Source organism: Marmota flaviventris, chromosome 4, assembly GCF_047511675.1.
Source record: "Marmota flaviventris isolate mMarFla1 chromosome 4, mMarFla1.hap1, whole genome shotgun sequence".
NCBI classification, from domain to species: domain Eukaryota; kingdom Metazoa; phylum Chordata; class Mammalia; order Rodentia; family Sciuridae; genus Marmota; species Marmota flaviventris.
Window position 1 is genome coordinate 141,728,171 of NC_092501.1, and position 72,089 is coordinate 141,800,259.

Here is a 72,089-nt window from a genome sequence, read left to right on the forward strand (position 1 = left end):
ACTGGAGATAGGACAGTGGGTCTCAAACTTCAGGGTACATCAGCATCACCCGGAGGGCTTGTTAGAGCAGACTGTGGGTCCTTGCTGCCGAGTTTCTGGGTTGGCAGTCTAGGGAGAGACCTAAGAATTCACATTCTTGTGAGTTTCTGAATGGTGCTGAGACTGTTGGCCTGGGAACCAACACTGAGAACCACTACAGTTTCATCATATCTTCACATAAACAAAGATGTCAGGACTCTCATTGCTTCTCTATAAATGTTTGGCCAAAACAGGTGTTTAATATTTGCTAAACAGTGAATAAGCACTTAATGACTTGAATTAAAAGGCTGAGCACAAACACTAAAGCATGGTGTCATGCTGTTTTTCAACCATGCTGTTTTTCAACCAAGAAGATCATTCTGCACCTGTGCTTCTGGGGCATCTTTGCTCCTTAGATCCATTTTAAGCTCAGGGCCCCGGCACTGCCTTTCTCCCAACTAGGCCCTGACTCCAGGAGTGCCAGTCACTCACATGAGACGTGACCGCCTCGAAGTAGAAGGATGGCCCTTGCTTTGACAGCTGGGTGATGGAAATTTCAAAAGGGGGCCTTCTGGGAGATGTTGGAGAGGGATCTTCATGTTGCCAAACCCTGAGGATGGGAGTTCCTCTAAGGTGGGCTCAGCCTTGGGCCTCCCAGGAGACCCCACCTGCCTTAGCTTCTCTGGATAATTTTCCCAGGTTTGAAGACCCCAAAGCCCAAAGGGACACATCCCAACCTTGCTGATTTGATCTAAAATAGAACTACCTGTAAATTTACTTTACAAAGTAAGAAATTGACACGTATTTTCTCATCTTCTTTCTTTTTGCTGTGCTATTCAGAATCATTCGAATGCTCATGGTTGCTTCACCTTCTGTGAGATTTCAATCAACAGCACAGATGTCCAGGTGCAGAGGATATAGGAGAGGGTCCATGTCACAGGGGCTAACTTTCATTGATGATTGAAATTCCCAGGCATTTTCACATTTTAGTAAGGAAGTAAAACACAAGGTTGGTCTATACCATGGTTGGAATAGTTTCCTTTAAATCAGTGTTAAAACCTAAATCACCTGATTCAGGAGGCTGAGGCAGGAGGATCTCAAGTTGAAAGCCAGCCAAAGCAGTTTAGTAAAGCCCTAAGCAATTCAGTCAGACCCTGTCTCTAAATAAAATACAAAAATGGGCTGGGGATGTGGCTCAGTGGTTAAATGCCCCTGGGTTCAATCCCCCAAGCCAAAACAAAATAAAACCCTAATCACCAAGATAGTGGTATTAGAAAGTGAAGTCTTGACAGAGCCCTCATGAATGAAATTAGTGCCCTTGTAGGAGAGAAGGAAGAAAGCTTCTTTCTCCCCTTGCAAACCAGATATAAACATAGTCAAAAGGTGCCATCTATGAAAACTTTTAAACTTACTCAAACTATGTTCTATGGTACTTTAACTGAACTTTTATTCTTTGATCCTACATCATTCATTCCTTGTTTCTATCCAAATCCTTTGCGAAGATGGATGTTACATATTCAATATATTTAAGAAAACGACTTGCACCTGTAACTCATTGGTTCCTTGCCAAAATGTATGAAATTCCAGGAAAGAGAACCAATAGTTGCCGCAGTCCGGCTGCAGCAAAATAACCGGGGGGTGACGAATAACTTGTGTACGTTGATACAGCAGGAGTAGGAGCCATTTATTGCAGGACATGAGCAGTATTTATACATTCCACACAGCTTATCTAATTAGCATAAACTAGATACATCAGTCAACCAATAAGGAATCTCTACACTTAATGGCTCTCTTTTGTTACTTTTCAAACCACTCCCTCTGGCATTTTGCCAGGCACCATCCAGACTTGTTTAGGAACTCTTAACATTCCCCTGGCAAAATGCCAGGTGTTATTTTTGACTTGTTTACAGACTCTAACAAATAGTGTTATATTTGCCCTGAAGATGAGCACAAATGCAATGAGGAGCATTCCGTTGATACTCGGTTCACGACACGTGGTGGCACGGCCTTCTCTGTCCTTACCATTCTGCCTTTCTCTGGCATCTCCGCTCTTTCACGCCTTACCCTGCGTGAATCTCGCTGTTGCCAAGATCTCTGAGGTCTCCAAGGGAAACCGCCCCTAGACCACTGATCAGGAAAGTCCAAAAAAATCACCTGGGACGCGTTAGGGAACTGGCGTCCAGCAGGGGGAGCCCTGGTTGCTGTCTGGGGGACGACCTAGCTCCGTGCCAGCTGCAGGCGGATGAGACAGCCGCGCAGGGAAGTCCCGCGCGTGTTTGAGGCGCTGCGAGGTGACTCGGGCCCGCAGGGAGGCATCGGTCTCTCCCCAGGCCTGGAGCTCAGCCGGGCGACAGGCGACCGACGGCCCGGCCCCCCGACGGGCGGATGATGGACAGCGCGGCGCCGGGCTGTGAGCGCGCGGGCGGTGACGCTGCGGGTGAGCGGGGTCACCGAGTCACTAATGGCCCGTTCCTGCGCCGGAGGAGGAAATGGCCCTGCCTAGCATTGATCTTGGAAGTGGCTGAGTCGGCGCTGCGGTTCTGAGGAGTCCAGCCGCCTCGCGCCAGATGCCCTTCCGTGTCCATCCTGCAGCCCTGTCCCCACCCCATCCCCCTCCCAGACCCCTGTCCCCACCCCATCCCCCTCCCAGACCCTCCCCCCCTTCTTTCTCCCTCTCTCTGTCTCTCCTTCCATTTTCCCTGTCTGTCCCCGCACTTCACTCCTCTCTTTCCCTTTTAAAATGTTTCCAAATTCCCAGCCAGGAGCCCCTGTCTTTGAAAAGGGATATAACTTAAACATTGAGATTTTTAGATCAAAGATCACTGGAAAGCAATTTTGTAAACTTTGCTTTTATCCGTGGATTGTGGCTCCAGGAGATGGGGCTGTTTAAATGGCTACAGCCCCAAACAGCCTCCTCCCCTCTACTTTGAAGCTATGAGGAAGGTCGGAGTTCTGAACATTTTCTCTGGAGGAAGTTTGGGAGTTCTGATGTCCACTTTCTCAGTAAGGAGTGGCTGGTGGAAATTTACTGGGCAGTTACTACATGCCAGATGCTGTGCTGGGTCCCCCACACAATGAGCACATTTCATTTTCCTGCCAATCCCATGATTCTCTTTTAAGGGAGGACACAATTAGGGCTCAGGGGTGCATGGTAACTTGCTAGCTGACCTACCTAGTCTTGGCCACAGGCAGATGGGGCATCCAACTCCAACTCTGGAAGGGTCCTGATCTGCCCCACACCTCCTTCCAGGAAACCAGTTCCAAGGATAGACTGAAGGAAAAACAGCTTCTAACAGATGGGAGTGAGAAGGTGGCAAAGAGTGGTCTCAAATCCATTGCCCTACACTCCAGGGTCAAGAGGTGTACAAAACAGGGACACAGAGCTTGCTTCGGGCACTGTTAGCATCAACATGATCAGTATTTCCCTCCAGTGTCTTAGCATTTGCCTAGCTTCGGGTGAGGGTGGGGTTAGGAGCTATATTAATTTACTAGGATCGCCATAACAAAATACCATAGACTGAGTGGATTAAACAACAGAAATGTACTTTCTCACAGCTCCAGAGACTGGAAGTCCAAGTTCAAGGTGTCTGCAGGGTTGATTTCTCCCAAGGTCTCTCTCCTTGGCTTGAAGATGTCTACCTTCTCTCTCGTGTCCTCATATGGTCTTTCCTCTGGGCATGCATGGTGCTGTCACATTTCCCCAAGAACACAGTCATAATTGGATAAGCGTCCACCCTAAAGGCCTGATTTTAACTTGATTACCTCTTTAAAGACCCGGTTTCCAAATGGATTCAGGATTTAACGATTCAGGACTTTACCCATGGATTTTGTTGGGGGGAAGGAGGGACACATTTGAAATAGAAGCCATATGGACACATATATAGGGACACATATATAACTCAAATAGGTTTTAGTTGCGTGATGGCACACCCTGCAAAATGTGCACTTTCATATGCAAATTGGTTATTTTTTTATGCTTGCACATAAACGTCTTCCTTAAAAACAGACATCCGTGAGAAAAATGTTCAAACACTCTGTGCATTCCCTATTCGTTGTTTTTAAGAGTCATGAGTCTTTGGTTTGGCTCAAGAAAAATTATGTATGAAATCCAATAAATGAGAAGTCTATTGCTCAACCACTTTTGAAAAATGTCTATCACAGAGGCCAATTTTTTTTCTCCTATCAAGTCTTGTGATTCTCTATGAACCAGATCTTTGCAAGAAAAAGCTTAAGAGGGCGGGTGAGTGTAGTTCAGGATTTAGGACACTAGGTGGCGCCTGGGTTAGAGGCGAGGAAGAGACAAAATGTCCGCAGGCTCACTCGGTTCAGGCTCTTGATTTGGTTTGAATGAAGAATGCATCATTCTCAAAGTTGAATTTTTTTCAATCAAAAAGAAACCTACTGCTCTGATTCTAGTGAAAAAGTCAGATTTGCGTGTGCGCTCGCGCGCCATGTGTTTTAATGAGCAGTCTGTAATCTAGGGATCATAATTGAACCAGACTGTAATAGATATTATTATCAGGAGCTCTTTTTCTCTATCAGAAATGTTAGGCATCTTCTGTGTTCTCTTTGAGATGACACTTTCAAATCTCGTCCTCCCCTTGTTCCCACAGGACTGTGAGCCTCCTGGGTACAGACACTCCTTCCACAGTGGTGAATACAGATTCATGTCTCTGCTGAATACATTGGCTGTCTGTATGCAGGGGACCATATCAAATGAGTGTTAGAGTATAATGTTAGGAGAAAAGGGGGCATCCGTAGAGGAGGTGAAAAAGTGTTTGCAAAGTGCAGTTCTCATTATGTGCAATTCCCCAGGCCATGTACTATAGAGCTTCACCTTAATTTAAGTTCTGGGGTTGGAGTTGTAAGTATCAGGATGTTGCTAGGATATTTCTCTCCTGGATTCTCATTCATTTATTCTCCTAGGCTATTGTGGGGTGCTTGGGGGACTCTAGATTACACAGCTATAGCTCCTCCCTCCATGTTGCTGGATGAAGCAAGGGTAGGGCAATAGATGACATATACATGGCTAGATAATGTTCTCCTGAACTGTCCCTAGTCTGCTAGGTCTGAAGTCACAGGGCTTCTATTTGAACACCAGGTGCTCACACCATGTTCTTTGTTCAATGGTAAAAGACAGATTATCCTGTGATTCCCAGTTGCAGCTTCACATTTTACCATTTGTGTTGGCTGGTCTCCAGTGTTCCCTCCTCCTATTTATTTGAGAACTTTCTCCACTCTCAGGGCCTCAGAGACTGTTCTGTTCTTTGTGAACTGGTCTGGTCTCTGTCTCCCACTCTCTTGACTTCTGGCTTTCCAGCCGGGCTCAGCCATTGGATGGAGGAGAGAAAGGTGATGTCTGTGCCTGTGGTCCCCTCCTGCTGGTGGTGGCAAGTCCCTCTGGGGCCCTGCTCCTCTTAGCAGCCCTTCTGGGACCTCTCATGAGCTTGCTATGACATCACCTTCTGCCCTCGCCCCTTGAAGCAGCTTTCTGCTCTGCTGCCCCTGGTTGGTTTGTTCACCTGTCCAGGCCTCCCTCCAGCCAGCCCTTGGAGACACTGGCTCTTTCCTGGAAGGCTTCGATGGATTCACTGTCCAATCAAACTGGCGTTCCTAACTTAGCCTTTTTGAGCCTCCGTTTCCTTCTAAAATGGGAACATTAATATCTACCTTGCTGGTTGTGAGCAACAAATATAATAACCACTATAAAACAAGATACATTAAAATATTAATTTCATATAAAAACATAGTTATTGACACAATGAATGCCACAGGTTAGGAACTTGATCAATGCTTTTATTCACTTATGTTGATTTTTTTCATGAATGGATAGATTTATGAATGGATGGATGCTCAAGCACCTTAGAAAGGACGGGAGTGCCAGCACACACCATGGTCCAGGACGTGGACTCTGAGGCCAGACTGCCTGCAGTAGAACCCCAGGCCCTTTCGAGCTCCATGGGACCTGTCTGTGTCTCAGTTTCCTCAGCTCTTAAGTGCAGCCAATGATAGGACCGCCTCCCCCACAATGTGGGTGCAGACAGGATTATACCAAGTAATATGCAAAGCATGTGTCTTTGATTATTTCTGAAATGTACTAAACTGATGTTGCCCCTCCTTCTTGTTTTGGGTGACTCCCCGCCCCTCCACCAGTCAAAGCTGCACAAGTCCAATTGCCATTTGCAGCCACATTCAGCAGGAACCTTGCTGGTGGCAGGGGGCAGCCTTTGGGTCTCATCTGTCCCAGTGGCAGCTGGAGACTGGGTCCCCGATGCTTTGGAGTAACAGTTCAGAGGCTGGGCCAAACTTGAATGCTAGACTCAAGCTGTTATCTCAGCAGGGAGCAGGCTGGAAGGTTTTAGCCTCCAAGCTCAGAGTCAGCCGACGGTCATGTGGAACAAGTCGGCAGATGGTGGGATGAGATGGCCACATCCCTGGCCCTGTGGTGTTCCTGTAGGCTGGGAAGATGGGGGGCAGCCTGAGCAAAGAGGGCTTCGGAACAGGCGCCTCCTCTGGCTCCTTGGGGTGAAGGTCCTGCAGATCATAGTCTACCTTCCTGCCAGGATGCAAAAGTGTCCTCTCCATCCTTGAATCCCGGGAGTTGAGTGGAATTTGCTGCAGATGTGTCATCCATCCTCTGAGGACTTCCTTCACTGTAGCACCCATCCGCATGAGCTCTGGGAGGATGGCGTTGGAGCCCGTCTTGGTGGGTGTCACGAATATTTAAGCGTGGTTGCTGCAGAGAGGGGAAAGTGGGTTCCTGATCGTGCAGCCGCCGGCCTTTTTGTTGGTTTGTGATGGGGAGGACGGGACCATTTAGCACATGAAACTCCCGCCCACGTTATCTCAGTGCTTTATTAACGAAATCTCTGATGACCCAGTATCAGATGGAAATCAGCACTGCTTTACCTAGAATTCCAAGAAAACTGAGTGTACCATCAGGATGGAACCCTCTCTCACCTCTTTTAGTGTAGAGTGGATAATTTAGAATGTTTTACTCTTCCTTCATCGTCCCATCTTCCATCCCTGTGGCAGTAGCAGTACCTGTGCAGGTGTTCAGTCAGTGAGAGATGGCGTGTGCGACCATGGTCCCACGACGTTAGGATGGAGCCCAAGCAGACCTCTCACCTAGTGATGGCTCGCAGTCTTAATGTGTGTCACAACAACAATGTTGCCCAATGACACGTTCTCAGAACGGGTCACTGGGGTTGAGCCGCATGTGACTGCCTTGTGTCCCCTGTCCTCAGGCCCTCTTTAATTTTTCCACTCCTTTCCAAAAGTTTGATTCTTAGCACAGAATAATTATGTCCTGGTAAATTCTTTCATTTGTAATTTCTTAAGTTCTTTTGACATAAACACATGTAGGTTATGTTAGAGTTTTCCATTTATTTTGTCTTAAAATAGCATTTTATTACCAAGGCACGTTTGATCTGAGATGTGACGTGACCTCCCAGGCTTTTTACGGTTGACCCATGATTCACATTTTGGGTCTGTAGCTTTTTTGCAGGTTCCAAATGGGCCCAAACCTTGTCCATAGGGGATTTCAAATCATTTCTGTGATTTTGAGAAGTCTTTTTATTTTGGGGGTGGGCGGGTGGGTACTGGGGATTGAACTCAGGGACACTTGACCACTGAGCCACATCCCCAGCCCTATTTGGTATTTTATTTAGAGACAGGGTCTTACTGAGTTGCTTAGTGCTTCGCTGTTGCTGAGGCTGGCTTTGAACTCATGATCCTCCTGCCTCAGGCTCCCGAGCTGCTGGGATTACAGGCGTGTGCCACCATGCCCAAGTCTTTTTGACATCTCAGACAAAATCTGTGTCTATTCTCCCTCTCACTGATGTTCCCTATAACTTCAATGGGAAAGTCTCAATTTCATTACTTAAATTCCTTGGGGATGGGGATATGAAGTAGTTCATGCTCCAGGTCTGATCCCTTTGTGAGGACCCCCCAGGAGGCACCTGCCTGGCCTGTGGGATCTTGGGGACTTCCGCTGGGCTCATTTTCCTTTCAGGCTGGCCCTGGGGGGGGGGGGTGCCTGTGACGGCAGAACTCCAGCTCTTGCTCTGTGCCCAGGTGACCCTGCTCCTGCTGCAGTTATTACCAGATGAAACCTGAGGGAGGAAGGCCAGGTAGTTCCCAAACGTCACGGAACACGAGGCCCCAGGTGACTCAGCAAGGTCAGAGTCTGCAGTGGCGGTGGTGGCAGCAGCCTCGCGATTGGCAAGTGGGAGCCTGGAGGGAGGGGGGATGTTAATGCCTGACTGTCTCCTCCCCACCTGCCTTGTTTCCGGCTCTGCCAGGCCTGTGATTGCATCATGCACACCTTTGTAAACAATCCATTTAACAACCAAATTATACCCCGGGTAATTATAGCTTCCAGCCTCATGTCAGGGGTTCCCAGTTCTACAACCTGTCTCTGGTGATATCACAGCCTGCAACAAGAGGGGGAACCGGCTTTTGCTGAAATCTTGACGAGACATTGGGGAGAGATGGCGCGTGGGGGTGGGTTGCCTTGACTTATGCTAATTGTCTGCGGATCTTGTTTTGACAGTCCCGAAATTGTGTTTGGACTGTTGATTAGATCAATATGGGAAACCGGGCTGGAGCAGTTTGTCTTTGAGGAAATAACAATCTGGGTAAGATCAGCTTCTCTGGTGTGAAGGAGGAAGTTCATTCCTAGCTCTGGCCACCTTCCTGTTCCACTTGAAGCTGCCTTTTTCTACTGTAGCTCTTAAAATGGACAGAGGACACCCTGGCACAGGCCAGGAGCTGGACAGTGGGTGGAGTAACAGCAGAAGGCAAGACTGGATGGGTAGCCAGCCTGTGCATTTAGAAAGAGGAATCCACGGGGGCCGGGGTGTGGCTTAGTGGTAGGCTCATGCTCCGCATATGTGTGAACCTGGGTTCAGTCACCAGCTCCCAAAAAATTAAATCAATGATAGTAAATAATTAAAGCAATTAATAAAAAGAGATATCCAAGGGATTACTCTGAGCCTCTTTCGGTGGCTCTACAGACAATGGTTCTATAAAAGGGCACTGTGGGAGGGGAGAAGGGCACCAAGTAGGAGACGGCAGCAGTAGGGGGGACCGTGGAGTAGCCACAGGCTGAAGAGAACCTGATTAGGGCCCTGTGCCAGCAAAGGAGTGGGTATGTCTCAGATTTCCTAAAAGCAGCATCTGCTGGTGATGCTTGGGTTTATGACCTTGCTGTTTGCTGAGATCTGATGATTCTTTACACCTCTGGTGACAGGAAGATTTCATCACTGGAGCTGAGGACAGGAAGCCCCACAGCCATTTACACATGCCACATTCCAAGGCAGAGAGGGCCTGTGCAGCCTGGGATTCTGTGGCTGGGATTCCCTCTGCAGGTGTGCTATCTCTCTGTCGCAGAGGCCCAGAGGCTCACGCCGGCATGGAAGGCGACAGGGAAGGGAATGAAAATGAGCTGTGTATGAGTGTCTCCAGGCTTCCCTCCCTGCCCGTCAGAGAGCTTTGCATCTCAGCTGACTGGCCTTCCCCGTCCTGTCCACTGGGAAGGGGCCGCCGTGTTTAGGGTGCTTCTCTGCTTGCTCAGCTGTGGCTGGCCAGGGGTCCTTTGGGATGATTTTAGGACAGAGTTGCTGGAGTACAAGGGAACTAGATGGGGAAAAAGGGAAGGAGATTTAAAGAAGTATTGCTGTGAGCCCTGTGTCTCTGTCACAGTGTTTAAGAGATGTATATATAAAAATATAGACAGTCATTTTGAGGGTTTTTGCCGCAGCACTGGTCTGAGACTGGGCCACATGGAACATGGAGTATGTGGAGGCAACGTGATCAGGAAGGCTGGACAGTAGCCAACACTTTCCTGTCTTTTGGGAGAGCCTGGCAATGGAGCTCTTCTGGCTTAGTCTACATCCTTGAGAGCTTTAGCACACACACAGACCCTGGGATACAGGCTCTGATCTCAGTCCAGCAGGAACTGAGGGGAAAACATTTGTTTCCCTCGGAAACTCTCAGCAACACATTCATGCAAGCTTTCCAAAAGGCTGGGTCTGGAGCCAACTCCACTGTGCATTTAGAGGCCTCTGCCCATTTTTCTAAGTCCATTTCTGGGACTCTTTGTAGAACTATGATCCCATTTAAAAAATTTGCCTGAGTGCTTCCTCAAATGCAATGGATAATTTGCTTGGCTGTACTATTAGCATATATTTGCATATTTGTTTCCTAATTAAAATATGAGTAAGAAGAAAAGGCTAATTATACCCAAAGTGCATGAGTCGTCATGATTAAAACCACATTTAATAATTTTACTTACTGGTTTTGAAATCCTGAGTGATCTGCTATTCATCATTAAGTTCTCATTCTTATCATGTTTTAGCTGTGTACTTAATGTTGTGGGGAGGACTCCAGATCAGGTGCTGTGGAATTGGAATTTGAAGCTATTCCTAGGCCTCAGAAAGACTAGAATCAAATGGAGGAGAAAGGACCCATGTAGAAATTACACCCACACCAAAAGAGGACTGGGCCCAGGTACCTTCAGTGGTACCATTGGCCCAGTGGGCTGCTGGATTCGACCCCTGCAGATACCAAATTCTGTGGATGCTCAGGTATCTTAAATAAAAAGCTGTCGTATTTGCTTATAACCTACTCACATCCTCCCATAGACGTTAAAGCATCTCTGGATTACTTATAATATCTAATGTAATGTAAATGCCATGTTATCCTGTGTTGTTTAGGGAATAATGACAGGTGGATAAAGTCTGCACATGTTCAGTACGGACAATTTAAAAAAATATTTTTGATATGCACGATTGATTAGTTGAATTCATGGATGTGTAACCCATAGATATAGGTTTTATTGTTAAGATTCCTAGTCTTAAATTGGGTGGTGAGCTTCTTAATCAAATAATATTATTGAATTCATAATAGTACAAATGTTATCAGGTACTCTTGAATATGCTGCATATTACTTGAGTGTGTGAGTGTTGTGTGTGTGTGTGTGTGTGTGTGTGTGTGTGTGTGTTACTGGGGATTCAACCCAGGACCTCACACATGCTATGCAAGTGCTCTACCACAGAGCAACATGCCCAGCCCTTTTTATTTTATTTTGAGACAGGGTCTCACTAAGTTGATCTTGAACTTGTGATCCTTCTGCCTCAGCCTCCTGAGTTGCTGGGATTATAGGCATGAGACACTGTCCTGGGCTCAGGTTTTTTTTTTAATTATTATTTTAAAATGAGAACTAGCATCTCAGGAAAGTTGCTGCTTTTATTCATGATAAGGAGCCAATCTTTTTAAGAATACTGAGTTCTGAAGAGTTAACTTTTAGGAGAAGGGAAAGCAGAAAGTCCTAATTTGGACACATTTCTAAGACTCCTGGAGTTTCCATCAGTTCTGGTGAGTTTAGGTAAGTCAAATAAGCAAGTTGGGCAGAGTCACCTTCTTGGCCTGCATGGGCCTCTGGTCCATTAAGTGACACAGATCTGAGTACAACTGGGGCTCCCTCCCTGGCAGACACTGTCATTGAATGCCACCACAGAAGTACTAATGCTTGGGTCTCCAGTGGAAAACTACATGGCTCTGAACCTTCTACTGAGATTGAGTCCTGAGGTTGAGGCCGGTAGACCTTCTCGTCAGCCCTGTGAGGGGTGCTGAGAAACAGGAGGGGAAGAGCCGGCAGGAAGGGCCCCTTCACCTTTGCTCCCCTCAGTCCCCACTGGTCACACCTCAGGGGTTGCTGTGGAGAGGGTTGGCAAGTGTCAGGAACAGAGAAGAGGCCACAGTGCCACCAAGCCAGCACTGACCATCCTCCTGGTCCAGTCAAACTCCTCCCCTTCCCAATGCCACCACCCTCTCTCAGTCCTTAGGGGTTCCTGCCCCTTCAGTGACACAGTTTCCTGAATGATGGATCTCCCTACCTTTGGGCTGTCCCTCCCCATCCAAAACGTACCCAGAGAGGGAGATCAGCTTTATTCTCTTGCTCAAAATATTCCAGGCTCTGCCCGTTTCCTTGTAGAGACGAGTCCCCTGTCAGCTAGTGTTGGGGGCCTTTTAGGCTGTGGCTCCAGTCTCCCTCTGTGCTCTAGGGAGACTTGGCTCCCAGTGGGCCTCTCTGTGCCCAGTGGATCTCATCTCTTTGCAGATCCTTCTTGGCTCAGTGCCCAGGCCCAGAGCCTGGCTCCTGCTTGCACAATTATCTCTTGGTCTGTTGTCTTCTTGCCTGTTTTCTTTTGGCATCCTAGATGCTTGGAGAAGGCAAAGCGTGAGACTGGGGAGGGGTTACAAAGACCTTGCTGTGGCCACTAGTGTAGCTCAGTGATAGTGTGTGCGCTTAGCAGTTTTGAAGCCCTGGGAAGAAAAGGAAGAGAAAGAAGAGGAAGAAGGTTCTAGGCACTGCCTAATAAAATAAGGACTAACTATGATGGGGCAGCGGGTAAACTGAGCATTCAAGTACTAATCCTATATCACTCAGGCCTGTCTGCACCCACCCCCATCCCCTTTCATGGCAGATCAGCCACCAGGTGACTTGGGGTGTTCTTGTGTTCCAACCTTAGTCCAAATCCTAACCAGATCCTTGTCTGGCTGTTTTCGAATTTCTTCCCAATTTCTCATCCTCCCTGCTTAACTGTCACTGTGAAAGTCTCCCTAGCACACTGACAAAGAGGTCCACCGCCCACCTAGACCGAGATCCACATTCCTTTACCCGGGGCATTCCATTTGTGCTTTCCTCTGTCACTACATAGGCCACCTTCCTGTCCTGTGACAACCTTTGTTGTGTCCTGACCCTCTCTCTGAAAGTGCCCCCCCACCCAGCCCTTGCTTCGTGGCAGGCCTTACTTTACACAGAGAAAAGAAAGAGATGGTCCTTGTCCTGTCTGTTCAGACTCCACTCAAATCTCCCATTCTCGATGGACTGATTCGGGATCTATCTAGTCTAGGTCGCTGGTCTAGACGCTGCAAGGGATGCCACATTGAGTAAGAACCAGTTCTTTTCCTCCAGAGGCTCCATGCTGCAAATCCGTCTCTCTCCATGAAACTTTATGTCCCCTCCCACTCAAGCCCGTGGAAAAGCAGCTAAATTCCTACTGCTCTGTGTTAATCAGGGTCTATGGGCGGGCAAGAAGCAGCGATGGACTCCAGAGTGACCTTTGACCCAGCAATTCCACTGCCAGGAGATGACTCCAGGACCCCCCACAGGGGACATCAAGGTTGATAAAGAAGGATGCCCATGGCACCACTGTTTGTGTAGCAGAACAACCCAAATGTCCGCCAAGAGAAACCTGGTTAAATAAATGATGGAACATTCTTAGACCTTTTCCAAAGATTTAAGAGGGCTTCCATTTGCTGATGCCAAGATAAAGCCACCTCTGAGTTAGATTATGGAGTGAGAAGAGCAGAAACCAGCACAGTGTAAACAGTGTGATCCATCTCCTGTAATTTAAAAAAATGAGACGCTATATATTTTGGTAAATGCACACATTTATTTTAGTAGAAAATAGACAAGAAGCTGATAACAGTGACACCTTTGGAAAAAGGGACAGAAAGAGAAGTTCTTACGTTTTATTAGATACTGTTCGATTTTCTTACTTTATACCATTGACTACATTTACTGGGAAAGTTCAATAAGTGTCATCTGGATGGTGGAATCAGGGGACAATTCTGGTTTCTCCCTTAGAGTTTTCCATATAAAATGAAAATTCAAGAGTTGTATTCTTAGGCCAGGAATCCTGAGTTGTGCCGGTGGGGGTGCAGGGAAGGAATGGTATTCAGCCTGTCCTGAGCTTTTGCTGATGGGTCAGGTTTGAAAGTCACTACAGGAGCTTCTGGAACCCGACCACTCTCTTCTCTGGCCCAGGGGGTGTGAAGATGTGAGGTCTGGCTCACTGTAGCCCTTTTGCTTCTCTGAAACAAAACTGGTGGTGATTCCACAACCTAAGGACAAGCAATGGGTGGTGACAGAGAAACAGGGACCCTGGTGACATTTTTGGGCCACAGAAGCACGCTTCACCCAAAGGTGAAGTCTCTAGACTTTTCACTTATGAAGCCAATAAATCCTCTGTGTTGTTTAAGGCAGCTCGAGTTCGGTCCTTCGTCACCTGTAACATTAAGAATCCTGAATGATAGACTTCCATTAACTGAGACAAGTTGAGGATGTCTTTATCCCTCGAAGCCTGAAATTGCCTAATTTATAAAGTATTTAATGATGTTTCCAAGATAAACCCTCGCCTGGCACCCTGGGCTCTATCTGATTGCCTGCTATATTTCTACTTCTAGAAATGATCTGTCAAACCGAGAAGGATGATGTTGGGATGCAGCCTCCATGCCAGTGAAAGAATTATGCTCTCTGGTTACCCTTTGTCATGTAACTCTTGAATAAATTTGGGTTCGACAGATTAAGGGCATAACCAAGAAATATTGCTTGTGATTTAACTGATATTTGGGTTTGTTCATTGAATCACTTCATTTGACAGCCATGTGTTGAGGACTCACCGTGAGCTGGAATCCCTGCTAGGCCCTGGGTGTAGACAGAGTGGTAAGTAAAACAGACCCGCTCTTTACCCTCATAGGGGTTAGAGGCTAATGGGGAAGATAGACACTAAACCAGTAACCAATATTCACACAGACCAAAGAAAATATGGTCTTTAATACTTACATTTCCCGTCAGCACCTATGACTCCTTTTAATTTGCTGAAACAAGGGCTTTGAGGCAATTCTGCAGGGATCATTATTTTACTCTCACCACCTAGGCATTTATACACTTAGATAAGTGTATAAAAGACCAGCACTGAGTACATAGAGAGCATCGCAGGGATTTCTAAAATAGATCCTTCTAAGGAGATCACTTTAAGCTGAGAGCTGAAGAAGGAATTGCTATTAATTAGGCAAAGAGTGAGGAAAAGAATGTTCCAAGGAGGAAGAAAAGCATGAGCAAAGGCCCTGAGGTGTATACGAACTTGACTCATTTGACTGCTTTGTATAGCCAGTGAATGAATGAGGGGAAGCTCTGCAGGGCACAGGGTGGGGTGGGGGCAGGGAGAAGCTCTATATTTTAGCCTAAGGGAAATGGGTGCTACTGAAGGTGATATCGCAAAGCAGGAGAGAGACATGTTCTGAGTTGTGTTTTTAAAAAGATCTCTTTGGTTTATTGTGCAGAGAATGGATCCAAGAGGCAAGGGTGGAAGTGGTGAGACTAGTTGGGAGTTTTGCAGAAATCCAGGTGAGTTTCTGGGGACTAGGAGTCAGGAGGGGGCTGTAGTGGGAGAAAGTGGCGACATCCACTTTCAGGTGGCATCTGTGAGGCTCAGGAGAGTGGCTCTGTGTTCTGTGGCAGGTGGGAGGGAGGGTCAGGGAGGACCACCAGCCTTCTGCCCTGAGCCATTGGACAGACTGGGAAGGGCCCCTTGGATGTTGAACGTTCATTTTGAGCTTTGTCTGTGTGGACGTGTCCTTCTGCTGGGACAGGTGGAAGTTTCGTCTTCCTGTCTCAGCTGATGGGCAGATCCCAACCCTTTACAGAGACAGATTTTTCTAAGCTTGTCTAGAAGCCAGGCAAGAGTGGGATAGCACACTTCATTGCTCTCCTGGAAGAGCAGGCGGATAAAGGAGGCAGGAAGCCAGTGCAGTGTTAGGGGGTTGGAGGGGAGGGGCTGGGAGGACGTCTGGCCACCCTGTCACTTTCTTTGCAAGACCCCTGAATCGTTGCCTCCTTTGTCCAGGGCCTCTAGTCCTGGGATAACTGAAGGAAGAATCGTAGTCCAAGAACCGTCAAGGGCAGACAACCTCTCAGCCCTGGGGACATCCTAGCATCCTAGTTTTTAAAATTTCTTGAAGATTTTCATTCCATTGACCTGTGTGGACTAGAAGCATATAGGAGTCTCATTTTCAATTTGTTAACTTATTTTCCACAAACTATAATAACTATAAATTTTTTTTTTTTGGAAGGAAACATATTCACGAGTCTGTGACCCAAGAACAATGATATCTTTTTAAAAAATATTTTGCATATAACCTTCTAGTCCTTAATACATTAATCCAGTTCACCAAATTCTAATGAAGTACTCAGGACATACCAGGCCTTGTTCTCAGAACCAGGGATACAGACAATAGCAAAATGGACCAAAGTCAACAAACATGCATATTTCAAATAGTTAAGCATACAATATGCCATTTTAATCTTTAGGAATTTTAAATGGTATTTACATTTTTCTAAATTACTTAATGCCCACATGGTATGCTAACATGTTAAGAAAAGAATTTATTAAAATATTCACCAGTTGGGACCACTGTCTCTGCCAACAGACCCTGGGAATGATTCTCACCACTGCATCCCCAGCCGCCGGTACCATGCCCAACGGACAGAAGCAAATATTCAGTAAATATTAGCCGAAATGACACTTTGTTTCTAGTTTGGGAATAGCACTAACACAGCAACAATCATCTGTGTACCTAGAGGCTTCTGTTGAATGATTCCCGAAGACAGATCTTTTCAAACTTGCTCATCAAAGTTCTCACGGCAGCAATAGAAATTGAACAATTGGGGGCAGGCGTGAGGGGGGGCTGTCAATGGTGGCTACAAAATACACAAGTATTTAAATATAATTAAAACGATGTGGTCCAGGAAAATGTTTGTAATTACAGCATTACGTCTTTTCTATCGACTTTGGCACATCCCTGAAGAGAGTAGTGCCTCACTTTGGTCTACACAACAGGTTCAAGATGCATTGAATTGTCTTTCCCAAACATGCTGGAGTCCTGATCACCAGGACCCACGACGACAACCCAATGTAGAAATAGGGTTTTTTCAGATGAGCCAGTTAAGATGAGGTCAGAAGGCAGTCCCCAACCCAATATCTGTCCTTATAATGTAGGGACATTTGGATACAAAGACAGGTGACTAGCAGGGAAGACACCATGTGTACCTAAAGGCAGAGATCTGGTGTAGCACCTGCTGTGGGAGGCTGAACTAGCCCGTGACTGGGTCTGACTCCCCTGCTGAGTGATGTGGCATCTGGCGGCCATGCTGTTGGATAGCCCCAGTCTTCTAGGATTCCAGTGACTGTGTCTCGTGCATGGGTGTGCCTTCCTTTAGCCCCATGGGTCGAGCTACGCTCACCTGTTCCTTTGTGATATTACCCTGCTTGGGATAGAATGTTCCATGGAAGTCCCCTTCTCTTACTCTGCCCTTGGATGTGGCCTTCCTAGATGTCAGTCAACCTGCTGACTTCAGACATCATGAAACTGGACTCAGCCCCTTGAAACCTGACCCCTTGCCTCATTTGAATGGCTTCTCCTCAATAAAAGGGGTCAGCACATGCTTGCTCTCTCTTTCTTTCTGTAGACTCTTAGGGTCAGAGGAGCCGTTACAGCACCCCGCAAAGAAAAAGGTATCTCTGTCTCTTGTGTGGTTATTTCCTGCAGTCCAGTTCCCCTGGAGTGACCCTGAGTGTTTTAGTTGAGAGCAACCCGGCAACCTGCAGGTCAAGATAGGCCAAAGTCCACCAGCAAATGCCCAGAAGCTGGGAGAGGAGGCCTAGAGGATACCAACCCTGCTAATACCTTGATCTAGGACTTCTGACCTCCATACCATGAGACACATTTCTGGAGTCAAACCATTCAGTCTGTGGCACTTCACTATGGCAGCTAGGTAAGCAAACTTGTACAGATGTTGTGCAATAAACTGTTTTTTTTTTTCCTCCCAACCTAGTGGGTGTCCAATGACTCCTTAATCCTGATTTGATTTTTTTTTTTTTATTACATAACTTGAGAGAATGAATGCTTGCCCGGGAGTCTGTTTGCTTATTGAACTCTTGCTTGTCTGTGTATGTCCTGAGGTGGGGTCTTGCTCCCACTTGGGAGGTGCCTGGATTAGTCTGTGCTCATTTGATGAAGTAAAAGATCAATTAACAACCTAATTGAATTTTATTTCATGGAACATCTGTCCAATTAAGTCTGACCAAAGAAAATATGGTCTTTAATACTTACATTTCCCGTCAGCACCTATGACTCCTTTTAATTTGCTGAAACAAGGGCTTTGAGGCAATTCTGCAGGGATCATTATTTTACTCTCACCACCTAGACAGGTCTGCTCAGGAATACTCATTGTTTTCTAACAGGTATGAGGAGGAATTCACTCACTTCCTACTTCCGGGCTCAGGAGTGCTTGCACATAGTAGGGCTTCATACAAGATGGAGAAATGAGCCTCGGATAATAAGTGACACCAATAACCAGTTATCATGTGGGGGTCTGAGGAGGCCTTTCCAGAGACTGAGGAGAAAAGAAGGTTCAGAAAAGAGTTTAAGGACGTCAGATCTGAGAAACAGAGCAGAGATTCATTATGAAGGGGAGGTTCACATACCTGGGGGGCCGGCAATCTCAAGAGCAGGGTACTCCTCCAGGGCTGGCAACCAGGCAACTGTTAGGGTTCATGATTAGGTAGAATATGTATGACCCAAGAGGCGGGACTTCCTTAGGGGTTGGAAACCATCGGGCAAGATTGTGTTTCACCGTTAGGGGGTCTGGTATGTAGGTTTCAGTTTATATCAACATCTCTGGCTGTCAGGTGATGAATCCAGTGATGTGGCCACAGGGTCATGGTCCAATCAAACATTGGCCCCTGGCCTCACGAGATTAATGGTCTTTTTCTATCCAGGACTTGTTCCTGTTTTGCTACATTCCACAAAACTTATGGGGAACTGGAAAGTTACAAAGTAATTTATGAGCTGTTCTGTGCATCCTTACATTCTGGCCCTTTCTGTCCCTTAGGTTCCTTTGTCCAGCTCACAAACTGTTACGAGTTGTTTGTTCTTGTATTTTAATAGGGATATTTTTCTTCAGAAACTCAGTGTTCCTTGAATTTGTATTTGTATCCCTATATCCCTGAATTTATATCTTAGATCTACTTCTAAGAATGTGAAATGTCTGAAAACCAATCCTATGATGAGTCCGGGTACTAACTTGCTACAACAGATAAAACTTCAAGTCTCAAGTTTGTATCTCACAGGGTCTGATGTGGGTCAGATGGCCAGCCTTTCTTGCAGCTAGAGGGTTTGTCTAAGGAGGATGAGTGAGGAGGGGTCCTTCAGGGCAGAGAAAGAGGGAGCTGGAGGAGTCCCATTTGCTCTTACCTGGCTCAGCCTGGAAATAGAAGCTGGTGGCCGATGCTCACATTTCATTGGCCAGCACTAGTCACATGACCCCACTCTAACTGGGGCAGGGTGGGCCCAGCAGGTCTTGGAAGAGTTCAAGCGTGTCTCTGTTGAAGTTTAACAGAAAAGTACCTGGGCCCGTGAATGGGTTCATGCAAGTGCAAGGGTATTCATGATGGAAATCTTTTTAAAAAGTAGCCTTGAAAAAAAAAAAATCAGAGTTTTTACGGTAGAGATTTGGAAACAGTCCACATCTCCCATGGAGGCAACCCTCATGTTCCCCTTTTGGAGGACAGAAAAGGAGATAAATGAACTGAAACCTCTCCCACCCTGCTCCTGCCCCTGCCAACTGGAAACCAGAACGGAGCCTCAAGGCAGAAAACAAAGTATATTCCTGCACGTTTGTGCAGTCGCTTTGACAGGTGTTCACCTTTGTGTGACTGCATTGGAGTGTGGGTGAGGTTAGCACTCGAGGCCCCAAACTCTAATTTGTGAGTTTCCTACAACTTTCTTTATCCCACAGGGGCTTCATGTCAGAGGCACCTGGGTTCCAGAACAGAAAAGTGAAAGGTTGGTCTGCTATTGAGGTGCTGGGACTCTCCCCGAGGGAGCCAGGGTGCCTGGGCAGAGTCTGAGAATCACCAGTGAGGAGGGTCCTTGGCAGGTAGAAGCATTTCTCTGGAGGTGACTCTTGGCATGAAGGAAAGGTTTTCTGGTTCTGAGTGTCAGGCTTCTTTGTAACACCCACTTGGCACCAAGGGAAGACCCAGGATGCCAATTCTAAGGCTTTTCCAAACCTGCCTTCCTTCTCTTTGAAATAAATGGCAAGTATTGATCAGCAAAACCTTGCTGTTTTTCGCTTAAGGCCTTCAGTCATTTCTAATTATGGCTCTGCCCTGGACGTTTTTTTTCAAACTCATTTTACCAGGAAGTTGGTCTGGACAAGAGTTGCAGGGGCAAGGTCTCGCTGCACTGGCTTTGTGCCAAATACACTCCTGATGTGCTTTACCAGCGCTATCAGGCGAGGCATTTGCAAACCTTGAGTTTGAAAAGTGATAGAATCGGCCTGTTTCACAATTTTATCCCAAGGTGAAGACTCATAAAACTAACAGTGATAAGAATTTTTGCTACTTAAATGCCTGTCTGTGTGGCTGGCACTGTGCTAGATGCTTTATATGTGTTATTTCTAAACTTTAAAAAGGACTGCAATCGTGCCCATTGTATAAGTAAGAAAAATTGGAACTTGGGGAGGGTTTACATATGTGTCACTAGCTTGAAGTTATATACTTAGCAAGTGGCGGAGTCAGTTTACAAAGTCACAGGACAGTAGTGGATTTATAATGCAGGCCCCTGTTTTCCAGATGAGGAAGGAGCTGCAGGGAGGTTGTGGGACCCTCCCAAAGTGACTCAGTTTATTAGTGACCAAGTCATAACCCAAACCTGGGGTTCATGATTCCGTCAGTGGTCTGCTCTGTGTTACCCAATGCACATTTACCCAGGATGCCCTTATCTTTAGACAAGAAGAGAAGTCAGGGACTGGCCACCACTAGGTAGGTTCAGGGCGAGTGCAGGTCACAGGCAGGATTAGAGGGTTGAGACTTTCACCTTTACCCCAACCCCAACCTCTGAACTGAGCCGTGGCGAGTGCTGTGATCACGCATGCCTAAGCAATGAAGCCTCCCTGAAGACCCCAGAGGGTGGGTTTGGGGAGCTCCTGTGCAGCTGAGCACACACAAGCTCTGTGGCCCTCCCGGCAGACCCCACCCTGGGCTTCTCCTCCATCTGGCAGTTCACCTGCATCCCTGTGATGTCCCTTGTGGTAGATAAACATAAGTAAGGTGCTTCCCTGAGTGCTATTGAGCTACCCCAGCAGCTCAGTAGGACTTGAGCAAGGGATTGTGGGAACCTCAATTTATACCCAATTGGTCAGAATCCAAAATCACCTCACATTTCCAATTAATAACTGAAGGAGAGGTCAGTCTTGTGGGACAGAGTCCTCAGGCTGTGAGATCTGATGCCATCTCCAGGTAGATGAGGTCTGGATTGGCCTGAACTATTGGACACCCAGGTATCTTCCTCTGTAGCATTGATTGCTCGGTGTGTGGGACTCCGTGCATCGGAAGTATTGTATTGAGTGGTAAATGAGAACAAAGGAAAAACATTTGTTTTCCTTTTCCTTAAGCATCCATCACTAGACTGGTGGCCATCCTTCTAACACATATTGAGTTTAACATAAAGAACACAAGAGAGGAGAAAAATAAAAATTAAAAAAAAATGAGGCAAGCATTTGAAATGTTATAGCCTGAATATTTGTGTTCCCCCCAAATTCCTATGTTGAAATTCTAACTCTAATATCATACGAGGAGGTGATACTAGGACTTGGGGAAGTGACCAGGTCATGAAGGTAGAGCTTTTGTGGATGGAATGAGTGCCCTTATATAAGAACCCCAGAGAGGTCCCTTTCTACCACATAAGGACACAAGAAGATTGCCCTCTGCAACAGGAAGGGGTGACTCACCCAAATCCACTCATGCTGGATCCCAGACTTCCAGCCTCCAGAACCGTGAGGAATGCTTTCTGTCATTTCTAAGCTGCTGGCCTGTGGTCATTTGTTATAGCTGCCTGAACTGACCAAACCCGAGGTTACCTTCTAGCAGAGTTGGTAAACCTTGACTCAGGCCAAACATGACAGCCCTTGCACAGTAGGTACCTTACCAATCTTTCAAGGGTTACCATGAGGATGAAATGGTAGGCTATTCTGTCACAGGTGTATATATACTATAAGCGACCCTGGTGCTTTTTCCCAGCAGTTAGCAATCAGCACCCCCACCCCCCATCAGTGCCCATGGCTCCTTCACTGTTCCTTAGACAGGTGCTATGGGCAGCCTCACTGCTGGACACAGTGACCTGATGGCTTTAGGGGCCACGTGGTTGGCATGAATTAATCCACCCAATCCCCATAACAATTCTGGGAGGCAGGTCCTACATTCAGCAGAATTCTTCTTACAGTGACTTAAACAATCGAGACATTTATTATCTAACTTGACAAGAAGCCCGTAGGGAAGTGATCCCAGAATCGTGCCAGGGGTTCAGCAGTGGATTGGTGTCTCTGAGATTCTTCAGGTCCTTCATTGTAACAGCACGACCGCGGCAGGGCCAAACACCTCACCTCACGTGACAACTCTCTCTTATCAAGGAGGACTGCTGGCGTCCAGTAGCTCATTGACCAAACTGGGCCACATGACACCCCAACCACTACATGGAGCTGTGAAGGGTCTTTTGACATGACATAAAAAGGAGCAGGAACAATGGGACAATGGAGTAGGGAAAGTGGAGACTGGAAGTCACCTTCACTTGTTACTCAGTTTCTAATGTGGGCTACTGAAGGTATCCAGGTTTCTCATTTCACCCTCCAAACAACTGGGTAAGGTGATGTCTTTGTCAGCTTGGGCTGCACAACCAATAACCGTGGACTGGGGGACTCAACACACAGACATTTATTTCTCATAGTTTCTCATAGTTCTGGAACCCCAAATTCTGGAGGCTGGAAGTCCAAGGTCAGTATGCCAACTGGTTCTGGTTCTGATGAGGGTGCTTGCTGTAGTTTGGATCTTAAGTGTCAGGTGCATCTCAAAGGTCCTTGTGTTAAAGCCTTGATTTCTTAAAAAGGCACTGTCCAGAGGGGGTACAACCTTTAAGAAGCGAGACCCATGTGAGGTCTTTAGGTCTGTAGTGTCCTTAAAGGACATAGTGGGATCCCAGGTCTTTCCTCTTTATCTTTCTCAGTCTCTTTTGCTCCCTGGGCATGAAGTGAACAGCTTTGCTCTATCACGTAATCACGCCATGATGTGCTGCTTTACTGCAATCCCAAAGCAGTAGGACCAAGAGACCCTGGACTGAAACCTACACAACTGTGAGCCAAATAAACCCTTCCTATTTATAAGTTAATCATTTCAGTTATTTGTTATAGTAACGTGAAACTGACTAACACAGTCCTCTACCTGGCCTATAGACGACCAGGTTCTTGATGTAGCCTCTGAAGGTAGGGAGTGGGGGGGGGGGGAGAGACAGAGAGAGAGAGAGAGAGAGAGAGAGAGAGAGAGAGAGAGAGAGAGATTCTTCTTATAAGGCTTCATGCCTATCAGATTAGGGTCTCACGTTAGGACCTCATTTAACCATATTGCCTTCTGAAGACCTGGTCTCCAGATACAGTTACATGGTGGGTTAGGGCTTTAGCCTAGAGAGTTTGGGGAGACATAATTCAGAGGATGTGGGAATTAGGATCCCCATTTTATACACGAGAAGACTGAGACTCAAAGAAACAGCTATTTGCCTAGGCCACCAGAGACATTGGTGGAGTCCCCTCTGCCTGGGTCTTCTTCAGCTCTGGGGGCTTCAGGCTATCTTACAGAGCCTCTGGGATTCATGGAGGAGCCTCCAGTCAGGAGTGGGGAATTCGAGGGAGTCCTGGGAAGGGAGAGGCTGGGAGAGTGGGGTTTCTGTCCCTGAGTGGCCAGGCAGTGTTGAGAGCTATCCGTGAAATGTGCACGGACAAGGTAGGCATGGAAGCCATTGAGTGGGAAAGTCTGGTGCCTGGGAACTCAGATCAGCACTCCTTCTGATGAGGTGGCCCAAATATATGTGGATTCCCACCCAGCTCTGCCAAAGATCCCACACACCACCGAGACGGGGTAACCTGCTGCATGGGCACAGAGACACAGCCTCTCAGAGATGGTGTGGCTTGCCAACATGCCAATCAACCTGTTGACTGCAAGACACCAGGAAGCAAGACTCCTCCCACTGAAACCTCATCCCTGCCTTTGATGTACTCCCTTAAATAAAGAACTGGAGCCATTTTTTAGCTATTCTGTTCCAGCTCCTGTATGGGCTTGGAAGAAACTATCAGGTACTCTGCTTTTAATAAATCTATTGTATGGCTCTGACTCTTATTTCTTCACTAATTATTTCAGACTTCATTTTTTTCAGGTGGCTTACCCCCTTCTGAGCAGGCAAAATTCACCCTGGCAGGGTGCTGGCTACCCTGCGATAAGGCAGATCCTGGCCACCCAGAAAATGAGCTCTGCTTTGATCACCTTCGTAGGTTAGAAGTTGGCATCAGATTCCCCTGATAGAGCCTCTGGAGGAAGGGCCTAGAGCCTGGTCTCTTCCCACATCCAGGGCCTTCTCCAAGACAGGCCCCCGAACCCCAGGAGAGGTTTCCTAGGACTGCCATTAACTATGGCCCCCCAACAACAGGAATTCATTCTCCCACAGCTCTGGAATCTGGAATCAGTGTCACTGGCAAGATTAGCTCCTTCTGGAGGCTGTAAGAGAGCCCCACGCCTCTCCCCTAATCTCTGGTGGCTCCAGCCATTCCCTGGATCGGAGGTCAATCTCTTGCCTCTGACTTTGTTTCTGGGGCTGCTCCTCTGCTTCTGCCACAAAGCTCTTTCTCTCCTCCTGGTACCGTAGTTGATCTTGAATTCCTTGGCTTATTACACCTACAAAGACTCTGTTTCCCAATGAAACCACATTTATAGGTACTGGGAGTTAATAAGCTCTATGTCTGTCGGGAGGGACACAATCACTGCTATGGGTCATCCAGTTCACAGAATCCAAGGCCAACATGGCGGATCAGAAGGGACTTACTTACTATGTGTTCCTTCTGGCCCTCTACAGTCCCTTCCTAAAACAATAGTTTTGTCACCGTGCCTGAGGAACTCATGGTCATGGACCAAGTTCCTTCTGACCTTGTGGATGGGCAGCAGGAGGGCTGCAGAGGAGAGACGCACTCAGAGCCCGAGGGGCTGTCTTGGCACCCTGCACGTGAAGGTCCATAAATGGCCTCCTTGACATCTCCCACTTGAACAAGTTATCCAGCGCCTGAACGTGCCTGAGGTAAGTACCTGAGGTGTGACAAGGAAACTTATTAAAGAAAAATGAAAGGTTCAGGTGGACCCCCAACTGCTTTTTTGGATGCATCATCAGATGGAATTCAGAACGGGAGGGGCTGTGAGAGATGATGGAAGTGAAAGTGAGCAGGGGGGAGGGTGGGAAAACCAATCCAGCTTGGCTTCATTTAGCAGGGTCAGCAAGGTCAGGCAGTCCAGTGGCCAGGGCCCGGCAGAACGAGAAACAGTCCTGTAGTGACCTGTCCTCACGCCCCTTCCCGTCCTCCCACCTGCATCTCTCCAGCTGTTTGGGGAGGTCTAGGGAATTCCTGTACTTTTCTGTCTCATTTAGGACACTATGAGTGTGTTGAGTCCCTCATGTCCCTAGTAGAGGCACCAAGAAAAGGGGGACCAGGGAGAAGCACCCACTGAACGGATCTTCCTTTCTGGCAATTCCTAGGCACCATTATCAACTCGTAGGAGTAGAATTGACATAAGACAAACAATCATTTTTAGAGGGTATACAATGAGTTTATTTATTTTTGTTTTTTTAAAGACAGGGTCTCTGGTACCCAGGCTGGCCTGGAACTCCTGAGCTCAAGGAGTCTTACTGCCTTAGCTAAGTGCTGGGACTACCGACACTTGCCAACCCTGGCTGTGATGAGCTTGATGAACCAAATCAGCTATTTATCCAACACAATTACCATAGGGAACATTTGTATCACCCTAAAAAACCCCTGTCCCCCTCTGCAGTCAACAGCTTTTGAACAATCCTAGCTCCTGGCAATCACTACCTCATTCCCCACCCCCACCTCTGTGGTCCGGACGTTTCCAGAAATCTTATAAATGGAACCACAGAGTGTAGAGCCTTTTGTATCTAGCTTCTTTCCTGTAGCATGACACTTTTGAAGTTCATTTATTTTTCTTTTGTTTTTGTGGTACTTAGGATCGAACCCAGGGACTCACACATGCGAGGCAAGTGCTCTACGCCTGAGCCACACCCCCAGCCCTTCTTATTTTATTTTGAGACAGGATTTTACCAAGTGCCCAGGTTTGCCTCAAACTTACAATCCTCCTGCCTCAGCCTCCTGAGTAGCTGGGATTACAGGTGTGCTCCGCTGCTCCTGGCTGTTATGTTTTTTCAATAGCTTCTTTCTTTTTGTCCCCTATTTGGGGCCTAAATACTCAAATTTATCATTTTAGTCATTTTAAAGTGTGTAGTTCCGTGACATCAGGCTCATTCACACTGTTGTGTGGCCATAGCCACCATCAGTCTTCAGGACTTTATCTTCTCAAACAGATTCTCTGTCCCACTAACTGCCAACTCTTATCCCACGCCCCAGCTCCCTCTCCTTCAGTTTTAAGTGGTGGACACAGTGCCCGTGAGGATGAGAGAGAAGGTGCTGGAAACCTTGGTGAAGGCAAGAGAGCGAGGCAGGTGGTAGGACCCCCTTCTTCTTTTTGGCTTTTCTCACCAACCCAGACTGTGGTCCTGCTGGTGCGCCCACCCAATCACTCCATCCCATGTGAGAATCTTGCCATGCCTCGGCTCCTTGGGTCTGAACTGTAACGTGGAAGGAAGAGCAAGTGGCTTACCTATCACGTGGATGTCACCCATGAGAAGACAGGCATTCCTTAATGTGTGGAGTAATAGAGCAATGGATCCCAGTCGTCCCTGCCCCAGAGGGCATAAGCTTTGAGGAAGAGTTGACAAGATGCTTTGTCCACCAAAGCCATTGTCATTTCCATATCTCCAGGTCCATCCTTGCATTCTACCAGGAAGGTAACTGTAGGGACAGCCAGAGTGCTGGGGGTCGGTGTCCCTCAAGTTTCTGACCCATTTAGATCCCGCTGCTGTGGGGCTGGAGCCATCTGTGTGGCTCTGCAGCCACAGGGGGATTTAAAATCTGGACTAGGTCAGCAGAAGAGGCCCCCCTGGGAGCACGCAGAAATAAATCCAGGTTGTACTGGAAACAGAGCCCTGTGTTGGCGGGATGCCTTAGGGAATGTGGAAGAGCCTGACTCGGTTCATTTGACAGCATGCGCTTCCCAAGCCCGGAAGCCTCGTGCTTGCTGAGTGAAACAATCGAGACAGCCGAGAGCCCCCTCTGTCCAGGCAAAGCATCCTGAGAATGGGAATTACTTCTGTCCCTTCACTCTAAGCCCCAGGCCTTGGTGCTTCAAGACCATGTGGGGGTGAAGACATTTGTCGATGATGAGCGACACACATTAAAAACACGGCCCCTCCAGGAGTGCCACAGTGGGGGGCGGGGGCAGTGCACTGGGAGATGAAGGAAGGCCCGTGTCCATGGGCACACCTGTTGCTCCTGGGATCTTTTAATGTCATAAGCAGAATCAGCCTGGGAGGGTGAAGGTGTTCCTTGCCCAGAGACTCCTCATCAGCTTTCATCTGAGACTCCAGAAACTATGATGTGCCCATTGTCGATCCCAGTATGTGTGGGGGTGGGTGGGGGAGGGAGGGGATCCTAACAGGAAGCACCTCTTGATCACACTACTTTGAACTTTAAAATGGCATTTAAAGCCTTGGGGTGTAGATCAGTGATAGCACTTGCCCTGCGAAGGACTGGGTTCAATTCCTGGCACCACAAAAATGAAATGAAATAAATCGTATTAAAGCAGCGAACCTGAATCATGAGGTTTCCCTGAAACCAAAGGAGACTGTAAATTCCACGGAGAAGACATTTGTTTTTTTTTTTTTTTTTTTTTTTTATGGCTGCATTTCCAGAACCTACACTAATGCCTGGTACGTAGGTGCCCACAAAACACGAGCTAGAATGAATGAATGAATGAACCAACGAACAAACAAGCAGCTCTGCTAAAATGCAGGGCTCAACATGACAGTGAGAACGCAAATTTCAATGTCTTTGAAGGCTGTTTAGACTTTTGTAACCTCTTTTGAGGCTGCAGGTGAAAAACACAGCATGCAGGTTCTGCAAGAAAGACCCCCAGGGCTCACCGCTCAAAACCCACCTGAGTGAAGACAGGGAGTTTGGAGCAGATCACACCCTGGCACCAAGGGTGTGTTGGATTGATCTCAAGACAATAGGAGAACAGGGGTTGGAATGACTTTATCATGTCCAAGGTAAGTGTCTTCTTGACAGGCTTGTGTCCTGGCAGAGGAAAAAAAATGGTACTAGGACAGATCAAGGAATGTTTCATAAAGGGGCTCTTCACAAAAGGCTCAAGAGAAACCTGCTAGAATTGGGGAAGGCTCCAAGGCTAGCAACAGAGGGAGCTGGTACTGCCTGAGACCTGAAGGAGCAAGGGCTGCCATGTTTCCAGAACCCAGAGAGAGTGGTTAGAGATGTCCACCTGGCAGGTGACATGGCCCTCAGCAGTCCTCCCGTGGTCAGGCATGGAGAGAGGCTCCTACTAAAATGACACCAAAGCCCTTGATATATCCCATGATTCAAGGCGTCTTGCAGCCACTTACTGACATGCATTCACTTTGTAGTCACCAAAGCTCTTTAGGGGTTTTTCTCTAAGAGTAAAGTAAAAACTCGCACAGTCCTGGGACCTCTCGTTTGTGACTTGTGGGTGGACACATGGTTTTAAGCCTGAAAAGAGGGACTCTAATGCTGATGACCTAGTATATCTGTCACTGCAAATCCTGGATCATTTTATATGGCAGTTATATGCAAAGTTTTAATGCCAGAAAACTTTCCTAGCCACTGGGTGAATAAGTCACACTGTAAATCACACATGATTTAAACAGAGGATGGGGAACGCTCAGCAGAAGTCTGCCGGGGGAAATGAAGGTACCTCTCCTCCTCTACTGCCTTAGAAGCTCTAATCAACTCTCAGCTAAGACTGCAACCCTCACCAACATCTTGATTGCAACCTCAGGAGAGATCCCCAAGTCTCTCTTGTAATGTCTACATTGGACATTTGTCATCTGTTGTGGCTGCTGAGTGTTTGAGACCCTTTTGTAAGGGAATTCCTTCCCGCGTGGGTCTGGGTAACTGAAAGGCCAAATACTTGCTTTCTGTAGCAAAGACTCATAGCTGACTACTAACCCATTTTCCAGCCCCCCTTTGCTATTCGGTCATGTGCTTTAATCCTGGCCAATGGCATGAAGCCACTCATAGGGCAGACCAATAAGACCTCCCACACGTGACCCCCTCTCTTACCTTCTTCCTCAGTCTCTGAGTGTTGATGCCCTGGGCAACCTTCAAGGTTGTATGTTGAAGATGATGGAGTCTTTTTTAGCCTAGATCCTTGTAAAATAGTCTGGATTAGAGTCCCTGACACCCTCTTGTTGGGCATTCTGTGAGGTTCTCAGGCAGGATCAATTTCTAGAGCTTGCAACTTAGAATTCAGACTTATATAGCATCAATAAAAATGATCGACCTATAAAGAATTTATTTTATGGGTAAATTGAATTGTTATCCCGGAATATGGCGATCACTGTAGCTCTCCATAATTCACACGGCGCTCGTGGGAATTGTTAACACAGCACCATTGGCTGTTAGCTGTGACTTGTGGCCTGGAATTAATTCTGACTTTGAAAGCCTGTCTACAAGGATAACAGGTCATATATCAAACCCTTTAGACTGGTTTTCTGGAGAGGGAAAGGGAAGTAGAGATCAGAGAAGGAGGAGAAGAGTATCACAAAAATAGTAACGAGAGAGCAAACCCACAGCTCCTACTATGCACCTGCCAGAGTGCTAAGGGTTCGTGTATAATAACTAACCTGACCCGCTTACAGCAGGCTGCTGGTGTTAGTATCACTGTTGCTTCTGTTAACAGAGACCAAGCATGTCACCGAGCTAACACCAAGTGGTAGAGCCAGGGTTTGAAACGGAAGGTTCTTATTCACAGCTACTGACAACAATTAAGGACTGAGGAGTCTAACTCAATTTTCGGTGTCCTTGAAGCACAATCAGAACAACTAAAAACAACTAAGAAAATAAAATCCCAGCTAGTGATACTTGGCAGGGTACTTGGAATAATTTGCCTGAAGCACTTAATGTTCCCTCAAATATCACCAAGAATCTTTATTTCATAGGTCATTTCAGGCCAAGAAGTTGATTGTGGATGATTTTTCAAAATGGCCTGAAATGCTCCCAGCTCCCTCCCCAGTCTGGCCTCAGCCTGCGTGTGTGCCTCAGTTATTTGCAACACCCAGGTCGTCAGAGCCAAGGTGTTCTGCAAGTCACCGGTTTACCCAGCTGAGCTGTGTGGACAGGAAGTTTGTCCTAGGGTAGTCGCGTGCCTCATCCTTGCTGACCGAAAGGCTGAAGGGACAAGGTGGGCATTGGGGGGAGGGGCCCCAGCTGGATCCATGGGAGAGAGAAGAGAATTGCTGTCAAGTTGTAGAGGACCTGAAGGTCTTGCACGGCCTGGGGCGGGCAGGGCCAGTGCCGTTGGCTGGAGCTTATCTGGGGATGGCAAAGGAAGAGCTTTGGAGGAGGAGAAGCCATGTGGGGCTCATTTGATAAACATCTACAGATGTATCCTGGGATCCAGGCCCTGGCTCTCGGCTCTGTCTCCCACCCTTCATGGGCCACTAGAGCATTTCCTTTTGGACTATTTGCAGTGGACTTGGCAGCCAGGCCTCCCCTGAGCCACAGGGCACAGGGACCCCTCACTCTTAGCCTGTGGGAGTGCCTGATATTCTACACAGGGGCAGCTTCTGTGGCCTGAAAGGTCTGGGAGCTGCTGGGGGGGGGGGATGTGGTCCAAGCCAGGGGCTGGGCTCCTTGGACAGCGTTGGAGCCATTACAACTGCAGCACAGAGCAGTTGAGGCTGGGGAGGGCCTGATGGTGTCCCCTCCTGCCACCAGCCTGCTCCTCGTTCCCTCCATAGCTTGCCACTCACCAGAAATAGAGGCGAACCCTATTGGACTTTTTCAAGTCCCATGGCTCTCCAGGGAACAATCGGAACCGTGTCCTGCACTGTGCTGCCCCCTGCCCCATGTGTATCTTCCATGGCACTGGGGACTCAGAGCTTCAGAACAGCTAATCTTCTGTGAGCCAGGGCTCTGGAATCAGGCTGTGAAGAAGAACCTCCTAGCTTTGCCTCTTCTGGTCACCTTATCTTGGTCTTCAGCTCTCTCTGCCTTGGTTTCCTTCTGATAGGCTGAGAGTTGCTATTTCATAAGGTGTTCATGGGCATCAGAGGAGAGAGCTACCGTATTCAAAGCCCATGGACAAGGCATTTGGTAAGCACTAGGTTTTGTTCGATGTCATGGTAACAGTGCCCTTTCTGTGCGAGAATACATTAATAATAGCAACAGCACAGGCGCTAATAGCCAATACCTACCCAGAGCTTGCTTTGTGTCCTGTTTCTCTCTGTGCCCAGAAAGCCTCCTTGGCCCTCACTCCTTGGCCTGGTTAATTCCTCCTCATCGTTCTATTCCTGCTCTAGTGTTGCCTCTGAGGCTGGAGGGCTTGTCTTCTGTGTCCCTAACATCCCTTACTTAATTTTAGTGCGGCTCTTCCACCCTGGACTGTTGCTGTTTTCTTTTTCTTCTCTGGAAGTTCCTGAGGTTGGGGATTGGGCTTTTATTATCTGAGTTTGCTGAGGGAATAAGGATGTTTTCTAGCCCTGGCCTCAAAGACCATCTCTATCCTTACTTCTCCTTCCCAGAAGGAGCTCCATCAGCTACAGTGAAGACCAGCCAGCGGCTAGAGGGGGCTCTGAATCCAGAATCCACATGCTTCCTGCTCAAGGTCACAGTGCTCTGAGCAGCTGGAAGCCTCATTGACTGACTCCTAAGCTATGGGGTGGCCTATGGCTATCAGTCCCCTGGTACCCTTCACTGGCTCTAAATTCATTAGAGCAAGCAAGAAAAGGTGATCCCCAATGGAAGCTTCTTGAAATAAGTGTATTTCAGATGTCACTGGCATTGGCAAGGTGGGGGTGGGGTGTGGGGGGTGGGAGCAGCTGGGCCTGATAAATAATCATACTCATTAGGTCTCATTATATTCTCCCTGTGAGTCATGGTATCCCACAAAACAGAGGCCACCCCAGCCTGGCTTTCAGCAGAGCCTATCTTAAAAATGCATTCGATGCAGATGGTTACATTAATGTAAAAGGCAGGCCATTGTGGCTATAAATAACTCAAGCTGAGTCCTGCTGATAGTGGGACACCTGACAGGAAATACTGTATTGTCCTCCCTTCTGAACAAGGCAGTGACATACACATTATCTTCCCATTTTCGAAGGCAGGGTCCACAGGAGTCCAGCAAGCCCCCTGGGAAGGCAGATCCTTTACCATGAGACCCATGAAAGGGAGCTTTCCAAAGCAGGTGTACCATACATAAAAATAATGACCCCGTTCCCCAAAGATGTCCTCACTGGAATCCTGGAGCCTGGGAACAAAATATTCTTTACATGGCAAAAGGAATTTTACAGATGTAAAATTCTCCCAAGAAGATCCCAGATTGTTTGAGTGGCCCCAGTTAATCTCTAGGTCCTTATAAAGGAAAGAGAGGGACAGGAGAGTCAGAGACGTGAGGAGGGCAGCAGAGCTTGAAGGGAGGCGAGATTTGAAGATGCTGCGCTGCTGGCTTTGAAGATGATCCAGAAATGCAGGCTTCCAATAAAACTGGAAAAGGCGCATCAGTGTATCCTCCCCTAAAGCCTGCAGATGAAACAGCCCTAGAGACACTGCGGCTTTAGAATTTCTGACCTCCAGAACAGTTGGATTATGAGTTTGTGTTGTTTTAAGCCACTCACCAACTTGAGATAGTTATAGAAACCATAGGAAATTCATACAGAAGGCGCTTGATCTAAAGTGATTCTAATGAAAACATTTTTTTCAGACTGTGTACTTTTTGCATTTCTCCCTTGGTGTCTGGAGCAGGGTGGACATGGGAGGAGAGTCTTAGGAGGTAATGAGGGGACGCTTGGTGCTGGCCAGCCACTCCCCCATCTGTGGTGAAGTTGTACAGTTTGGAAAAATTTCCACAACAGTTGTCATTTTGTTTTATTTTGTTTTTGTTGGGGTGAGAGGGAATGTTATTTTTAAACACTTTTCTTTCATTTAAAAATGCTTCTGTAGGACTATTGTCCCCCAGCCTCTTCCACCTGCCCCCCTTTGTTGGTTTCTGTCTTGTGAGGCTCTCACTCCCCACTTCTCCCACCTGGGCTGTCAGCCATTTCCAAATGTAGGGAGAACAACATTTCTAAGCTGCATTGGCATGAGGTCACGAGGCCGTCTGATGAAGGTGACTGGCTCTAAGATATTGGTTGTCCCTTCATATCAGGTGATCTCCCGGAGCAATGTCACTCATGTTCCCTACCAACTAAAATCAGGATCTTCTTAAAATGAAGATTTGATGCTAGGGATCTGGGGTGGAAGCTGAGATTCTGCATTTCTAACAAGCTTCAGAGGATCCCCAGAATGTGGGTTCCGGACCAAATTTTGAGTGGAAAGGACACAGAGGGCTGAGGTTCATAATCTAGGCAGGTGGGGAGCTCATTCACAATCTACCATGGGCACACAACTTTAGGACAATCTTGTGACTCCCAATGTGGTCCCCAAAGGGGCAGCATTGGTACATCCTAAGAGCTTGTTAGGAATGCAGCTCCCAGACCCCATCCCCCAGACTGAATCAGAACCTGCAGGCTAACAAGGTCCCCAGGGGATTCCTTTGCACATTGAACTCAGAGATGCGCTGCCTTAGAGCCTGGTTCTCAATTTAGCCTGCATCAGAAACACCCAGAGAGCTTGTTAAACAACATTGCTAGACCCCACTCTCAGAATTTATGATTCACCTCACCATGGACGGAGCCCAAGAATTCATATTTCTAACAAGTCCCCGGGTGATACGGATGCGGCCCAGGGACCCCACGGTGACAACCACTGCCTTAGAGTAAGCTGATGCCTTGAGACCGGCGGCCGGTATGCCCCAACCAGAAGTCCCAGAGTGGACCCTAGGGACATACTTGCTTGCGTATTTGGATGGCAAGACCTATCCATTCTTTGCTGAATTTTTGGTGGTTTTAATAAAAGTAGCATATGTATTTTCATTTTATGGAATTTTTGTCAAATGAAGCAACAGGTGTCAGCTGTAGCTTCACAGAGAACTGTTTGACCTTGACAAAAAATTCTGTCTCTGGGTCTCTATTCTTCATCAAGAAAAGGACGGGGTTGAATGAGGATCATAAAACTCTATGCTTTAGAGCCTACTTTCCATCTCCCAGGTGAAGGCAGAAGTTTCAAATGACTGAATCTTTGTTTTCTTCATAATTGCTTGGTCATATCCAAGATTTATTTAAGTCGGGAAGGCAACCCTCTACCCTACGTGGCACCATGGGATAATAAAATTCAGTTTCCCTCCCCATTTTATTTATTGTAAAAACAATATTCTAAAATAGGGAAGACAATTGGAGAGATTAAAAACTTCATTCCACCCTAACACAACAGCTGTTTTCATTTCGCTGTGTTCCCTTCATGTGCGTGGATGATCTTTGAGTTTATATCCATTTGTATTCCACATCTTCACCGCATTTGGTCATAAACATGTCACCAGCAATATACAAATAAAGGAGTTCAGCATGAAGTCACTACTACTGGCATTTAACTTTGTTTGGCTAATGTGATCAGGGAGGCTGGTCCCTCATGGATGCTGTAAATTGTAATTTTTTTTTATTGTTCGGGACGCTGACCATTTTCCCCATGTGTTTGTTTACAATATGAATTCACTAAAGTTTCTTCTCTGTGCCCTGTCTGTTCATGGATAATGGAGGAAGTCATTGACAAGGGCCTTGCACTAGCTCTGGCAGTCACCAACAGCCTCAACAATACTAGCTTGCCTCCTGCCTGAGCCTCATTCCTCCTCTGGGAACCACTAGGGCAGTGGGAAGTTGGGGCCGGAGAGTTTGTGGCAAGGGTCTAGCATGGAGTCTGGTGGGCACAGAACACAGCTCTTCTGGGGTTCTCTATCTGCCAGGGCTTGGTAGTGTTCTAAATCTAACAGATACTCATTTAACAATGACATTTCCATGAACACATTTGGGGGAAAAGTGACATCTTGTTGAATCTAGTAGCCCAGTTTTCCTCATTTGCAAAACAGAACTAATAATATACCTGTTCTTTGACTTGTGAGGATTAAATGATACGATCCCGTATAATATGGCCTCAGGCCTGGCACCCGGGGAAACACGCAGGGAACATTAGCCTCATCGTATGCTCTGCCACATTTATAACCGAAAAGATGATTATTTTTAATTTTAATAATCATAGCCAGATTGCTTTCCAAAAATTTTAAGTGGATCTCATTTAAATTTAGAGAATATTCTGAACTTTGAATTGAAAGACTTATTTGCATTTTGAAAGTCTCCAGCTACACATTGTACTAAGCCTGTTCCCAAAGCTCTCGTTTAAGAAACAAGGAGAAAACATTGTGGAAATAAAGGCATATGCATAGTGTCAAGAAGAAGTAACTACGGTCAAGAAGGCATCACTTAAAAATTCCTATTTGTTGGTGGAAAATATTACTTTCCGCGCTCCTTGGACATTTATCAACAGAATCTCTTCTTTCAATATTGCAAAAAGATTTACCAGGAACCTTGAATCGCCCATGAATGATTCCCAATTGAAGACGTATATTCATGTGTATATGTATATGTATATGTATTTTTTCATATGTTCCTAAAATAGAGAGCCCCAGGGAGGAGGCTTCTCATTTCCTATGACATAGCAAATCAATAACAACTCCTCGTGTGTCTAAAGTGCTTTATGATCTGCAAAGCAGATTCTCATAAATTTTCTAGTTTGAGTCTCACAATGATCCACTGGGGAGGTAGAGTAAATTTTACAGTCCTTATATTACCGTTCGGGACTCTGACCCACAAAGTTGTTCTAGCTTATTTGGGATCCCACAGTGAGCAACACAGCTGGGTCTGTCTGCAGATATATGGTCTCCAAATCCAGGGCTCAGCTCACCACTCACTCTGACCACTAGCTCTACTAAAACCCATTAGTCTTGGTCAAAGGCACCCATCTTAATGTAAATATTGAAAGAACATTTCTGAACCTCTAAACAGAATTCTCAATCCATCTTCAAAAGACAGGATTTGAGTCAGGTATAGTGGCACACACCTCTGATTCCAGATACTTGGGAGGCTGAGGCAGGAGGATTGCAAGCTGGAGGTCAGTCTTGTGATTTAGTGAGATCCTGTTTCAAGATAAAAATGTTTTTTAAAAAGACTGAGGATGTAGCTCAGTGCTAGAGTGTTTCCCTTGCATGTATGAGGTCCTGTGTTCAATCCCCAGAACAGGAGGGGAAAAAAAAAAGACAAGTTTGCCAGGAAAGCCAAGCGTGCACTGACTTCCATTGAGGATGATAAGATGTGAAAGTTAGAGCCGACTGATCTGATTCCACCCGGAGCTACCGCTGTGGTTTGTTTGACCATTGCCGCAGTCTGGCTGGGCACAAATGCCGCAGTCTGGCTGGGCACACAATCACGAGCCACCACACAGCTTGTAGATTCAAACAGCAACTCTTTATTCCCGAACTCACACCAGCCGTCTACAATCACGTTCTGGGGAAATCCACGTTCTCTGCCCAAATCCACCTCCACTGGGCTTCTATCTCCAAAAAATATACTGTCTGAATCCCGTGAGAACTCAAGGGGAACTCAGGCAGCAGGATACGCCCTATTCCCAGGAGGAATAATCTTAAACCTTAAACCTGGAACCTAAACTGGGAACGCCCTAAACACGATTATCTTAAAACCGGGAACACCCTAATCTGCCTTGGTCCTTGAGCAAGGTCACCTACATTCAATGTCGCTGCAACATGTCAGCAACATGGGGTACGCTGGCAAGGAAACTGTCATACCTATTTGGCTAATGGCTCCCAGCATCTCCCCCCTTCTGATTAATTAAACAACAAGCAATGTGGCTTAAGGACCGTGCCTGGTAGGTTGTCCAATTCAACATATGGTTCTTACCTGTCATCGGAAAACTGACCTTTAGGCGTCAGCCTCCTGTCTTAGGTTGATACCACTGCAATTGAATCATACCCGTCACTGACTACCGGTCCAGCATACAGCCATACTTGTGGATAGGTCTATGCACCAGTGGGGGGGTGAGGTTCTTTGCCTCACCTCTGTTGGCCCCCAAATTTGGCCTTGGTGCCAGTGGGGGAGTGAGGTTAATGTGGCTTATGGACCGTGCCTGGTAGGTTGTCCAATTCAACATATGGTTCTTACCCGTCATCGGAAAACTGACCTTTAGGCGTCAGCCTCCTGTCTTAGGTTGATACCACTGCAATTGGATCATACCCGTCACTGACTACCGGTCCAGCATAAGCCATTGGCCCCCAAATTTTAGACCATCACTAGCAGAAGGGAGGAGGATACAGAAATGCCACGACACCAAGCCAATTGACGGCTCCTTGGGAAAAAATTGCATCACTGGTGACACCATCAGCAAAGATATGCCAGCATTACCACAATTCGCTGCACCAAACGATAGTTACATAGTCCAGGCAAGTTCTGCAAGCAGTTCAAAGCAGAGGAATCTATCAATATGTCCATTTCCTCCCAAAATCCGTTTCCTCCCAAAGTAAGTTGACTCTTTGATTGAGCATTACTTGTTGAGTTCTTCACCGGCACTGGGATGGAGATAGGAATTCTGGCAATGATGCTAAAGAGACATTATCCTGAAAAGAATTATTAAATATAACGAAAAGGAAAGGTGAAAGTAAACAAACAGATCTGTTAACCTACTTTAAAAACAATCCTTAACAGCCTTTTACCTAATTTAAACTAGTAAACAAACAGATCTGTTAACCACCTTTAAAAACAATCCTTAACAGCTGTTTACCTAATTTAAATTAAACCATTTAAATCACGTGAATAAAAATAATAATAATTCGGATCCATTTTTTCATGAGCGCTCCTCATATAAGAAATATGGACATACGCACATACAGACATACAACACAAAACACAAGAGTGTACACAAACGTACAACACATAAGAAAATAGTAAAGGCCTTGTAGCTTTACCTGGGTGAAATCTCCATTGCAATGTTTAAAAACTCCACAGTCAAAAAATAAAACTGATCAGAAAAACATTAACCTAGGTTTGTATGAGCTCAAAAAATAAAAATAGAACCTTATGATGTGGAAAAATGTAATAATAAAATAGCTATTGAAAAAAAGCATCCTGGTTAATCACTGTCGCAGATGTAAGAATGGCCAAGCTGGAGTTCTGGATATCAGCTGTTATGGATTTGAGTCAAATCATCTTCTTTTAGATCTGTAGAAACTGTTTTAGTTAATCTCTCTGGAATCCAAATCGGCTGCTGTTCTCCCTGTGGAAAAACACAAACAGACCCCCGACTCCAGACAATCACTGGGTCAGGACCTTTCCATTGTCCTGTTAGAATATCTTTCCAAAGTACTTTAGGCTTATGTACATTTTTTGGATACATATGCCTTTCCGCAGCACTAAGTCCTGATGAATCTAAATTTTAAAAAGTTTAGGGTAAAAAGGGTTATTTTAAGTTTATCTTTGGGGGATATATACCCCTTTCCAATTCCCTCTTTTTGCTTTAATAAGTATATGTCTGTATCTACTAGTTGTCTTAGCTTCTTGCATTTTCTATCTGAAATACCTTTACTTGACATTTTCAACCATTTTTTCTTATTTCTATCTTCTAGTTTTTTTTTTTCCCTAAGGTTTGTATATTTACCCTTAGTTGTTTATTTTCCTCCTAGTTTTTTTTTTTTCTTCCTATTTTGTGGGTTTAAAATTTTTGTCTTCCTACATTTTTTTTATCTTTCTACATCTTTTCTATCTTTTTTTGTTTTTAACTTTCTATACTTCTGTCTTTAAAGTTTTTCACTTTAAATTTTTAATCTTCTTTATCTAAATCTTTTATCCCATTATCTTCCCATTTTTTTTAAAGTAATGCCTTTAAGATTAACTAGGCTTCGAATGATGCAATAAAGCAATCTTTTTTCCGCCATGAAGGTATCTCGACCACCTTCAATTTAACCTTTTAAAGCCTTTTAATTATCATCTATACTGTACTTTTAAATGTACTTTTTCACCACCTACAGCTTCACTCTTTTAAACAAGGCTTAGATTCTGTTTAAATCGCTTTAATGTTAGTTTACATGGCTGCCCTTCAACCAAAGGCTTTTTTTTTTTTAACTCCATTGAGAAGCTTTGTCTCAATCTGCCATGTACAAATACCTTTTTCTTCTTTCTTCCTTTCAAGCTTTTAAAGTAAGTCTAGTTTCCTCAAAATCTTTTTAAACGGCATTTTACAACTTTTTACTTTACCACACAGAGATTATCTCATCTAGAAACATTTTTTTTCCTTTAACCTTTTATATTAAAATATATTTTCACATCTTGAATCTTTTTCTATCTCTTTTTTAACCGTTAACCCTTTTTATAAATTCACATTTTGAAACAACTCTTATAAAATTTCTGATTTAGACAAATTACTCCACTTTAATAAGATGAAAGACTTTCATGTTTTTTATGATACTATACTATAATTGAAACCCAACTGAAAATTTTTCTACTCTTTGTATATAAATTACACATGATAGAATCTTAACACTTAGTAAACTTGTTTTAGCAAAGACACAGACACAAAGCAATATTAAACATTTTTCCATTTACCAATTTATGAAAACACACATAATGTTTAAATATATTACCTTATGGAACTTAATAAGTAAAGAGTACTTGATTTCATATTTAGTGGTTGATATTTTAACACTTTAGCTTTGTAAATTAATCAGATGTCTGTATAAACCAAGATCTTAGACAAATGTAGTAAACAGAATTAGCCATCTCTTTCTTGTTGAAGAAAAATCCTTCTACAGGATACCATGATGGTCCCATTGATATACTTAATAACTCGTCTTTAAAAAGCCATGGGCTACATTTTTGTATTGTATCAACATATATCCTAACTGTTCTTGGTCTTACTGGGGTGCCTCTTTCCTCTAACAATTTTTCTTCCTCGGAGGCGAACAACTTCAAACCTTGAGTCAACCATTTCCCCCAGTTTGCCTGAGAAAGTTCTAGGAACAGGCAACTTGAAATAAAAACAAAATAAATCAAAACAATAACACATTGTTTTTTGAATTGGTCACCCATTCTTTCGCTCTTCCTCAGGGGCGAGCAATTTCACTTACCTCCAAGCTTCAGAAGTTCCCCGCACGGGCCGCCAAATGCCACAGTCTGGCTGGGCACAAATGCCGCAGTCTGGCTGGGCACACAATCACGAGCCACCACACAGCTTGTAGATTCAAACAGCAACTCTTTATTCCCGAACTCACACCAGCCGTCTACAATCACGTTCTGGGGAAATCCACGTTCTCTGCCCAAATCCACCTCCACTGGGCTTCTATCTCCAAAAAATATACTGTCTGAATCCCGTGAGAACTCAAGGGGAACTCAGGCAGCAGGATACGCCCTATTCCCAGGAGGAATAATCTTAAACCTTAAACCTGGAACCTAAACTGGGAACGCCCTAAACACGATTATCTTAAAACCGGGAACACCCTAATCTGCCTTGGTCCTTGAGCAAGGTCACCTACATTCAATGTCGCTGCAACATGTCAGCAACATGGGGTACGCTGGCAAGGAAACTGTCATACCTATTTGGCTAATGGCTCCCAGCAGACCATGTCACAATTCTCACTTAGTTTTTCAGGGACTTGGACATCTCTCAAGTAAGCACAGGGTGTGTGTTTGTTAAAGATGCTGATACAGCAAAGGAACATTACCCACATCCGGGCCTCAAGGATTTCCTGCAGGTAGGGGCTTGCAAGGTCTTCACCTTGATCCCCTGCTGTGGAGCCAGCAGAAAGGGCTTAGGAAGGCACACTGTTGATAGGGAGAAACGACACATCAGGCACCGCTCCCTCTTCCCCACAGCAGATGATGTTTATGAGCATTCTTTTGGCAATGTGACCTAGAACAGCCCCATGAGAAGGCCCAGATGATGTAAGAAGATCACTGGCAAACACTGGGTGCTTCAAGTCAGACAAACAGTCTTCTTAGTTACCCATGGTAAATACTGATAATTGTGCGTTCATCTTTGTTTTATGTCAGAGGCAGGGTTCATTCCCAACTGTAGTTGTCTCTGCCAAGAAGATACCATTGGCCACTGTATTAGTTTGTTTTATGTTACTATGACGAAATACCAGAGGCAGGCTGACTTTATAAAGAGGTTTGTTAAGCTAACAGTTCTGGAGGTTCAAAGTAGCATGGCACAGGCTCTGGGGAGGGTCCTCTTGGCTGCATTACATCATGGAGGATGGCAATGGTGGGAGCACATGCAAGGGAGAGATTATAACTCAAAACAGGAAGCCAGAGATAGCTGAGGTCCCACAGTCCCTTCCAGAGTCAGGCCCTCAATTGACCCAAGAACCTCCCACTAGGGCCCCACTACCTCTTAAAGCTCCCAACACCTGCTACCACTGCCACACTGGGGACCAAGCTGCCAACACATGAAACTTTGAGAGGACAAACATCCAAACATGGCAGCCACCTTCTGCAGGTGCTATAGCTTGCCTCCTGCCATATTCTCTGGGCTACCTGCTGGGACCTCTGGAGCATGGGCCAAGAGACCACTATAAGAGACGGGGGTCTCGGGCAAGGCAATTACCATGTCTGTGTTCCAATTCCTCAACAGTGAAGTGGAGATCAAAGTGTCTTTTCTTCCTACATAGGCAGGTGGGGCAAAGGTGATCATGTGTGCGAAGGAGCATTTTTTTCCCTAGGATTTTTTTTTCAATTTGATGTCTTTCAAATCATGAAAGTATAACCCATTGGCTGTAGTAGTTCAAACAGTTCAAAGACATAAAAAAGAAAAATGCCACCATTACTAACTTTTAGTCCTACCCTTCTGAGCTATCCAGAGTCTTTATACTTATAAGCTTTTATGTGGCTCTTATAAGCATCTGCAGGTGAATGCACACATTTACTGGAGTTTGGAGTTTATTTCATTTTATTAAAATAGAATCATTCCAAACTTATGGCCCTGCAACTTTCTTCTTCATTTGGTAATAGAGCATAAATATCTCTATAAATCTGTGGGTATAAATTTAGCTTAGTCTTCGTTTTCTTGATTTTTTAAAATAAATGCATACATGTATATATGTGTATGAAAGTGAAATACGAGATCATTTTTTACAAATATTTTCCTCTACTCCCCCGCTACCACTTGTCACCCTTTCTCTATGTATCCTTTATGCTTTCCTTCATGTTCATATCATCAAATATTTATAAACATATGTACTCCTCTGAGAGTCTCCTTCATTGTTTGTTTCAAAAATGAAATAGTACGCATCCTTGTCTTATTTTACTCAATGAAAGCTCATGAAAAGACTTTAACTGGTTTAGTGTGATTTTTTTAATGACTATGTTATTTTATGGAGGCACTTTTGAGCTGGTAAATATACAGCTACCAGCTCTGACTGCAAGCGCTTGCTACTATCTGTGCCCTAAATATTCCCACTCTGGTTAATTTCAAACTTCAAACATGTTGGCAGTGGAGATGGAAAGAGATATGCACAGCATCTCTGGAGAAGTTTCCAGAAAACTACTGGAGAGAAGTTCCACTTAGAATTTTTCTCTCTACTGATGAGCAGTCATTGTTTCCAAAAAGGCGGATGTGTTAAAGCTGCTTTATAGCTATAGTCTTCAAATTGATGAGTTTATGTCTGTGGGCTGGATTCCCCTGGAGTGAGGCTGTTGGTTCATAATGAATGCAGATTTAAAAAAAAAAAAACCTTAGTAAGTGCTGCTAGATTGTTTTTCAAACAGTCTTCTTAAAAGAGCAGTTACAATTACCTTTCTGCCAGTAATACAGAGAGTACTCTCTTTCCCAGGGTATCTGAGAGGGATTGGTAATTATGTTCTTTCATAATTTCTGCCAGTTGAATGGATTTAAAGGGGGAACTTGTTTGTGGTTATTTATTTTGTTTCCCTGACCACAGTCACATTTGAACAACATTTCAAGTTTTTGGACATTTAGATTTGGCAGGTCAGCACATATCCTGGGTGCTAAACTGGGGGTGTAATTTAGTATAACAGTGTAAAAAGGCCCTGGCTTTGATCCCCAGCACTCCTCACTCCACCACCAAAAAACGACACCTGGAGGGCTGGGGATATAGCTCAGTTGGTAGAGTGCTTGCATCACACGCACAAGGCCACGGGTTTAATCCCCAGACCTCCACACTCCTGCCTGCCCCACCCCACCCCCCCAAAAAAAACCCAGATACCTGGCTTAACATCGTAGCTCTGCCACTTCTCAGTGCTTCAGTTTCCCCATATACAAAAATTTAAATTATGAATAAAATTGCATAGAGCTATTGAAAAATTTAAAAAATATGTAAAGTCTGTAGAGTGGTGCATACACCAAGTACAAAAAAAGTATTAGCTACTCTTTTCTATAAGCCTCATAGTTTAGACTTTGTTCATTTTACCAGTGGCTGGTTTGCCTTGTTGAGCTGTCAGCACTCTTTATATATGGATCTTGGTCTTTATTATTTGCATTGCAAACATATTTCCAAATTAGTTAGTGGTCCCCCTAGCAATCTCTATTATGATACTTTTTGACACTTTAAAAAAGCATGTTTTTGTTTTTTTTTTTAGCGTTGTCAAATATCTAATTTTTTTTTTTTTAAAGCACATGTTTGTTCTGGTTTGGCTAAGAATGTCAGGCATAGTCTCTGGATTTTCCTTAAAAGTATTTATTGCTTTATCTTTCCCTCTATCCAGTTTTTGTTTTATGCCTGTTAGTATGCCATCAGAGGGGTCTTCACGTAGGGCCTCTGTCCTATTACATTTGTTAGCAAAGATTTCATAGATTTTTGTCATTATTATACATGGATTTTTTCTAAGATTTTTATTTTAAGTACTTATTATTACAAAGAAAATAGCCACACACACACACACACACACACACACACATACACACCCCCCCACACACATGCACAGTTGGCCCTCTGTATCTTTGGAGTCTTCTTCTCTTCCCTTCCCCCCACTTCCCACCCTCTTCTCCTTCTTCTTCTTTTTGTCCTTTTTTTTTAATTTTTAAAAATTTTTAGATAGGGTTTCTCTATATTGCTTAGTTTGGTCCCAAATGGTCCTCCTGCCTCAGCCTCCAGAGTAGCTGGGGCTCCAGGCCCCACACTGCCTAGCCCAGATTGTTTTAATCACATCTATACTGAACATTCACATTTCTTGTTATTTCCTAAACAAAACAGTAAAACAAACATTTACATAGTATTTACATGGTGTTAAGTATTGTAAGTAATGTAGGGATTAATTAAAGTATACAGTTGTGTACAAATACTGGACCATTTTTTATAAGTGATTTGAGTATTTGGGGATTGGGCTATCTCTGTGGTTCCTGGAATCATTCTCGCATGATACCAAGGAACAGCTACCCATGTAAAACCAGACTCTCTTACTGGTATTAGTGGTGTTGGTGTCTGGGTTTCACAAGACTTTTGTATTTATATTCCCAAACTCTCCTATTAAATCTAGTAGTTTTTAAAATTGATCTCTCCCCCAGCCCCACACCAGAAGTGGCTCATGGAGGATGAGCAAGGTGGCCGTGTGACAAAGGAGTGAACTTCTTGAGTCAGCCACCACCGTCAGCCACCAGTCTAATCCTGGGAGTGTACACAGCTCAGAATAATCCTGGCCACGGAGCAGGAGAACTGGAATATTTATACCCACATCCATTAGTCATCCTTTGGTGGCCATCCTGGGGTGGGAAGCCATCGTGCCTCTCGTGACTTTACGTGAAGTGTCTGGAGGAGAGAGGAGAATAAAGCCCAGTTCTTAGAGTCTCTTGGTCCAAGGCAGTCACCTACCTTGAACTGGAAATTTCCTGAATGTGGAGTGGTACTTTAAACTTTATATGAATTTTGCAGTCTACTCTCTCTTTTTTATCAAACACGTAATGATTGAAATAATTTCATAATGAAGGTTTTTACATAAAATAACAGCCATCACGGACCTTTCAGGAAGATGCCCTATATGCACCTCATGACCATTAGTGGCCCAGTACCCATGTGGTCAGCTTGGGGACGCAGCTCAGGGGCGCTGTGGGAACCGCCTCCTCACCTTGCCCCCACTCTCTGGTGCTGTGCTCTTATCCCAAGCACAGAATGGAACTAAGCTGCGTGCTCCAAGGCCAAAACCCAACTCTTCACCTCCCTCTTCCCCTTGTTTCCGTCACAGTCCTTCCCAAGTGCAGAGCTCTGTGAGCACCAGTGACGTTTCCTGGTGGACCACCCCTCCTCCTCCTAGGTACTGGCCCACTGAGCACCTCCTCTCCATCCCCGTCTGCCCCAGTTCACTTTATGCCGGCTCTTCCCAGAGAATGACTGCGTCCTAACAGCCCCCAGGTCCCCATTCCTGCCTCCTTTGCTGTCACTTGGATCTGCTCCTGAGAGTCCTTGGCCAACTAACTCCCAGCAGGGCTGCAGGACAAGAGCTGCTAATGAAGCCTAAACTGTCTTTCATTTCAGTCCCCTGTCCCTACCCTCCTTCCCTCACTCTGCACAGTCCAAGCTTCAACCAATTTCTGTCCATTCCTAAATATCGTCACTAGCCGGCTCCAACTGAAATGACACGGCATCTTCAAGACCCAGGTGACAGGCCTCTTTTCCTTGATCTTCCTTGACACTGACTGGCTTTCGCCCTCACCCTCCAGAGCTCATTACCCCTTTTCTGTTTCTATTCCACTGTATTTGTATTCTAGCCAGCACATGAGGTTTCTCTCTCTCTCTGTCTGCCTCACTAAGAGACCCCCATAGCTTTAAAGAGGAAGCTCTGTATCTTATCTTTGTTCTCTATGCCCTGGACAGTGCTTGGGACAAAATAGCATTTCAAAATATTTGAAGGCCACCCTGGGAAGGTAGGATGGATGTTTTTTTTTTTTTTTTTTTTTTTGGGTGCTCCACTTCTTTGAAGAAGTTTTTCTGTGCTTAAACTGTCTCACCAGATGTGCCAGAGAGGTCAGTCTACTTTACCAGGGACCCAGGGAGCTAGCACACAGAGCTAAGACTCAGACTCTGCCCTATCAGATCCCTTGTGTCAAACCACAGTGTGGCGACAGTGTGGTGGAGGTGTCTGCGGTAGTCTCTAATGCCTGGGGTCACACTGTGAACTGGGATATTCAAGTCTTGTGGCATGTTTCCGCCTGTCCCTGATTCAGGAAAGTCCATGAGATCCTCTTCATGTCCTTCAATGTGGTACCCTCAAACGATTAACAAATTTCCCATCCCTCATGGACCGTTACTTTTGCAAAATATAATAAATGTGCATTGCTAGAGAAACAACACACAAAAATCCAATAAAAAGTTGTCAAAACATACAAAATGCAAACACCAACTTTTATCATTAATTCAACAACATGCAGTTATTCTGTCAAGTTGCTATAAATGTTTTTGACCACTTATTTGCAATGCATCATGGGTTGGTGACAAACCACATGTAGATGGAAAGGGACTATAGCTCATGCTTTGAGCAGGTAAATTTCTGTTGGGGAACTGGCTAAAGTCGGCTCTGTTGATAGAGCCTGAAAAGCTTAGTTGGCCCAGTAGACAAGGTGGATGCTGTTTCTTTCTTATAATTAAGAAAACTTAGGATCAGTAACAGGTTAGAGGGTAACCGAGTGGGGAATACTCAGAATTGATGTTTAAATAAAGAGAATGTTCAACAGGGAAATTACTTGCATATACTTCTATGTTTAATAGCTACATGAGTGATCATAAAGGACGGAAAAATAAGGACACTAGGGTCTCATAAAGTTGCAGGTCACTAAGGGAATTTTTGCAGTGGCCACAGGGAGCTGTCTTCAGGTGTGGACTGAAGAAAGGCTAGCAACTGGCCACCCCATCCCTGGACAGCAGCAGCTGAGGGCAGGGTGGGTACCAGGGCTAATGTCCTGGCCACCCAATGCCTGGACCTGTGGGCACCTTTCCTCTCCGTGGGTGCTGGGGAGAAGAAGAGTAACTGCCAAAGGCTCTGTCTCTCCTTTGGCCTTAGGAACTGCCCCATGGCTTGGCGTCACCAAGTAGGCACTAGGGAAATGGTCAGGTCCAAACAAGAACGCACTCTCCACCCTGGCGTGGAGCACCGTTCCAGGTGCAGGAGACACCAGGAAAGCAACACCATGGCCACCCGGGAAGTGCTCATATTCTGGGGAGTGAGACGCAGTAAGTGACAAGCCTAATAAAGAATTGATGGTTATGTGATCATCAATTACGTGAATGCACCTAGTACCCCTGAGAATGCACTTAAAAATAGTTCTAATGGTAAATTTCATGTCTATTTTTACCACACTCAGATAAATCATCTTTTTGAAAAAATAACTTGTAGGGGGTGGGGTGCCTTTCAGCAACAGAGTATGCACTTAGCATGCAAAGGGCCCTGGGTCTGATAACCAGCACCAACAATGAGAATAAAATAACAATACAGATAATAGTAAACTATGTGATTGAGTACCTCTTATCTGAAGTGCTACAGATTTTGGGATATTTCTGATTTTGGATTTGGGGTGAGGGATGTTCAACCTGTGATATGCTTGAAGGTGATTCCTGCTATAGGAAAGATGCAACAGAGCAGGGTATAGGCGTGGGTCACAGAGGTTTGTAAATCTTGTAAATCAATAGGGGAGCTTTTCAGTTGTAAAAGCAGCTGCCAGCAAAGCCGGTTCTGGGCGGGGGTGTGGTTGAGAAGGGTTTCTCCTGGTTGGGTCTCTGAGATGTGAATGAGAATGTTTTAGACCCTTGAAGGCAAATTTGGAAAATGGAAAAACAATAGAGAGTTATTTTGGCAACCTCATTTAACATTCAGTTTGTCACAGGTTTTTGTTTTTGTTTTTTTAATCTTATTCCTTGGGTTTGAAGTTTAAGTTAACAATCTTGTCATTCTGTTTTTAAAATTAGTTTGTTTTTCCAGGGCTGGGGATGGAACCCAGGGCCTTATATACACTAGGCAAGTGCTCTATCACGGAGCTATACCCCTAGCCACCAAATTAGTAAATTTTAACAACTGTTGTCAAAAGAATGTCATAATTTAGTAGATGACAATTTAGTAGATTGGAGCATCTTACTCCAAACTATGGTGCCTCGACATATTGGATACTTTAAGCTGAAGGAATCTGAGTGTGTGTGGGAAGGGCTCTCTGACCTCCCGTGAAGAGGTCATAAGACCCTCTGTGAGAGGTGTCCTCCCTGTGTCTGAGGAAAGGGGCACCCTCATCTCTGTAGACACAGGGTTACAGAGAAGCATGTGAGCTGCCTCCAGACTATCACGTATCCTTTATCCTATTACATTTCTCTGTGGCCCTCTGAGCTTCATCCAACCTAGCATTAGGTCAGCCATGTTTAACTGTTTCTTTGGGTCTTCATTTCCATATGAAGGCTCTAGCATCATGCAAAACTTAAATGAAATAAATGTGCATGTTTTCCTCTTGTTACTGTGAAGCTGAAGTTCTCTGAAGAAGCCAGATCTATGTTAAAGCTCCTGCAGAATGCTTGACCTTGGCGAGTAGGACATCCTGATTGTGGAGAGATGGAATGTTGCAGGTCAAGAACCAAAATTATCCTGGGTTATCTTAGGCCCTTTAATAGCCATTTACTTTCAACCTCTGCTTCTGACCTAACTCCTTGTGACTATTAGGTAAATCTCACAGAATGTGTCACTAAGCTTCACAGACCTCTTGACTCTCCCCACCCTAAACTAAGATGCTCCAAGGCAACATCTGAAACCTATAGAAGAGGCTTCCCTGCCCGCCTACCTCATGCCCCCACGGTTGTATTTGTCAAATGCATTCATCTAGGACTCACTGTATTCTATAGCTCTACGCATTCATGTGACCTCTTCTGCAGCAGAACATGTCATGCCATTCGGGGTAACTTGAATCTGTGTTCCAGGGCCAAGGTCCCTTGTATGTGGCTCAGAATAAACTATTGTCTTATTTTCCTAAAACCCAATTGTTATTTTACATCAACATTATTCTGTCTTTTGTTATAGGGACCTTGGCTATGAACCTAGTTGGGGATGAGGAGAAATATCTTTGCTTTCCTGTATTAACCTGTTTCTTGTTACAGGGGCTTCAAACTATGCTACTCTAAAATATGACTGTAGGAGTCAGAATTTGCCACCCCAAATAGACTTCTTTGGTATATTTTGAGCTGGTTATTCTGAGAAGCTGCAGACCTAGGAGTAGCTCTGAAAAGCTGTCCTTTGTAAAATAAATTCACGTCTAATTTTTTTTTCTCTAGGTACTGGGTTTTCTCTAGGTACTGGGAACCCAGGGATTTCTCCATGTTGGGCAAGTCCTCTACCACTGAGCTACACCTCAGCCACAAACTTATATCAATAAAAGAAATCTACATTAGTAAAAGTAGCTATTTCAGAAAGAGGCGGCTCCAGACAACTTTTATCATCTGAGAGACTTTATCTGCGTAAGACCACTTTTGTTCATGTTAGGGTTTGGATAGGAGGTGTCCCCCCAAAGCTTCTGTGTTAATGTAGGAGTATTGAGAGGTATATTGGTTGGATTATGAGAGCTGTGACCTAATCCGTCCATAGCAGTTTGAATGGACTAACTGGATGGTGACCCTAGGCTGTATAACTGGAGGAGGTGGGTCACTGGGGACATGCCCTGGAGGGGAGCATCCTCCCTGCAGTCCCTTCCCCTTCCTCTCTCTAATTCCCAGCTGTACCGAGTTGAACAGAATCCTGTTCTGCCTCACCTTGGGCTACAGCAATGGGATCAACTGACGACGGACAGAACCTCTGAAACCATAAGCCAAAATAAGATTTTCTTCCTATAGAAGCAATGACATTTGGCCCTTCTTGAGTCTTGATGTTTTGTGGGACTCTTATGTCTACGTATGTAATTAAACATATTTTTTTCCTGTTAATCTGTATTATATCAACTTAACTCATAGCCCAGCCAAAGAGGCTAGAGGGCTGGAGGAAGCCGTTTTTCACTCCCCTGTGGTTCTCAGCTAATGCACCTAAGATGGGTAGGAGGAAATTACATTTTTCCTCCTCTACTCCCTTAAACATTTATAAATAATTCTATTTTATTTTCTTTTTTTAGCACCCCTAGAAGGTTAACAAAGCCTTCCCCAAAATGTAAGTCATTTTTATAAAATAAGTCAAACTTGTAAATATGATGACTCATAAATTCTCTTAGGTATTTCAATGTTGTTTACCAGCTTTATTCTCTTGCTCTTTTCATCTTAAAATCTTAAGTCTAAATCCATCACTCAATTACGCACCAAATGGGAATAACAAGACTAACACACCAAATTCTCTTAGACATGACTAATCGGATAAATACCAGGTACACATAGATTATTCCTACACTCATATAAAAAGGATTGAGTTTGATTTCTTCCGTCACTTTGATACTTGATTCTAGCCACAGAGTGAATGACACTGACCTATAACCAGACAGTTTCCATCTCAGGAGGCCAAGGTTACATACTCCTCAGTCTTTTGGCCAGGGGACAGGACTTGACTTATGCCCAAGCCCCTGGTGTGATGCCATGAACTGTAACTGAGACTCTGAGTCACACCAAAACATGCTCAGCTCATTCTTCTTCTGATGAGGATTTTTCACCTACCTCCCCCATGGATGTGGGCAAAGTCCTCTGCTTTGGTGGTTTTACATTTCTTTGAAAGAATTCCTTTGGCTTTCTTAGATAATATTCCTGATTTTAAAGACCCTTTAAGATAAGACATTGGACTCTCTGTCAAATCTTTATGATTCTTTGGTAACCTTTTAAATTCATTTCCTGACTTGGCAAAACAAAACAAAACAAACAAAAACTACTTTCGCCACCCCCTGATGCTCATGCCAGATTGGGAATTGAACCCAGGGCCTCCCAGATGCAGGGCAAGCTCTCTACCGCAGACCTACATCTTCAACCTCTTCTATTGTTTTATCTTGAGACAAGGTTTTTTGCTAAGTTGCCCATGTTGATCTTGAACTTGTGATCCTCCTGCCTTGGTATCTGGGATTACAGGCACATGCCACTTGCTGAATTCTTTTCCCATTCTCCTCTCTGGCAGGTCCATGACTCTTATAGTTATTTTAAAAACATGCAATTGAATGCTTTGACTTTGTGGTCAAGTAGGAGAGGAAAAGATCTTCTCACCAATCGCTAGGTTCATGGATGAGGCCCCTACAGCAAAAGACAGATGGACAAGAGGAAAGCATTCAAATCTATTTATTCTAATTTGTACATGACACAGGAGCCTTTATAAGGAAGGAATGCCTCAAAGAAATAAATAGAACTGTATTTTTTATGCTAGATTTAATTAAAAAATGATAGATGCAGAGAAGCATGATTGGATAAAACTATGATCTAATGGTAGTAAAGTCAGGGAATTTAGCAAAGCCAGGTTCTTCTCTGTTACCCTGTGTCTCCAGAGGAAAAGCACGTTGCTTTCCTCCAGGTACAGGGAAAGGAAGTCGCCTCTTGAAGGAGGATCTTATGACCTGCTTCAGAGGAAAAGGGTGGAAGAAATTAAGAGCGTGATCTTCCTAGGTTTTATGATCTGGTTCAGGGAGAATGGAAGGGGGAGGTGAGGGTGGCCTTCCTACTTCTGCTATTTTCTCAAATGTCAAGTTGCCATATTTGGGGGTAGAGTGTCCAGAATCCCATGATTCACAGCATTAACATCACACTAAAGGCAAGGGAATCAGCTCTGTTACTCCTGAGGGGTTCTTCTTTTAAAAATGACTTAATATTAATAGATAGTACATGTGCACACTCAAACATCCAAAATCATAAAGGAGCAAAGAACAAAAAGGAAGCTTCCATCTCTCCTTCGTCTGCAGCCGCTTAGAGCTTCTTTCTGCAGCCAAGCACTGTGATCGTAATTTGCACCTCTTTCTGAAGATACTCTGTGCACTGCAGGAACATACACGGGCACATGCACACACACCCGTAGGAGAGCCCCTGTGGTGGCATACCACGCACGCTGCTCTGCACCCCATTTGTTTGTTTGTTAACAGTATATGTTGGTGATGGATCCTTAGCAATACACACAAAGTGACTCAGGAGGCTGAGGCAAGAGGATCACAAGTTCCACGCCAGCCTTCACAATTGATTGAGGCCCTAGGAAACTTAGTGAGACCCTGTCTCAAAATAAAAAATAAAAAGGGTTGGGGATGTAGCTTAGGGGTAAGAGCCCCAGAGTTCATCCCCAGTAACACACCACACACACACACACACACACACACTCACACATACACACACACAAAAGAAGAAGAAGAGAAAAAGAAAGGTTATATTATGCTCAAGATGGCCAAGAACAATAAAACTAGGTAGAACCCTCCTACCTGCTCTGGGCCACCGACCTCTGGAATTCTTATTAAACTCACTTTTTTTTTTTTTAATTTGTTAAAGTCAGAACAGTCAAGCTTCTGTTACATGCAGTAGAATCAATTCTAAATGTGATACTCTTTCTTTATCTGCCAATATCATTATTTATGTTACTAGCCTTTTAGAGTTGAAAAATGCTGTGATTAAAAAAACAAACAACTAAAAAATAACTTACCCTATTCTCTTTTTTTCCACATATGAGAACATTATCCATAAGTTACATTCCTATAACTTTGAACTACTGGGTCAAAGGGTACATGCATTTTTCACTTTGATTGGCATTGCTGGATTTTTCTCTGTATAGGTCGTACCATCTTGGAGACTCCTTAATGTGGGTGTGCAGGGCAGGAATCCTCCAAATGAAGCCTTCAGGACATATATGATCAAAAGCTTAACTCTGTTTTAGAATTTCTCTTGGTGAAATCATTTTCTTTTCTTCTTTAGAAGTAGAAAGGCTTCAATAGGCTGTATAACAGCACAAGACACTAAGATTCACTTACTAATTGAGAGGGATGTATCAAAGGAATACCAATAAGAACTCCGTCCTCAGAACGGGCCTTAAGGCACATTCAGATACAAATCATAGCTCCTTTATCAGATAGGAATTATAGTTCCTTTAGCAAAGATCTGAATCCCTCCTTTTCTGACATATTGTGGTATGGTTTGGATAGGAAATGTCCCCCAAAATTCATGTATTGAGGGCGTGGTCCCCAAAGCAGCAATGTTCAAAGCAATGTGGAGATTTTGGGAAGTGACTGGATCATGAGGATGCTAACCTCACCAGTGGATTGATCCATTGATAGCTGAATGATCTACTGAGGGGTGTCGGAGGCTGTATGTCATGGGATCTGGTTGAAGGAAACTGGTCACTGTTTGGGCATCCCCTGCAAGAATATTTCTTGTTCCCAGTGCTCCCCACCCCCAATTTTCTTTTTCTCTGCTTTCTGACTGCCATGATATGAGCAGCTCTGTTCTACCACGCCCTCTCCGCCATGATGCTTTACCTCATCACTGATCCATAGTAATGGAGCCGACTAACCATGGACTGAAACCTCTAAAACTGAGTCAAAATAAATATTTTCTCCTTTAAATTGTTTTTCCAGGTGTTTATCACTGACTAAGACAATAGGCTACTGACACAATTAAACCAACTTATTTTAGGCACCTATTGGGTCTTAGGTACCAAGCCTGGTGCTAAAAAGATATAGATACTGAGTTGAACTGTGTCCTCCAAAAGATATGTTCAAGCCCTAATCCCTGGTACCTGTGAATGGAATTTTATTTGGAAATATGGTCTTTACAGATAAAACCATACTGGATTAATGTGGTTCTTAAATGCAGGGTCTGGTATTTCTATAAGAAAATAGAAAGGGAGATTTAGACACAGAGTCACAAAGGGATGAAGTCCACATGAAGACACAGGCTGAGATTGGTTACGTTGACACAAGCCAAGGAAAGCCCAAGATTGTTGGGAACCACAAACCAGGAACCAGAAAGAAGCAAGGAAAGATTCTTCCCTGGGGCCTTCAGAGAGAACATGGCCCTTCCAATGTCTTGATTTAGAACTTCTCGTTTCTGAAGAGTGAAAGAAAAATTTTCTGTTGTTTGAAGCTACCCAGTTTGTGGTACTTTGTTGTGGCAGCCCCAGCAAACAAACAGATATCAGAGTTGAGCTCCTGGTAGGAAGTGGAGGGGCCTCTTTCCTTCGTGACCATAGAGAGGTTCCCAGCACATATGTCCATTATTGATCAAGACACAACACATGCATCACTCTCTGTTTCATGTCTGTCTCCCCTCTGGATTGGGTTTCCTTGGGGGAGAAACTGTTTCCTGTTTGTTTGTGTATTTCCAGAGCTGGGGCAAAGTGGGCAACATCTGGAGGTGTTCACTGAATATGGACAGAATCTAGTTGTTGATTGACAAATCAACCATCTGGCTTTTGGGATTGGTCCCCTGATAGACAGCTCAGGTTGGAAAACCTACCATTAAGTCTCCTGTTCCTCTTTCTGCCAATGACATTGGCGTTCTCAATGTCACCCAGGACAAATTCAGTGGCTTTTGCCTCCTGCCTGTCCTTTGCAGCAAGCTAGACACCGGTTGCTTCCCAGCCTTCTTTGACTCATCTCTACAACCTTTTCTCCCTCTCAATGCCCTCTCAGCACCCCATACTCCCTTGTGGCCCTGTCCTACTTGGTGAGTTCCATTTTCCCCTTCAGGTGGATAATCTCCAGATTCTTATAACAGGCTCCTGTGGCCTGAGGTCCAGACTTAGCTCTCCAACCCCTCCCACATCCCTGCTGGTCAGGAGTGGAGGTACTGAGCTCAGCCTGCCCAAATCCATCCCACCATCTCCCCTTTCCAACCTGTCTCTCTCCTAATGGGTCCTACCTCAGTAATTGTCTCCATGATCTCCCCACTTGCTCACCCTCTCAAAGCCCAGGAGCCATCCTTCCCACCAGCCACGACGTGCTCAGGACCAGTCATCCTCCTGAACATCCTGAGGGTCCTTTGACTTTTCTTTACACTGACTCGTTGAGGTTACTGTGTGCTCTCTTGGGCTCCAATAGTAAGCGGCCTCCAAGCTGGGCTCCTTGCCTCCGGTCTCCCTCCTCTGCCATTACTCCTCCAGGTTGTAACAAGAGTGATTAAAAACAGAAAGCAAACCTGTATCTGAGCATGTAACTACCCTGTTTAAAACTGCGGTGGCCCCAAGTGTAAGACAAAGCTCCTCTCCGAGGCTTACACCACCCTCCCCACCTGGTATGTGCTGCCAGCTTTTCCAGTGTACTTGGTTCCCACCATATGAACATTTCCTGCAGTTCATCAAACTTGCTCTCCCTCTCTCACCTCCGCACCTTTGTATATAAAGTTCCTCTGCCTGGAGTGTTCCTTTCTCCCTGCTTCATTGATCTGCCCTCAACCAGTGCTCTGATCTCAGTTGATAAACTGGGTTCCACTTTGTTGGGGAAGCCTTTCCTGCTCACCCGTACCACTTAGTCTCCCAGGACGTTGTTCCAAGGTCCCCTGCCACCTCAGCTTCACACACCTCACACCTGTACTTATTAGTTTCCATATCCATAATCCTTTCTAGATTGCAAAATTGCACAAGGATGGAGACCACTGTGTCTCCAGAGCCTGATGGTCTCCCCATATGGTAGATGCTCAATAAATATTTATCTAACAAAAGGATGAATGAATCTCCAGAGCACCTAGTAACACTTAATAAGAATTACTTGGACTGAGGCAAGACAATCACAAGTTCAAGGCTAGCCTCAGCCACTTAGTGAGACCCTGTCTCAAAATAAAAAACCCATACAGGACTAAAGGTATTGTTCAATGGTAAAGTTCCCCTGGTTTCAATCCCCAGAACCCAAAAGAAAAAAGTTGGTTAGATTAATGAATTTTAAATAAATTTTTAGATATTTCAGGTGCAATTGCTTCATTTTAAACCTTTATCAACTCAAACTACATTTTTTTTCCATGTCACCTTTATTGGTCTCTCTGCTTCAACCCACACTGCAGAACACATCCAGATTAACTGTCACAAAGTCTGACATTCATTAGGTAACGCTCAAGAAGAAAATGTATTTACAGCTCCCCAATAAATCCCGAGCAAAGTCCAAATGCTATAGCTGTGTCAAGCCCTACAGAATCTTTCGCATGGATTCTGTATATGTGTACTTGAGCTAAGGTGGGTGCTAATGGGCTTCCATGGGCTGTGCTGTCTAACCAGCAGTGTTTGTTTGGAAAAATGCCTCCCATATCCCAAGCACCCTCTTTGCAAATGAATGTTTGGAAATGCAGCCTGTGATTAAGTTGAAGGTTGCTTGGTGTTTGAACTTGGTGGTTCCTGAAGGTCACCGGTGGACTGTGTCCAAGCTGTCAGTACAGATCAGCACGTGGGCTTTCAATGGTCCTTAATTAATGGTTGTGCTTGGGAGGGCTGAGAAGATTAAGAGGATATGTTTGGCATGTTTGGACGGCTGACTCTCACAAAGCTCTCAAACTTTAAATTAAATGGTTACTTATTTATCTGATAACTTTTTAAAAGAAAATTAGAAAGGCCACTAATTTGGGGGGCTTGGGAATCCTGGACCTGGCTTTTCTAGACTTGCATGACAGTTTCCCTACATCCTTTGTGATGTTACCTTGCTGGTTGCAGCTTGTCCAGGTGGGAGGAGGCTAGTAGTTTCTTTTTGGCCTTGTGTGTAGTTTTTGGCTCAGGTGTTGACCATGGTGTATTCAACAAGCATCTGGCAACCCCTGGCATAAACCACCTTCAGGTACTTCCTCTGCCAGGACATGCACAGCTGGAAATGTGTGTGTGTGTGTGTGTGTGTGCATAAAATAGTAATTAAAAATTGTAAAGCTGGAGACTTTATCCTTTACCTTTACCATTTGAGCCCTCCTTTTCTACTCCTTCTGGCTTTGAGGTATACAAGTGTCCATACTACTTCAAGGCCTATTCCCTATTAAATTAGGAAATCAGCTTAGGTCAGTCTGTTTTACCCGAGAGACAGGATAGTGACCTGCAGAAGAAGATCTTTGACATTAGCCAAACCTGGATTTATCTCAGCTCTCTCTCTTCACGCACTGTGAACTTGGGGAGATTGATTTAGCTCTCTAGTCTCTGTTTCCTCATCTGTATGCTGCAGGTAGAACTAGTTTTAGCTCGATTTTGAGGATTAAATGCAATGATTAGGGCAATTATTTGCCTTGGATGCAGTAAATGCTCATTAAGCATCAGCTGTTATTATTATATACCCTTTGATGCAATTGATTTGAAGTGTGAATTTGAAGCCCAGTTGCTGGTTCTGGGGTGGGTGGGCATTATTACACTTAGAGCCACTGGTAAGAGGAAGGGGTCTGTGGGTGGTGTGTCCTCTCTGGGGTTGGCCAATAGTGGTTGGCTCTACTACTGAAGGTTTATTCCCTGGAGTTGTTGGAACCTGAGGGGCAGAAACAAGACAGGTCTTTCTGGGGTTTACTGGAACATGGAGCACCCCAACCCCATCCTTGGACAGGTCCTCTTGACTTAATACTTGTCGAAATCCCCCTTCTCCTTTTCTCATCTTGTTCCTCTTTCCCTATATTCTAGATTTAAAATTCCGAATTAGTTTCTGAATTGTACCTTATGGTAGCATTCTTGGGCTGGCTGTCCCCAACCAAAGTGTTATTGTGACCAGGTTAGTAGCCTCACCCCATGCAACACACATAGCATAGTGACCAGGATTCCTATTACTCCAGACCCAGGATAAGTGAGGAAAGTGCTCCAAGTCCAAAGGGACTTGCACAGCTCTGGACCCACAGGCCTCCTACCAGGGGGATGTTGTGGTTTGGATGTGGGGTGTCCCCCAAATCTCCTGTGTTGATGCAGGAATCTTCAGAGACAAAATGAATTATGAGGGCTGTAACCTAATCAGTCTATCCCAGTTTAAAGAGACTAACTGGGTGGTAACTGTGGACAGGAGGGGTGTGGCTGGAGGAGGTGCCTCCCTGGGAGCATGCTTGGAGGGGTGCATCTTCCCTTGCTCTCTGTGTTCCAGCCACCATGAGGTGACTTCCTTGCTTATTTTTCTTCTTAGCATATCTCACCACCACCTCCTCAAGACCTCCCCTCTAAGTTAATATCCTAAGGGTAGGATCCTTGTGGTTTTAAGTACCCGAATTTCAAAGACTACATACATCTCTCAAAGCAATATTTTCCTCAGTCCACATTAATGTAGGAAAAATGTATACTTATGTCTCATGAGCTCAGTGTGACATCTTTAATAAAATGATGTGCAGGAGAATCTGGAGTTATTCTCCAAATACAATTGGTAGGATGTCAGAAGCAATTGGTCCATGTTTTGAAAAGTGTGCCAAGTGACAGCAGAGGGCTGGGCATCCCCTCCTTTCTCCATCCTCCAGTCTCAACACTCTTTGCTTAGTGAAGAAGAGTCCATTTCAGGAAACTTCTTTATGTTTTTCACTGCAAGTATAAAAATTTGCAGTATATTTTATCTGCACTTTTACCTAAGAATTTGTAATTCTTTGCCATTTATGTATGTGTTTGCTAGGACTCACCTCAAATGACATGGCATACAAACTGGATGTGTTGCTGCACATAGAATAACTGTTCAGAACTTTGTTAGTTATTGATTAGAGATGATGAATGGTTAAATCAGCCAATCACTTGCCTTGATTGGCTGTCATGAAGCAAGCTTCCTTATTGTAGGCTGCCCTTCTGGAGAGGCCACTATGACAAAGGAGACCCTTAGTCAACTAGTCCTGAGGCCTCAGCCCAACAGCTTTTGAGACACTGAGTCCTGCCAACAGCCACAGTAGTGAACGTGGAAGCAGATCCTTTGCCCCTGGACCCTTGAGATGACTGCAACCTGACAGACACTTTGATTGTCATCTAATAAGAACCTGCATTAGAGGACACAGCTTCATCATACCAGCATCCTGAGCCACATGAACACATAATCCAGGCTGTTGTTTTAAGTTACTAAATTTTGGGGTAATTTTGTGTTCAGCAACAGATCTCCATTATTCCATGGAGTCTTTGCAGCAACTCACAATAACTCATTTGATGGGTGAGGACAATAAGGCTCAAAGTCGTACTACAGCTCCACTAATATTCACCCCCCCAAATTATCTAGGTCCAATGTTCTTGTTCTTTCCCATAACCTTGGTCTTCCTCCAAATGTCCACCTTGGAAATGGAGGGAAAACCCACCCAGGAGTGGGTCTGATAGCATTGACCATGTGTCCACGAGTGGTAGTGGACTCCCCAATAGTAGGTCTACATGGAATTCCCCAAGCAGGGAATGAATTTATTTGGCAGGGGAGGACTTGGGGATTGTGTGTGGTGGGGAGGGACTGGGGATAGGAGAAGAATGGCATGTGCCCAGGCTTCTCAGGAGAACAGAGCTAGGTCACCCTTCCATCTTCCCCTCTGGAGTGGTCCCCTGCCCCCTGCATTCTGTATATATCATATTAAGCTTGGCAATCATTTGAATTAATGATATAGAGATTCTCTAAATAAATCCCGCCACCAGCACTCAGACATTTCAGTGAAAGATCCATCGTCCAGGAGTTAGCACTGAAGATAAGCCATTTTATAAGAAATTTGGTCCCATGAAAAAGAAAATGGGAAAGAAAGGAGAGTGCGGTGTTCTTCCCCTCCCTCCTTCACAATGACAGAGCGCTTCCAAATAAACATGCTGTATAAAAATCATAGCTGGCTTTTCTTTTAATGCTGAAGTATGGGAAAATCTTTAATTTTTACCAATCCTGGGGGCTAGAGGTATGAAACTTCGCTAAATAGGATGCACCCACCAAGCACATTTTATTAGCTCTACTATCTGATGGTGCTTTCAATTTTTAAAACGGTTGCTTTAAAAAGCCTCTAGGGGCATGCACAGCAATCTCAGTTAATCCTATAATAATAAAAACCAGCTAAAGTGCTGCTGTAACAATAATGACCAGCGCATGGGCTTGAAGATGGATAGTGAGGAGGATTTCCAGCCAAGGAACGTCAGGGATCCACCTCCGCTCCTTCTCCTTCCTTAGCCAGCAGAAGCACGCTCATCCTTCTTGTCCAGCTTTGCTGAGCTTGCCTGGAGGCAGAGATAGATGAAGTGACCTCTCCACATCCTTTTCTATCCTGGGAGTCTGAAAATATCCCTGACGACCTATCCCAGAGGGAACTGACGTTCCGTTCCAGGCTGTGAAAATTCAACTCATCCAACAACACTCATTACCCAGCCACCGTTGGCAAAGCCCGAGGAAATTTTGGGGAGGGGAAAAATGGGATATTGACCTGATGCCCAAAGAGCTGTCATCTAATGGGATCTGGGTGTTCCTGGGAACCTGAGGGTGAATGAAATAGGTAATGTGGTAGATGTCCCAGTCAAATGTGCAGTTTGGAGGAAGTCATCATTCATGTTGTCTCAGGAATGGGTCAGTCTGCCAAAGGAGGTGACAATCGTGTAGCTGAATACCCAGTTTGCTCCTTGGAGATGCAAAGTCAATAAGCACAAGTAGGAGGTAAGAGTGAAGTGGTTTATGACTTGCAGCAAGTAAGGAAAGCACTGGGGATGAGTCCCAAATCAGTGTGTCCCTCTGAACAAAGAAAACAGGGCGTTTTAATTTGGGAAACTCATGCATATTCATATTGGAAAGACTTGTCTCGTGGAGAGGTAGGCATGTTCCTGAGCGAGCTCAATTTGTGCTCCTGCTTCTTCCATACATCACATGTTAAAAAATGGATGACGGGAAAGCCCCTGGGGTGGAGAATTTAACATTCAATGAGATTATAATGAGCAAAGCTAACTCTAGGTTACCTAAGAGAGTGAGTGAAAGTGACTCGGCAATTTTGGCAGGTTCCTCGCACTTTTTCTCTGGAAATCTTACCTGAAACAAAAGAACAATTTAGCTTGAAGGAATGTTAACATTCATTTCCAGGGCAGCAACTCCCACAACCCCAGCCCTGCGAGCATATGATTCCCTCTAAAAGTTCCTGCCTAGAAGCTAACCATTGGATGACTTTTTAAACATTTTTTGTGGTACTGGGGATCGAATCCAGGGGCGCTCTACCACTGAGCTACATCTCTAGTTCTTTTTGTTTTTTAATTTTGACACAGGGTCTCACTAAGTAGCTGAGGCTGGCCTTGAAATTGTGATCCTCCTTCCTTAGCCTCAGAAGTGGCTAGGGTCACAGGCATGCACCTCCACACCTGGCCCATTGGAATGAGATTTTGCTGGCTGAGAAGGGGAAGGGACACCAGCCTAAGGAAACAGCATCAGCAAGGACACAGAGGTGTGGGAACATGGGTTGTTTAGGCTCTTCCTGGTGACATTAGTAAAGCCCAGAGATATGTGGAAAGGCCCAAACATAGGCAGTCTTGAAGTCACATTCAAGAGTTTGGTCTTACCCTGTAGATGATGATGAAGATTTGAAAGGAGGGAATGAGTTAAATCTTGAGACGGTCCATCCATGGTGTTATGGTTTGGATCCAGAATTTCACCAAAGACTCACATGTTGAAGGCCTGGTCCTCAATGTAACAATGTTCAGAGTTCGATCTTCGGAAATGAGTGGATCATGAGGCCTCTAGCCTCATGTGTGGATTAATCCATTGATGGATTCATAATCAGAATGGTCTATTGGGAGGTGTTGGAAACTATAGGAGATGGATAAGAAAGTTGCTACTGCCTGAGGAGCGAGGGTAGCTTCCACTTATCTCAAGATGTTTTTTAGATCAGACCTTGTTCTTGGAATCTGAGGAGACGTAAGTGAAATGGAGGCACATTTGCCAAGACTTTAATCCTGCTTTTAGACACCTTTCATATATTTCCGGGCAAAAGTGAAGAATCAAAATCCTTGTTATAGTGTGATAGCTATTTCCACAACATTTACATTGTATTGATATTATAAATAATCTAGAGTTTATTTAAAATATATATGTATTATACCATTTATATGAAGAACTTAAGCATGCATGGGATTTTTGGTATCCTCCAGGGTTCCTGGAACCAGTGGATACCAAGAGATGACTACACTAAAAAAATGATTTATTTATCTGTAACTGGACTTTAACTGTGCATCCTGTATTCGGTTTGGTTGCCACAGGCCCAGAAAAGTGTTAATTACAAAGCTTCATGCAGGGCAAAAATGCTCAGGAGCCAGGCCCAGAGGCCAGCATCTAAGTGAGGAGTCAATAGCACCAAGACCAATGCTGTGGTGGACACAGGAGTGGATACAGGGTGGCTGAAGCTGCCCGTGGCAGAGCAGAAAGAAGAGTCCGTTTCTGGAGTGATATGGGGGGATGTGTAGGGTACCGACCAGGCATGAGTATGTCTCCATCATTCCCAAGGGCAAGGGTTTTGTCTCGTCAGTTTCCATGCAGCTCAGATCCTATTGGCAAGGTTGGTAGAGCCCGATTCATTTCTCTTGATTTCATTTAGAGATGGGAAAAAGAAAGATACATTTCTCTAAAGAGAAGTACCTGTGAACCTTTGAAATGCAAACAAGCAACTCCTGATCAACCCAACGCACATCCTTGGCCCCCATCCTTGGCCCCCATCCTTGGCCTGCAAGAGTAACAGGAATCAGGCGATATGCAAGTAACATTGTGTCACTCCTCCCTGGCTCCACCTCTAGTTCATTCCCTGGCTACTGAACCTTTATAAATATTAACATCCCGCAAAAATGGGTTGCTCTCTCCTTTGAAGTTGGCCGCCATTCCCTCTTGAATGTATATTTCTTTCTTTACCCCCAAAGACATCTCATTTTTGAAATAGCCGCCTTCCCTCTTGAATGTGTATCTGCTTTCCTCGAGAAATCTGTGTCTCTGACAGGGCATGCTGAAATTCTTTTCTGTCACATGTGCCAAGGAACCCACTTGTCCTGAGTTGAGGTCCCCCTCTCTGAGAATTCCCCTGGGTGACAATTTTATTATTAACCTTCAATGCTGCCTTGTACTCTACTCCTTGGTCAATAGACACAAATGACACTCTATGAATATCGGCTGATGATCAGCTGAGTATATTGTGTCTGAGTTCACGTTGGCCACTGGCTCTAGGGTGATTGGTAATGAAGACAGAATCGTCCTTCTCCCCATCTCTGGAGAGTGTATTGGTGTAGTGGGTATGTGGAGGATTGGGTGGACAGGGAAACAGTCACAATGACCCTCTCAACCCACCTCTCACCAAGTCACCTCTTCATAAACTCATTCAACAAATACTTACCAGATATCTCCTGTGTGGGGTGCTGCATTAGATCCTCTGAAGAGAAGCAGGCATGCTTCTTGCCCTCAAAGAAGTTGTATTACCACAAGTTATTGTGTGGGTTATGGGGGCATAGGGGTGGCACGATCCATGGGGGCCCAGGGGTCCAGCCATCAGACATGAGGCACAGGAGGGACAGTTCTGGGTGGCCAGAACCCAAACCCAAGCCTAATGATGAGAGAAAATGGACAGGGTGTGTCTGAGGACCTGAAAGAAATCCAAGTTGGCCAGAGCACAGGCTGCCAGGGGCACGGGGGAGGGGAGGCTGGGAGGCGGGTGGGTGTGCCTTGTCTTGGACTGTGTGGTTGAAACAGCAGCTGGTTGAACCCAGCTGTTTCCTTAAGCTCTCCATTTCCCTTCCTCCCTACAGAATAAGGTTAGGGTACTAGACCTGGGCAGACCAGTTTGTTGGAACAGTGACCTGAGAAGAGAAGCTCTGTAAACACTACATTATTAATGTTAATAGACAATCAATATAGCCTAAAGGGTTGGGTAACTCCAGGATCTATAAGACACATCTTACTTCATGAGATGGTAAATACGCCAACACACACCGGAACCACCTAGCCCAGCGCCTGGCACTCACTAAATGCAGGCTGAAGAGAACCGTAGGAGCAATTGTCAATATCAGTTACCATGGACAAGAAGACAGCGGGGAGAGAGGGAGGAGGTTTCCAAAGGAAGTGGGACTCGATGCCTCTGGGACCACAAGTCAGTCGGGTCTGAAGTAGCAACAGATCAAACAGGCCATGTTCTGACTTCATAATGAGTCTGTAATTCAAATGAAATAAACTTTCTAGATGGATTCATTCTAACCCAATTTATTTCACTTCGGTACGTTTTAAATTCAATTCGATCAATACAATTCCCTACATGCCAAGGAAATTGTTTACAAATCGTATTGCCTATAGAAGATTTCCATTCTTGTAGCTACTACAAGGAAAAGACAAAAAGAAGAAGCCTCGAGCACAGGATATTTATAAATAGAGGAGCGAGTTTATTATTACCTTCACCCAAAGAGAGTCCAGGTGAGAGCAATATCTAAGTAAACTCATTAACAGTTTGTTTGTATTTTTCTTCATTTGTTTAAGCTGCATGGAATATACGTATGCTCTAAAGAAAAGTATTGGGAATTGGTTGAAAGCTATTTAAAAATATTTAGAATGAAGTGGAGTTTAAAATGTTCAGGGAGTATAAGCTTTATTTAGAGGAGACTCAAGTATTAAAGGGATAGACCTTTTTATTTCAACACTTGTTGAAAATCCCCCTAAATTGTTTATTTTTTCCACTTTCTTGCCTCAGTGAGTAAAGAACTTAGAGGCGATTTTACTATTTCTCTGTTCCTTAGCTCTTGCTTTGTCTAGGGCAATGTGGACATATTGAACACGATCATGCACTCACAGAATTATGGAAAGTCAGACTGAGAAGCAGCAAGAGAGATAATCTCATAATCCCCTCCTTTGTCAAAGGGAAAACAGTTCAAGGGAGGCAAAGTGGCTTTCATCAGATGTAGTCAAAGCCAGAACCCATGTTTCCCTCTTCTGCACAGGCTCCTTCCACCTCTCATTTCCCACAAATGTTTATCCCATAAGATGTGGCTAGATTGATGCATACCCCAGAATGCAACCCTGGAAGTGATTTTTTTTGCATGAATATCTGGGAGTGTGTGTATGTAGGTGTGTGTGAGAGAAAGGAGAGAGATTTTCATTTTAAGTCTTAGAAAGTGGCTTTATAAACATGGTGATTTGAAGATTCTATTTAGGTGTACTCAAGTCATTTGTAGTTTTACTCTAAATACATGTTACTGTGTATTCATATTGTGAAATCTATAGACAATACTCTTTCTGAGTTTTCAAAAGTTGTGATGATGGAAACTAAACAAACCAAACTACATCCAAATCTCCTAATCAGCCCTGTGGTTTATGTGACAGGGATGTATAGGGCCCATGTGTGAAGTTTTAGGATAGTGCTGAGCAAATCAATCAATCTACTGACAATTAGGTTAAGAGCTACATAGATGCTATAACAAAGAAAGACCTTTAATATGATGTATGTTATTTAGAGGTAAGGAAATCATCTCCCTTGAATATATCTAAAATAGGATTGGTTCTTCTCAATATAGAAGAGATTCTTCTTGAGGAGTTAATATCAGAAGACAGCACACAGGCCTCAAAAAGAGTGTCCCTGAACTGTAAGTGAGCGGGTAATACATATGACCATACGGCACCATGACTGCAAACCCAAGTGCCCCCGAGATTCTGGGGAAGTCTGTGACCAGCAAAGAGCTTTTAAACATCAAGACAAAATAGATCATCTTGACAAAATCAAGTCCACTGGAGGTCACTCATCATCGTTATTATTCACGTGGTGATCTTAACACACAACATAACCATCCTCATGGGGCATGAACCCAGGAATCTGATGAAGTGGACAGGGGGCAAGGCTGCAGTGTAGCCATAAATGTCTGCGAGGGCTGAGCAAATGGGCCCTGTAGGAATTAAAACCCACACAGACCCAACTTAATCTGAAGTCCACCTCCCTTTAATATAGAGAATAGCTTGGAACCCTCTTCCTGGGGCAAGTGCCACGTTGTGCCCCCTACTCCACCTGCCCTGGAAGACTCCAGTGATGGAATACGTCTAACAGTAAGTAGCCTTAGCATAAGCAACACATTTCTAGAAATTCATGAAAAAAAATTTGCCAGAAGGCGATCCTTGTTCAAACATCTCTCTGCCCTGAGGCAGGAGTAGGGAGGACACTCCTAAGAAATTTCCAGAATGTGTCCCGAATGCTGCCTTCATTCTTAAAGTCTGCTCTCTCCTGGAGCAGGCACCTTCCTTCTCTGACTTCAGAGTGCATGGATGTCTCTCCCTCTTCTTCTCTTTCCTTCCAGCTATAGGAAGAAATGACAGAAATGATACCTTCTCCAGGTGCCTTTCATCTCACAGCTGCATTCGGGGGAGACCTTGTTTGGCTAACTCACAGACTGTCAAGGTTTTCCAAGAAGTTTAAAGATGTTTCTGTGACAGGGACTTAGAGAAGCTGCCTCTGCCTGCAGATGCTCAATGGGGAACCGAGAAGCAGGATGAGGCTTGGCATCTCTGCCTTCATTTTGTGTGTCTTCCTGTATTTCCAGCCAGGGCCAGTGATGCCTCAAATGTGTAGCACTTTGGGTCAGGTTCATGTCCAGCTTTCCACGTAGCCATTTTAATCATTTAAGGAGTATTCAGAGCCACTCGCAGAACCAGAATTGAGAAAATGATCAGCCAGACCACAGTTTGACCAAGACACCCTTGTCATGCACACCCCTGTCCCCAACTCAGAGTTGAGATGCTGGGTGTCGCTTCGCCTTCCCAGTATAGCCATGTGGATTAAGGTTTCCTTTCCTGTTTTTATCATTATCTTATCTGTTTGGTTTCTGGGACAAGTGGCTGGACCTAGTTTATTGGGACCCCCGGAGCCAGGCCTAGGTCTAGGACTGTAGTGACATTTTTAACTGTGTCGCCATTCCAGAGGCCTGAATGAGGAGCTCCAGCGCCAGATGGTTAGTGTCCCTTCTGTGTGACAAGCCATAGCTGTCTTACCAAGCATGTCACTTTCCTTCCTATTGAAGGTCCTTTTGACACCTCTGGAAATGGGGGAGGTGTAGGAGGGGGCTGGGATTCTGGAGCTATCAGACATTGCAGACTTATCATTGTAGTTATCAAACTGTCTATTCACACAAACTTTTCATCTTCATTCTTTTGATTTCCTTTAACAAACCTCTCTTGCCTACCTACTAGTGCTAAGCATAGGGGACACAACAGGGAGTCAGGCAGAGCCCCACCCTGGAGCCCCTCACATCAGTAGGGGGTAGGGAAGGAGATGCACATTCAAAGCCTTCCTCTCAGGAAAGTTTAAGGAGTGGCTTCCTGCAGGGTGGGCAGGGTTAAGACAACCTGTGAGGGATGTTCAGACCCCCAGGGTAGGAACAGGAGGAACCATTGCTGCCTCAGCTGGAAGGGATTAGACAGCAAAGAGTATTATCAGAACCAGTGAGCACGGAGCCCAGAGGAAGATTCTGGAAGAAGATTCTCTTAGGAAGACCTGCCTGTCAGAAACTGTAGAAGCTGTAGCCAGAAGGGAAATCAGCCTTTGTCAGAAACGCATCTGGCAGGGAGCGAGTGGGAGCTGGTGGGCATCTCTCAATGGTGAACCACATTGGTAGAGGGCAGGAGAGCCCTTGGGATGTAGACCTCAGTTAACTTCTGGGGACCAGAGGGGACAGAGAAAGGGGGAGGGTGGACCTGAAGAAACCGGGAGAGCCCCTGTGTCGTCTGGGTGGGGTGAGGATTTGATGTGCTCACGTTGTATTTCTAGCCATGGCCAATGACGCTTCAAATGTGTAACCAGAGCATAGAAAGGGGAGGGCTCAGGGGGTCCCTTCCACTGTGTATCACTGATGACATTCTTGCACTCACAGCTGGCCACTGGGGTCTGCACCCTTCCCCTTGCTCTGCAGATATGAAAAGACTTATTCGAGGAGGTAAAGTGAAGCCATAGTGATATATTTACCTGGGGGTCAGGGAGAGTCTGCACAAAGATCAATCAGAGGAGCTGCCCTGGAGCTGTCTCATAATCAAACAAAATATGATACAGTCTTTGTCCTTGAGCAATTTATAATCTCACTTGGGAGAGCAAACCTATACAGAAAAAAAAAGAGAAACAATAATATCAAAGACAGCAAAAATAAAACAGTGAAAAGTGAGACCCAGCAGCAAAGGAGTTTCCAGTGGTAAATGCAGCCCATTCCTCTGTGTAGCTGGCAGGCTGGGTGGCCATCAGCAGTCAGTGACCTCACAGCTTTCTGTGCTATGTGCTACTCTTGGTGTGCGTACACAGAGACACACATGCACACACAAGCACCTGTGATGCACAAGACATGCAGATTTCATGTACACATATGTACCCGTGTGCCATCATATCCATATTCAGTCTCTGCTGAAATGAAAACACAGAGAGGTGTAGAGATGATAAAAGGCATTGTTATTGGTGCCCACTCAGGCTCCTTTTACAACGCTTATGGCCCTTTTGAGGTTATCCTCAAAGAAAACAAACACTCATCTGCCTTTGCTGGATGGTTGGTGATTTTTCAGCTGGACGCCATGGGAATTCGGGAGCCTGTTTTGTGGTGCTATAATAGAATACCGGAGACTGTAATTTATAAAAAATAAAAATTTGTGTCTTACAGTTTGGGAGGCTGGGATGCCCACCAGGGTGCAAGCGGGTTTGGTGTCTGATGATGATCTGGCCTTTACTTCCAAGATGGCGCCCAGAAAGCTGCATTCTCCAGAGGGGAGGAGCACTCACAGGGCAGAAGAGGAGAAGAGAGAGAACACACTCCTCAAAGGACCTCTCCCAACCTAAGCATCTCCCATCAGGCCCCGCCTCTCAACACTGCTGAATTAGGGATTCAGCCTCCACCTGAGCTATAAAGGGGACATTCAAACTGTAGTACAGGACATGGATGATTCAAGTCTAGCTCCATCATAAGCATTTATTTATTCTAAGCAAGGCTTATGCCAGAGGAAAACACAACCAATTTCAGCCTCCAACCTCCCTGACTTCCCAAGGACCATCTTGATGGGATGGATGGAGGGTGCACCCCTCTTGGGACGTGTTTACCTTTGGATGTCCTTCCATCTCCTCCTCATGACATTGACTTCAGCCCCTGAGTACCCTGAGTCCTCACTGTTCCAGAATCAGTCAAACAGCAGGGGCTAAATGACAGTCACCACATGTCAGGTGGCATGTGATGACTAAAAGCCCTAAGGGGCGGGGAGAAGGATGGGGTCTTTCTAACTAGTAGGCGAATGGGGAAGCCTGAGAGAACAATGAGGAAAAACATTCCCTGGAGCCACTTCAACACCCATGGAGGACACACCCGGGGTCTCCTCTCAACTGTCTTCAAAAGACAGCTGGAAAGTTCTACTATCCCCAGAAAAGTCACCACTAGTGTGACTGCTCTGCTGAGGTCAGACTGTCGGAACATATTTTGAAAAATGGTTTTATTTATGAACATGCCTGAGGCCCCGCCACTTTGCCAAAAATAGCATATTTCATTGAGCCCATGTAAAACCCAGAAACTCAGGATGCATGAGAAATGCAGCACAATTTCCCAAGCACCAAAAACTGATTGCTGACTCTTGGTCATGGGCGTTCTTGAGCTGATCCATAGAAGGTTGATTCTGAGAATTGAGTCCCTCTGCAAAAACTGACTCTCCATACCTGGTCAGTGGATTTTATGCCCAGATTTATTATGAGCTGACATCCCATTTGGAAACTTGAAAGAGGCTAGTTTCATACTAGACCCAAACCCATTCTCTGGGGTGATGTCTCTGCTCCCCTTGCCCTACCCCCTTGGCTCACTTTCTAACCTTATTTAGGATCTTGCTGTCCTCCTCCATCCCTGCCAAGACTCACGAAGGATGCAGATTGGAGATTAACACACAGAAAGGAGCATAATACATGTTTGATAAAGAGGTGCTTGACCAGGGTTGGGACAAAGGAATCACCAATAGCAGCAGCCACCATTTGACTGGTCTGGCGCCTTTCCATGAGTGCCATCTTAGGTCCCATCTCAAGCACAGTCAAATCCCAAGTCAAATCTGACTTGATAATTTAGTCTTTAAACTGGTATTTGATGTCACCAGAGGCTTCTCATGCAGGCTGCTCCCTCCAGTTGACCTTCCTTAGCTACTGTGTTAGTAAATAAATCCTGTTCCAATGCCTTGGCATGATCTGGGTCACGCTAGATATGCTGGCACCAAACCCCATAATGATTATGTGTGACAGCGAGGGACATCACCCTCAAGGCCACCCGCCAAGATGTCACTGGAACTCCTAGAAGACACTTGTCCCCTCTCCTGAACAATTTCTAAGTCCTGTATGGACAGACTGGCCATCAGTAGGTGACCGTGGCCACCTCTCTTTCTGCAAGACTCAACTTTCACAAAAGCTCTCTCCTCCCGCTGGTCCGGAGAAAGCAGGACGGTAGGGGGCGAGAGAAGGCGATGCCAACATATAAAATGAAAGGCATTGTAAACTGTGTATTCTTTTTTTGGATGCGATGTCAAGAAAGCTTTCTTCAGTTATAGAAATTCCTTTTAAATAAACTAAAACCAGTAGGTCACATTCTTTTGTGAATGCTCGCTGTTCTCTTGTTCCTTTCCATTCGCACCATACGAATCTCTAACCAGGCTAAAAAACAACTCTTCCTACATAATATGAAAGCAATAGAACGACTGGTGGTAGTAATAGCACTTTACATTTACAGAATATTTTCCATCTTTAAAGACCTTTATAAATATTAACTAATTAATCCCCTTAGCAACAAAGTCTTCACTGTGTTCTAGGCATAAAGTGAGTAGTGGACCCAATTACAAATCTCCCTGGGAAGTGACCGGGTGTATCTTTCAAATTGACAACTTTGGATGAGATGCTTTTTCTGACCAAATCTGAAGTTGAATTTTAAAAATCACTATGTGAGAATGACTGGGGGTGGGGTGGGGATCGGGTGGATGCTTCCTTCTCCAGCCGATCTATCCTCCTGGTCAGCCTTCCTGTGCTACAGGCAGGAAACGTTTTTAGCACTGAATCTCCACTATAGCTTTCTGGTTATCAAACACTCCCTAGATGCTATCGTCTCTGACGGCTCAAATAGGAATTTCCAGGTACAAGCATCTGTGGTTCTATTTGTGTGTTTTTGAAAATAAAACTGACAATAATACTGATATTATTGTGGGCTCTTACTGCCTCAGGTGTGTTCTCTTCTTATTTGGGGGTTGACCAACAGACCAGAGAAGACACTGGGTAAAATAATAGTCCCCGTCCCCAACTTTTCTCACTTCTGAAAAGGAATCACCCGTGGGATCCTGTTGTGGTAGCACATTTTTCTGGCACATAGTAATTGCTCAATAAATACCAAATGAACCCTGGGGGACTCGAGGAGTTTGATATTGCGTAAAGAACAGACGTGCCAGCCAAGCTCGCTTGATCCCAAGACATCCCCAGAGGTCTTTATGATGTGACTAACCAGGCTTCACACTCACTAGGAGCCAGTCCTATTTTAACCAGATGCTTGGATTGGCAGCCTGTGGACAGGAACTGGCTCTGTAAATGGTGCAAAGAAAGAAAGAGACCAAAAAAGTCCTTACCCAACACAAGGGTGAAGCAGTGGCCCAGCCTTCCCAGGCTCCGGCTCTATCACTTACAACAAGTGTTGCCCTTCTCTGAGGACCCCTCCCCTCTTTCCGGTTGAACGATTCTCTTTAATTTTATATTAAGCAGACTCTGATTTAGAGCACTAAGATGGGAAGTGAGTTATCCTGGGTGCTTTGTGGGGGCTCTGCAGCCACCCTCACCCCTCCGCCCAGGAAGTCCCCCATTTCAGGTCAGAGCTGGGAAATGGCTAAGACTGGTCCTGACTCCTAAGCACAGACTTGAATGGCCTCCTCAAACTGCCTGCTGTAAGTAACTCCATGATGATCCAAACCCAGGGATTTCTCGCAGCCAGGCAGTGCTGGGGGTGTCGGAGACACTGGGAGTATTCAAGATTCTATCCATGCACATGCTAACTCACAATAAGGGGGGGGAGGGTACTAGGGAAGAATAGAGGTACTTTAGATGAGGTAGGGGGGAGTGAAGGAAGGGGAGGGGATGTGGGGATAGGAAGGACAGTAGAATGAAACAGACATTATTACCTTATGAACCTACCTGACTGCATGACCGATGTGATTCCACAACACGCACAATCAGAAAAATGAGAAATTATACCCTGCCACAGTCTGGCTGGGCACAAATGCCGCAGTCTGGATGGGCACACAATCACGAGCCACCACACAGCTTGTA

At 45.1% G+C, this 72,089-nt stretch overlaps 2 long non-coding RNA genes across 2 annotated transcripts; both read left to right on the top strand.

The window, feature by feature from the left end:
* The first annotated feature begins 2,279 nt into the window (after positions 1 to 2,279).
* LOC139705387 (uncharacterized) lies at positions 2,280 to 15,291 on the top strand. The gene is made up of 3 exons (XR_011707254.1): positions 2,280 to 2,455; positions 14,472 to 14,533; positions 15,154 to 15,291. It is a non-coding gene; the product is annotated as an uncharacterized lncRNA (long non-coding RNA).
* Positions 15,292 to 30,261: 14,970 nt separating this feature from the next.
* On the top strand, positions 30,262 to 31,867 carry LOC139705388 (uncharacterized). The gene is made up of 3 exons (XR_011707255.1): positions 30,262 to 30,308; positions 31,140 to 31,222; positions 31,651 to 31,867. It is a non-coding gene; the product is annotated as an uncharacterized lncRNA (long non-coding RNA).
* Positions 31,868 to 72,089: the final 40,222 nt, after the last annotated feature.